General features: G+C 37.0%; 3 protein-coding genes across 3 annotated transcripts; 1 reads left to right on the top strand and 2 right to left on the bottom strand.

The window, feature by feature from the left end:
- The first annotated feature begins 27,110 nt into the window (after window positions 1-27,110).
- On the top strand, window positions 27,111-29,741 carry LOC113321521. Its single transcript, XM_026569430.1, has 4 exons — window positions 27,111-27,305; window positions 27,386-28,465; window positions 28,879-29,043; window positions 29,234-29,741. Exons 2-4 carry the CDS (start codon window positions 28,001-28,003, stop codon window positions 29,519-29,521), a joined length of 918 nt encoding a protein of 305 aa, XP_026425215.1. The 5' UTR covers window positions 27,111-27,305; window positions 27,386-28,000; the 3' UTR covers window positions 29,522-29,741.
- An 18,592-nt stretch (window positions 29,742-48,333) lies between these two features.
- Window positions 48,334-49,957, bottom strand: LOC113325279 (altered inheritance of mitochondria protein 44-like). Its single transcript, XM_026573479.1, has 3 exons — window positions 49,768-49,957; window positions 49,033-49,302; window positions 48,334-48,929 (listed from the first exon to the last, which is right to left on the bottom strand). Exons 1-3 carry the CDS (start codon window positions 49,955-49,957, stop codon window positions 48,334-48,336), a joined length of 1,056 nt encoding a protein of 351 aa, XP_026429264.1.
- A 4,172-nt stretch (window positions 49,958-54,129) lies between these two features.
- Window positions 54,130-55,099, bottom strand: LOC113325280 (putative F-box protein At1g49610). The gene is made up of 3 exons (XM_026573481.1): window positions 54,618-55,099; window positions 54,279-54,563; window positions 54,130-54,196 (listed from the first exon to the last, which is right to left on the bottom strand). Exons 1-3 carry the CDS (start codon window positions 55,097-55,099, stop codon window positions 54,130-54,132), a joined length of 834 nt encoding a protein of 277 aa, XP_026429266.1.
- Window positions 55,100-72,089: the final 16,990 nt, after the last annotated feature.

Consider the following 72,089-nt stretch of genomic DNA (forward strand, 5'->3'; position numbering starts at 1 on the left):
TTGATTTGGGAGTTGTTCTACTTCAGTGCGCGATGAATTTCAAGGATTTTTTTCGGTTAGATGGATTCACTTATACACGTTGCTTTTGTAAGGCATCTCAATCCTGCTAAATTTTGCTTATTTTTGTATTTCATAGTGAGTCCTCGGCAAAGATATGTGTATTGCAGCTGCTGCAGTTACAATTTTATTTCATTGTTATAATCTTAGGTTAGCTGCTTCAATCGGTTTGTTTTGTTTCTTTTCTGATCCAGACGCTTCTAATTATGGTTGTAGGCTCCGACGGCTTTCAATGTTCCTGTAACCATGTTTGCACTTAAGCTTTACATTTTCCTTTAGGTGTTGCTAGCTCGCAAATATCTGAGTTCTTATTTTTAGCTCGATATGTTAGATTATCACTCAATTTAGTTTAAAACCTGATTACAGAATTTAGTGTCCCAAAAGATAAATCAACGGCTGTTATTATCCTCTTTAGCTAACTTTGCTTATTCATATATTGAATGCATCCCCCGTAACAAAAACCTCAGGAATTACGAACCGATAAATTAAGAGAGTGGCAGTAACCAGATCCATATTCCTCTGTGGTTTATTAGGGTTTTATTCCATCCATCTGTCTTTTGCAGTTTTTGATTTGGTGACTGCAGCAGCAATGATTTAGGTTTCAATTTCTTTATTTCACAATTCCCATCTTATTTTTCTCTGAAGCTTCATCTCGAATACCAAACAGTTTGGTTGAATTGTTGCATTTTAGAATTTTGCATAGTTTGAAAGAGTCATATCACATGGATTGTTTTTGATGTGAATCTCCGTTCTCTTTCTTTTTGTAGGTCAACAACTTCATTTCGGTCGACAATGGGTTTAGAAGAAACTAGAACAGAATCTTCTATGTGTGATTCTCTATGCCCCAATAAGAGGAAGCACACACAATTCTCCACTGAAAGAACATTATAATGTGATGCCTTGGTGTTTTTCATTGTTTCAATTGGGTTTTGTACAAATAATTGTTAATTTGGGAACCTCTGGGGTCAAGTATTAAAGCTAATAGCTCTTTTGATTGAATGGGAGTAACCAATAAAGATAATATTGTCCCTGTGATTATGCTTTAACATGTTGTTGATTTCAGTTTACGAACGTTCCAGGATTTAACAGGTAACTGATATAATCTAGAAACAAATTTGAGTTATTCATTAAAGAAATTGTTTAGAAATTTGTCTTACATTTTGGGTTTTGTTTGCAGGAGAGGGTGTTAGTACTGAAAACTGAACCAGACGTTTTGTTCATCGCCTATAGAAATGCTTAAACTACAATATAGGCCTATTAATAGAGTCTGATAAAGGTATTGATAGGAATTAGACGTCAACGTTCAATATGGGTACCGTTCATATAGAATCTGATTAATGTTGTGCAAGATGAATCATGTTCGCAGTAATATTCTTCACACATTTCGTTTCGATGATTGAGTCGTAACTTAGATATTTATGCAGAGTTAAATAAGGTTATGGCGTGGTTCAGAATACAATAGTTTCAGTCCTGGGAAGACAAGGAATGCAAGAGCTTGCAGCGAAAGTTGCAAAAGATAAAGCTATGTTCTCTAGGATTAATAGTCAGGTTCATATGATAGACTTGAGTAGATCAAATTACTCTTATCAATATGGTTTGGTAGGTGGATTTTTTTTTCCTTATGAAAAAGGTGGATTCGGACAGAATTTAGGAGAGGAGCTCTCTTTTGAGGTATATACTATATACTAGGGGTTGGGAAACTACTTTTAAACCTTTCAAGAATCCATCCTTGAAGCTAACGGGGGTTGGCAAGGCAAAAAGATTTAATATATGCACTTTCGGAAATGAATTAATTTTAGATATGGAATAAGGAGGTTATTCACTAGCGAGATGGTTGATATGAATGGCCTTGCGAAGACTTCGAAATTGGGATGTATCCTTTGGTGAGCTTTTGAGTTTTGATCGCAGTTTCCATTTTGTTTCTTTATTTGTTCCCCTGGATTTTTCTTCCACAGTTAAAAGCATTTTCGTATATGGTTATCGATTTTTTGAATTATATGGATATATTATATGTAAATTTATCATACGAAAGAGAAGAAGGTGTGCCTATTTTGAGTCAAATTTAATCTATAGCGTCAATTATACGACTTACTCCTTACTGTATGCAAACATCTAGATGATGTGCAAAAATTGGTCTTTTAAGTGTTTGGAAATTGAAAATCCTAAAGCACCAAAGAAGATGTTCACGCACCAAATGAATCGAGAACAATCGCTCAATCGCTCGATATAATGATCGGAGATTAATGTATGCCCGTGCCATTATGGCACGGTTTAATCCCTAGTACATTTATATAATAAGGAATGCAATTTTTTGCAAACCGCGTATATAATGTTCATGAATTGATTCATGTGAATCAAAATCTATTTTTCTTCAATTGTGTCTTGTATACTTCTATGAGAATATAAACAATTGAACAACACTTGAACTAGTTTCATTTGAGTCATTTGAACTAGTTATGGTTAAGATGAATAAGGTTGATATGAAAGTGTGCATATGGCTAACTTCGGTTAACTATTGTTGAGCCAACAAGGTGCACACGTTTAGGTACGGTTACTCATATCTAAATGAAGTCACTTTCATTGTGTGTAACAAGCTAAAGTTCGATCTAACGATAGAAAGATATTAGCTTGAGTCTAATCAGGTTTTCATCTAACGGTGAATATTGAATGCTTTGTTACCAAGGAGAACTCTAATCAGGTTTTCATCTAACGTTGATTGCAAACCTTGATTTGAAGACTATATAAAGGAGAACTCTAGCAACTGGGAAACCTAATCCCCACACCTCAGGTGTGATACTAGTTGCGACTAGAGTCGATTCTCCTTTAACCTTAGGCTGTGTTTGATAGGAGTTAATTCCATGGAATTAGCCACCTTTCCATGGAAATAGCGTGTTTTCCATCGTTTGGTCAAAAATACGTTTCCATGGAATTGCAAAAAAAGTGTGGCCTAAAGTGTACTTTAAACTCAATTCTGTGGAATTCCATGGAAAGTCTTTCTTTGCCTCCCACAGGGAACTGATTCCATGGAAACACTTTCCACGGAATTTTTTCCTTTATCTGTTATCAAATACAGCCTTAGGTTTTCTCCAAAACCCTATAGGTTAACGACTTAAAGACATCATTGGGATTGTGAAGCCAGACCCAAATATTTTATCTGTAGTTGCGTGAACTGATCTTGCTGTTTTCTATCGTGATTTAGTACTATCTTCTCTAAGATTTGCTCGAGATTTAATCTCCGATAGGCAAGATAAAAAGTAGTCATAAATATCTTCGTCTCATCGTTTGTGATTCTACAATATCTTGTTTCGCTACCATACGATTAAGATTATTATGAGGTGATTGATATTTCTAGGCTGTTCTTCGGGAATATAAGTCCGGTATATCAATTGGTTCCTGTTCACCTTGATTTATAAAAATATGGAACAAAACTTATAGGTTTATCTGTGGGAGACAGATTTATCTATACAATAGACTTTTCTGTGTGAGACACATTGGTTTATCAAGTCTTCGACTTTCGGTCGTAGCAGCTCTTAGTTGTGGGTGAGATTAGCTAAGGGAATCAAGTGCGTAGAGTTCTGCTGGGATTCAGTGACGTAGGGAGCGTAACTGTACGTTGATCACTGTAAGACTGGTTAGGGCTCAACTACATTCCAGTCCGAAGTTAACTTGGAGTAGGCTAGTGTCTGTAGCGACTTAATACAGTGTGGTGTTTAAATCTGGACTAGGTCCCGGGTTTTTTTTTTTTTGCATTTGCGGTTTCCACGTTAACAAAACTTCTGGTGTCTGTGTTATTTCTTTTCCGCATTATATTTGTTTATATAATTGAAATATCACAGGTTGTGCGTAAGTTCAATCAATTGTGAATCCAACCTTTGGTTGTTGATTAATTGATTGACGCTTGGATATTGGTCTTTGGTACCATCCATGTTGTTTCACATAATAATCAGGCTCACAGATTTCCTTCTGTTTGATTTGCTGATTACATTGTGAAACAGAGATCCAACTCTTGGATATACTTTTCTTAAGATTGAGTCTGACTGTCTAGTTGATTCTCTTGAAAGTCTATTGGAGGTTGTCCATATAGATTGCTAAGCGAAATATTGGGTGTGGTTGTTAGACCCCCGCTTTTTCACTCCATATCAAGGATAAATCTATATGATTTTACTAGAGATCAAGGATCTGAAGGTACACGAACTCAATTTGCGGGATCTCAAGGTGCAACAGGATCATATGAAAGGTTTCTGAGTATGATAAAGGGGGACATGTACGAAAGGACATGTGATGGTAATCAGTAGTTGTGATTATGTAAAACGTTCAATTAAAATTTGAACTAAAATATTTATTTAAACCATTACATATATCAGTATATTTAAAAAATTCAAAACAACTCCATCAACATCTTGCTCGAGTAGTGCGTGTACCTTTCAATACCCAATACGTATTGTTAGAGCATTGCTTTGTCGAACTCACAAGTGTTTCTATCTCAAGATTGTTGTCAAAACTATATCTTGATTTCTAGTCTACATTTGGTCAGTCTCGGATTAAGATAAAAGTGTGTAGTTGAGATTCAGATTGTTTTCTATAGTTTGAAGGAGAAGATCAACATGAGCTTTAGAGAACTTCAACATCAAAATATAAGTGAAGACTGAACCACCTATATCTCAAGTTTTCACCTTTCTATCTTTGAGACATTGTCGCATGACTAAATTAGACTGTACATGCATAACAGAAATTTCGAGTCAAGTTTATCTTATATATCTTCTCGAAATATGACTTGAGCTTAATAACATTTGTTCGTACTTGATGAATTTGGTGAAAAGCAATTTATTGCTTATGCCCTAATTATGGCTTAAGATTTATTCATTTGAAAATAGCCTGGAACAATGATACGTGTCATTGATGTCATTGCTTAAACCTAAAGCAACCTTGGTCTTGAAAGTCTATAAAAGGAGAACCTCAAACAACTGGAATCTTTGAATCCCTGACATTATTCTTGTGTGTCCTAGTTGTAAACTAGATTCGTCCTCTCCTTAAAACCCTTCTAGGATTTAGTGACTAAAAAGACTTCACCTAGGGATTCGTGAAGCCAGGTCCAACTATCTTTATCTTAATAATTAGAGTATCATGATCTTGTTTTGATTCTTGAGTTGCTCACTCAAACAAGATAGATAGAATTCACAAAATATCTTCGTCTCAGACTTTTTGATTCTAAAAGTTTCGACTTTTGAGGTGAATAATAATCTAGGATGCTCTTCAGGAGTCATAAGGTAGGATTTTGAGGTTAGCTAGAACTTTTCTATTGCCATCGATTTCCTACCTCACCTTGATGTTTGATCAAAACGGAAATCACATATAGGCTTATCTGTGGGAGGCATATTGGTTTAAAGTATTCATTTGAGTTGAAGAAACTCTTAGGATGTAAAGGAGGTCAGCTAAGGGAATCAATTGTGCGGAGTCCTGCTGGGATTCAAGAGGCGTAAGGAGCGCGAATGTAACTGAGATGTGAGGTTTAATTCGGTCTCAACTACATCCCTGTCTGAAGTTCTGGTAGTACGCTAGTGTCTGTAGCGGCTTAATAAAATTTAGTGTTCTAGTATAGACTAGGTCCCGAGGTTTTTTTGCATTCGCGGTGTGACAGACCGGAAAATTACGCCTGGCGCACTGGGCGCACAGGCCATAACTCCCCGATGCGCCATGATGATGCTAACTTCCGGGCCTTAAAGCTAGGAAAATGCACGTCCATTTGCCCTTGCAAGCATGCTTGTGGATCATGATGCGGCTAACTTAGCTTTCACATTGTTCCAACTTACCACAAAACAACAGTATAAAGCCTTGAAGCCTATGGCCGATGCACCTCGCGCGCATCACTGGCTTCCGAGTCTTTTCCAGGCATAAGGCATGCCTGGACTTTCTCATAGTCCATTGACGGCCTAATTCCATCTCCCTTAGGCTCATGCAAGCTGCATTACTTGTATACCGATATTACTTACTTTCCTGACCATGCACAATGCCCTTTTGGTACATGCCTACGTCGAACACCTTGATAGGAAGTATGAGCATCCAAGGAATGGAATGCAACTCGCCTCATCAAGTCTGGCCACAATCATCTCTTGCATCGAGCTACCGAGCCAAATGATATGAGAGGCAAGTTTGCGATAATCATGTCTCAAGTAGATGATATGAGCGAAAAAGTGCTGGACCGACAATGCTGCAACTCATTGTGGCTGCCTACGTACCCTTCCCCACTCTAAATAGATCAAGCACATGTTAGAGAATTGCTCGGTCGAACTCGCATGCGTTACTATCTCAAGCATGTTTGTCAATGTTAGTGATCAAAACTATAAGTCTTGATTTCTAGTCTACTACAGCTAAGGTCTCGGACTAGGTCAAACTCGCATGCGGTGCTCTCCAATATAATTCCGAGAGCACCAACTTAAAAAGCGAGCTCAATCAAAAAATATACTAAACAATTATATCTCAATTTCTCAATACAATCTGCAATTTATCAGATAGAAATCTGTGAGTCTGATTGATATGAGAAATGAATTGGACGGTACGAAAAACCAATACCCAAGTTCCAATCAATTACTATCCAACAATCAAGGTCGGATTTACCAATTGATTGATCTACACACAACCTGTGATATTTCCATTATATAAACAAATATAATGCGAAAAAGAAATAACACAGACACCAGAAGTTTTGTTAACGAGGAAACCGCAAATGCAGAAAAACTCCGAGACCTAGTCCAAATTTGAACACCACACTGTATTAAGCCGCTACAGACACTAGCATACTACAAGTAAACTTAGGACCGGAATGTAGTTGAGCCCTAACCAAGGCTCACACCGATTAAGGTATAGTCGCTTTCCTTACGCCTCTTGAACCACGCCGGATTCTGCGCACTTGATTCCTTTAGCTGATCTCACCCACAACTAAGAGTTGCTACGACCTAAGTCGAAGACATATAAACAAATTTATCTCCCACAGATAAGTCTATTCTGATTGATAAATCAATCTCCCACAGAAGTATCCATGAAGTTTTGTTCCATATTTTGTTAAATCAAGGTGAACATGATCCAATTGATAATCCGGTCTTATACTCCCGAAGAGAAGCCTAGAAATATCAATCACCTCACAATAACTTAACTATATTGTAGTCGAAGAAGTTATTGCGGAATCACAAAAAATGAGACGAAGAGCTTTGTGATTACTTTTTATATCTTACCCGTCGGAGATAAATCTCGAGTTAATTTTAGAGAAGATAGTACTCAATAGGATAGAACAAGTAAGATCAGATCATGCAACTATAAAGAAAATAGTTGGGTCTGGCTTCACGAATCCCAAATGAAGTCTTCAAGTCGTTAACCTATATTTTGGAAATACCTAGGTTAAAGGAGAATCGACTCTAGTCGCAATTACGACACATGAAAGTGTCGGGATTAGGTTTTCCAGTTGCTAGAGTTCTCCCTTATATAGTCTTTCAAATTAGGGTTTGCTTTCAATCAATGCTAAGATAACTTAGTAACAAAGCATTCAATATTCACCGTTAGATGAAAACCTGATTTAAGATTCAAGCTAAGTCTGCTTAAAACCAAAGAAATATCTCTCCACCGTTAGATGGTCTTAGATTTTTACACACAAATGAAATATACTTTAATTTAGATATTGGTAACCGTAGCGAAACGTGTATATTGAGTTGGCTCAATAATAGTTAACAGAAGTTAGCCACATGAACACTTTTGTCTTAACCTCATTCATCTAACACTTCTAGATCAACTATGATGATAAATAAATCATGAAAGATAATCAAATGAACCTAGTTGTGTTTAAAATAGAGTTGTTCAATTGTTCACTATTTCACAGAAATATATATGAACCAATTGAATCAAAATCAGGTTGATTCATGAGAATCTATTCATGAACATTAAGCCACGGTTTGCAAAGATTGCATTCCTTAGTTCATAAATATATCTTTTTATGGGTTTGAAAACATATTTAACCAATTTTAGAACTTTAAACACTAAGTTTGCAAATGGGTACGCAAACTATAGCTTCCAGACTTTGGTCTTGTCAAGCAGTTTGCAAACGGGTATGCATACTGCTATCCCGGACCTTAACTCAGATAGAACCGTTCGCATACTGCATACAGATCCACCAAAAAATGGTCTTCCTTCAGATGAACCATGCATACAGATCCACCAACAAATGGAACATTGTGGTCAACAGATCGAAACAAAGCCTGATACAATTTTGGCTTCATTACCATGAGTTAACTTCTTATGGAATGATGGGAGGAAAACCAGAACTATCATCTTGTATCTTAGGATGAAGTCTCCTCTACGGAAAGTTGGAAACTCTTAATTCTTAAAAATACGGCATGGAAGACCTTGGTTGGAAGCATTTGTAAAGGAATTCACAATCTTTTCCCTGATTTTAACTGCAAGTGCAAATTTATCTAGGGTATGGTGAGAGAGTTATACAATAAATTTTTTTTTAATATAATACTCGAAAATATAATATTCTCGCTAAAATAATAGAATTTTCTGGTCCCCACTCGGACCCTTAAGGCTAAAATAATAAATTCGATAATATTATAACATAATACATTCTAAAGGTTTCCCTTAAACATTAATAGGTCCTAAATATTGTATAATATAAAAATTCCATTAGAAAATAAAATAAAAATTTCACACATATCAAATTTATATGTAAATTGTTTGTTAAGTGTTATTTATATTAGTTTAGGGTTTGTGAATGCATTGTATGTAGTGTTGCACTAATGTTTCTACAAGTTCCAATGTTTTCATTATCTAGAAATTTCTATCAAATTAGTCAATGGTTGCACATCCTATGTATTTTGTGCAATAAACCACAATGATTCAAATTCAAAAAATTAGAAATTATTCTTTGAATTAATATACTATTAATATATCTATAAAATACTAAATTATTAAATTATCGATTATGTAATATCTCTTTAAAATAATAGGAATAGGGTGGTCCCAAGCCTACTATTTTATAAAAAAAATTACTGTATATAAAGGTAATGTTTAAGGTTTGAGTACTTGTACGAAGTCTTTACAGATGCATATGGAAACTATTATTTTCCCTACTCGATTACTAATCAAGTAAACAAAATAGTGACACTCGGAGAAGCCCTTGGAAACGCTGCTACCTCATCCAAAATCTTCTTACTTTGATCAAGACTATGGAAACCATGTTCATCAAAAAGATATAATTTCTCCAAGATGTTAGCCTTCCTCAAACACTTTCTTGAAAGCCAGAAATCTCCAAGGTGTTGATGTAATTTAGTTCAAACGTCTTGGATACTATCTCTAAATCAGATTTCATATAAACATTACAATGACAAAATAATCAATCAAGGATAAATACTCGACAAGCTTCAGAAAATATTATTTTTATTTTAGAACAGTGTGTTTTGAGATTCGGATTACTGACTTTAAGTAGAAGGATTTAACAAGTGATTGGACGATACCCACCTCATTTAAAGCTATGATTTCTTTTGAATTTCACTCATGGAGGACAATTGTTTTACTTGAATCCAAATTGAGATACGTAAGTTCGAAGGTAAGGGTTTCAATATTTGGCGCAATCTTGAGAACAGAAGCTATCGCAAAATTGAATTTGGTTAATGGAATATCAATGCGCAGCAACTTCAAACGTTGCAGATTACAACATCGAGATACTTGATTTTCGAAGAAGTCGTGATCTCCTGTGATACTGATGAGTGCCAAATATTGTATATATTTATCCTTTTTTGTTGGCATTTAACTCATCTTTTATGCATTAATTCTACATTTTATCCCATATTCTGTATTTTCATTGTTTTCAAGAATAAATATTTTTATTAATTAATTTTGCATTTTTAGGTAACAAATAAAATCTGGATGAAGTGCGGAGCGAAAAGAGCAGAAAAGTAGTGAAAAGCTGGGAGAAATTACGCAAGGAAGCCGCGAAGAATGGTGCGCACAACCTCATTTTCTACACACAAAAGCGCCTCCGTTCTCAGCCATCAGATCAGTTCTCAGAAGCATCCGACGGTCGCTCCTTCATAGAGCATCAAAATCGGAAGTCTCTGCCGAGCACCACAGCGCTGAAATTCCAAGCCTTCAGATTAGATGGTAGTTGAATCCAACGGTCGCTCCTATGCCTGTGCATCAACTCCCGATGATTCCGCCTTACACTACAGTACCTAACTCCATCTGGTGCCGTTAACTTCGTTGCACATCAGAATCCGACGGTCGCTTCACACATCCTTCCATCTACCCGTTCGATTCCACTCAGATCCAATGATCCAACATCTCAGATTCGCCAACATCTAAATTTGATATCCCGCCTCACACAGTAGCAGCCTATACCTATATCCTGAACCCGACCCAATCTTCTCCTCTTTCTTTCTTCTCCTCCACCCGACAGTAGCTCTGCAACTGCAACTGCACCTCCCCTCTCTGCCATGCCGCTGTCGCTTACACCACCATCACCTCCACAGTTCTGCCACCACCACCAGTTCCATCACTGCCACTACCATCCCCAACACCCTAGCCTAGCTATTTTCTTCATCTCACAACCTCTGAAACCCTAGGTTTTGGGGTGAGTAAAATAGCTAGAAATTAGGGGACAATAGGAGCAGGAAGAGCATCAGAGGGACATCAAGAAGCATGGGTCGAGCCAATTTTGGGAGATTGTAAGCAAATTTTATGTAATTTAAAATTGCCCTAATTTTCTGATTTGGGGAAAATGGGTGTAAACCCTAATTTGCTAATTTGGGTATAAAAGGGGATGTGTATGAGATGTTAAAACCTGTTCTTGGACTAGCCAAGTTTCCACCCAATTTGGGTTAGCCTAATTTCAATTGTTCATTGTTAGTGTCTTGTTACTGTTAGTGTCTTGTTCCTGTTAATGTGCATATTCTGTTTTGTCTTGTAAATGTTCTCATATTGTTCATGTCATTCTTAGATGTGTGAAATGTTCTAGGATAAAATTGAATCAAGGTAAGCCACATTTTACTCTCACAGTGCATATCATGTATGCTTTGTAGTTAGGATAAAACTATGTGATATTACCACAACTCATACCTTATTGACATTGTCAAATTCTCTGACTAATTGTGCTTTAGTCAGACATTTAGTGCTTAGGATTGACACTTTAGTTGTGATTCAACTATCCATTGGTGAAACACCTTAGGTAAAAGGCAGGCTTGAACCTTTACCTTTACCTGCTGTAAGGAAGAATTGGCATGATCAGTTGAGTTCATCCTCTTGTCTTCACTGATTTGTTTTGCTCTTTTTCATGTTTAGAATCATTCCATTGTTCACTGTTTTCTTTCTTTCATTTGCTATTCTCTTCACATCACTGCCCTTGGCCTTAGGCCTTGGCTCATCTTGCACTGTTTTCTGATTGTTGTTGCTGTGTTCTTTCCCTTTGCTAATTTGCATTGTTCTTTGCTTATAGTTGATGTGTTCTGTCACTTTTTCCTATTGCTTTTGCTCTGCTGCCCTGTTGTTGCTTTTCTGCATTTTCTTCACTGCTTGAGCAGCTGCAGCTCTGTTGCTACTGCACTGCTGTGCTTCTTCTGTTGCTGCTGCCTCTTCTTCTGTTGCACTGCTGCTGGTGCCTGCTGCTCTACCAGGTTGCTGCTGCTAGTGCCTGCTGCACTGCTACTTGCCTCTCTGCAGCTGCTGCTGCCAATCCACTTCTGTGGCTGTTGCATTGCTGCTGATTGCTTTGCTCTCCAAAGCTCACTTCCAAAAGCCCAGAGCACAATTTGAGCCCAACTGTAAGACCAAAACCAAAGCCCAGTTCATTAAGGCCCAAGTCTAGTGAACTGTTAAGCCCAAGTAACAGTTGAACTGTTGAGCCCAAAGCTCAAACCAGATTTTAGAACCAAGGCCCATTTGCATTTTAGAGATAACTGAGCCCAAGCTCAGTTCATTTTATTTTTAACAAACCCACTAAGCCCAATTCATTCAAAGGGCATTCAAACCCATTAGTACTCAAGCCCAATTTAAGCCAAAAGGCTTCTAAGCCCAAAGCAAATCTAGGAACCCAATTAGCTAAATCACTTCCAAAACACACCCGATCTCTGTGGATCGACCCGTACTTGCACGAGCTACAACTGACGACCGTGCACTTGCGGTATTACTGTAGGCCACCATTTTATTGTGCTTCATTTCTATACACCTGTCTAGGCCTGCCAAGTTTTTGGCGCCGTTGCCGGGGATTGGTGCTGTGTTTTATCTGTGTTTTTCTTTGCTATTTTTGCATTTCACTGCATAGCATTTGCATCTGCATCTGCTTCACTTCATTTGCTGTTGGACCTGCTGTTCTGAACCTGTTTTTCCTCTGCTGGGACGCCACCAAGGAAAAGAACCAAAACCCAACTGGGTTTTTGCAACAATATCAGAGCAGCTGGGCTGTGCTACAAAGGTAAGCCTAAACCCATTCAATTGAGAGAACCCAACCTGTGGGCTTCCAATTTTTTTATTTGTGGGCTTGTAATAATTAACCCAATTTTTTGGGCTTTTTATTTTTCTATTTTGGGTTTGTAATAATTTATGTGTGGGCTTGTTGTTTAATTTGTGGGCTTGTATTTATTTTGTGTGGGCTTGTTTAAATTTTTCCATTGGACTTGTATTTTGGACTCTGGGTTTAAACCCAGCTGATAACCGATTGTGGGCCGCAGCCTTCCTTCCATTTCCTTAGAGGCTTGCACAGTGGGCTTGCTCCCATTCAAAAACCAAATTTTACTTTTACTTTTTTAAAAAAAAAAAAAAAAAAAAAAAAATCTTTTGCTCCCAATTTTAAACCAAATTTCTTTTATATCCCACCAAAACCAAATTTTTTCCCAAAAATCCAAACCCATCAAAAACCAAATTTTTGAAAACCCTTTAAAAACCAAATAGTGGGCTTTGTGTCATTTCAAAATGGACCAACCTCGTGCTCTCCATGAATACATGTATCCATCAATACAAATTCCATTATCATGTATTGTCTTACCTCAAACCAATAACCCTTTTAAAATAAATGCAAGCATGATACAAATACTTCCTATATTTCGAGGGTTCGATTCTGAGAACCCCTATACTCATGTAAGGGAGTTTGAACAAATTTGTCGGACTATGCAACCTGATCATTTGTCCGAGGACTCTCTGAAATTGCGTTTGTTTACATTTTCTTTAAAAGAAAGGGCCAAAACATGGTTTTACGGTTTGAGACCACAATCAATCACCACTTGGGAACAACTCACTAATCAATTTTTCCAAAAATTTTTCCCACACCATAGGACCATCGCTATTCGTCAAAATATCAATTGTTTTGTCCAATTGGATGAGGAAACTGTTTTTCACTATTTTGAACGTTTTAATGATTTGTTGAGTGAATGCCCGCACCATGGAATTGAGAAGTGGAGACTTGTCGTCATCCTCTATGAGGGACTAGACTTTAAATCTCGAACCATGGTTGAGTCTATGTGTAATGGTGAGTTTATTGATAAATCTGTGGATGATGCATGGAATTTCTTAGCCGAGATTGCAGAGAAAACCCATCAATGGGAATCCGTTAGGGAACCAGGAACAACACCACATGATATGAGTCACCCCCATGAATTAGAGTTTTATTCTTGTAATAGCTCCGACCTTAGGATTGAAAATTATCCTAGATTGCAAAATTCCTATCATGATGATGATGATGATTATGATGTTATGTTAGAAGAACATGTCTATACTGAAAATGTTATGGAACCTTTGGGTTCAAATACATTAGGCTTCTCTGCCCCGACCTTAATGCATGATATTTCTTCTAGTATTCCATGTGATGTTTCCCCTGATGTGCCGATACACGAAAATAAATCTGTTGATGATGTTGATAATTCTGATTGTAATCTTGCCAATTTGATTGATGATTGTGAGCATGATGTGACATGTGTAGATGAGTTAGAAGATTTTGATTTAATCGATAATGATATGTCTATTCTTCTACCTAAGTCACAATCTGATGGTCTTCCACCCAACCTAGATTTGGTTTGTACCAATATTGTAAAACCAATTTTTCTGAGAATGCCCAACCTAGGTTTGGAACTGTGTGCTTCCCAAGTCCTCTTGGACTATTTTGCTTCTAAGTATAATACATTTGAGGAACCACAGTTGGAAATTGCATGTTTGCCCGTCCCTAGCACAGTTCACTTTGAGCTAGACCTTTTGCATGATGAACCCCCGAAACTGCGCGATTTTGTTTTCAAAATTATATCTTCTGTAAAATCCAGGTTTGGGGGTAGCTCATTTTGTTTCACAGCTTCACTTGCATGCCTACCATATTATTATTGTGTGAAGCTGTTGAAACCTCTACACTTTGTCTTTTGGGTTGATCCTCAACTCTTTAGATTGTTAGTGTATGGTGAATATTTTTTGTATATAATCCAGTAGATAAAATTTTTAAAAAAAAACCCTTTTGTTCCTTTTGTATATATTTTGCTAATCCAATATGATCTCGGCTGAAATATGTTGGATTTTTGCCTTGAATAACGGAGTTTTAATTCTGCTTTCGCCGAAATCGGGTATTTTCTTTCCTTTTACTCTACTCAGCATGTCCCTTTCCATATGTTGCATTTTAATTCTTTCCATATTTTGAAACATTGAGGACAATGTTTAGTTTAGGTTTGGGGGTATAGAGTAGATACCACGATAATATGCTATAATTGAAAACGAACTCTTTCTTCTTTTTGAAAAAATTGAAAAATTCCAAAAAAATTGAAAAATCAAAACTCAAAAAAAATTAAAAAAATGAAAAATCATAAAAAAATGGAGCTCATTTACCTTGAAATGCTGACTCTTGTGCAAATATGTATTTTTATTAGGAGTCTTAGTCTAGATATTTAGGCACCCTGATTCTAGCACAATTCACATAGTGATAAGAAATTTGCACGCGCACGATCTACCAATACATGTATGGCCTCGATCTTCAAGGTGTTGGATAGGAAGTTACGATTGCCAATCACTTTAGAATACTGAACGAAACTTGACTAGCTTGTTCTTTGGTTGGTTGGGATAGAAGGTGGAGGTTACATTAAGAAAGACAACCATCGAATTTAACTGGGTGCATCAAAAAGGGCTACCTCTTGCAAAGTGTCATGTAATCTTTTGTTTCTTTTTGTATTTGTATCAAAAGTGTTTCATTGAATTAAAAAAAAAAAAAAAATCGATGTATATATTCAGAGAAAAAAATATCAGAAAAATACCAAAAAAATCAAGTATTTATCAATTCCATCCTCTCTTGTTGCAAAAATAAAAAGAGAATAGTCAATGTAAATAAGAGTCATGTAAAGAGTCATCTTTTGTTGTTTTTTTTGTAATAAGCAAGGAGGGTGTATGCCATTGATGTACAACGCGAGTAATTGTGAAATACCTCCAACTCATTCACAATTCTCGTAAAGTCCGGACAGCTAGCTAGATTTCGACCTCAGTTCTTAGCCTGAGAAACTATCTCTTGGTGATTAGTAGTCATAACTTCAGATCTTTCTTTACACATGTGTAGATACACTTTACACTCTTATCACATGTCTTTTTTTGTTATCAGTGCTAGGATTGTGCCTTCGATAGCTAGATTGACATCTCCATTTTGCTGTGAGCTTAAACTGTTTTGCACATGTCACATTTGATGGAATCTGAGCTCATATTTTGTCCTTAGGTTTTGTAGGCACACCTCTGGTAAACCTTCACGAGACTTCAACTCGTCCACTAGGGACACTTAGTGGTTTAAAAGGCTTAGTGCATACGCTAAATGCATTCGAGAGACCAGCGACAGTGGTATAGTTAGGATTTCCTTAGTTTTGTTTTACTTGAGGACAAGTAAAATTCAGGTTTGGGGGTATTTGATGAGTGCCAAATATTGTATATATTTATCCCTTTTTGTTGGCATTTTAACTCATCTTTTGTGCATTAATTCTACATTTTATCCCATATTCTGTATTTTCATTGTTTTCAAGAATAAATATTTTTATTAATTAATTTTGCATTTTTAGGTAATAAATAAAGTTCGGATGAGTCGTGGAGCGGAAAGAGCAGAAAAGTAGTGAAAAGCCGGGAGAAATTACGCAAGGAAGCCGCGAAGAATGGTGCGCACAACCTCATTTTCTACACACAAAAGCGCCTCCGTTCTCAGCCATCAGATCAGTTCTCGGAAGCATCCGACGGTCGCTCCTTCATAGAGCATCAGAATCTGATGTCTCTGCCGAGCACCACAGCGCTGAAATTCCAAGCCTTCAGATTAGATGGTAGTTGAATCCAACGGTCGCTCCTATGCCTGTGCATCAACTCCCGATGATTCCGCCTTACACTACAGTACCTAACTCCATCTGGTGCCGTTAACTTCGTTGCACCTCAGAATCCGACGGTCGCTTCACACATCCTTCCATCTACCCGTTCGATTCCACTCAGATCCAATGATCCAACATCTCAGATTCGCCAACATCTAAATTTGATATCCCGCCTCACACAGTAGCAGCCTATACCTATATCCTGAACCCGACCCAATCTTCTCCTCTTTCTTTCTTCTCCTCCACCCGACAGTAGCTCTGCAACTGCAACTGCACCTCCCCTCTCTGCCATGCCGCTGTCGCTTACACCACCATCACCTCCACAGTTCTGCCACCACCACCAGTTCCATCACTGCCACTACCATCCCCAACACCCTAGCCTAGCTATTTTCTTCATCTCACAACCTCTGAAACCCTAGGTTTTGGGGTGAGTAAAATAGCTAGAAATTAGGGGACAATAGGAGCAGGAAGAGCATCAGAGGGACATCAAGAAGCATGGGTCGAGCCAATTTTGGGAGATTGTAAGCAAATTTTATGTAATTTAAAATTGCCCTAATTTTCTGATTTGGGGAAAATGGGTGTAAACCCTAATTTGCTAATTTGGGTATAAAAGGGGATGTGTATGAGATGTTAAAACCTGTTCTTGGACTAGCCAAGTTTCCACCCAATTTGGGTTAGCCTAATTTCAATTGTTCATTGTTAGTGTCTTGTTACTGTTAGTGTCTTGTTCCTGTTAATGTGCATATTCTGTTTTGTCTTGTAAATGTTCTCATATTGTTCATGTCATTCTTAGATGTGTGAAATGTTCTAGGATAAAATTGAATCAAGGTAAGCCACATTTTACTCTCACAGTGCATATCATGTATGCTTTGTAGTTAGGATAAAACTATGTGATATTACCACAACTCATACCTTATTGACATTGTCAAATTCTCTGACTAATTGTGCTTTAGTCAGACATTTAGTGCTTAGGATTGACACTTTAGTTGTGATTCAACTATCCATTGGTGAAACACCTTAGGTAAAAGGCAGGCTTGAACCTTTACCTTTACCTGCTGTAAGGAAGAATTGGCATGATCAGTTGAGTTCATCCTCTTGTCTTCACTGATTTGTTTTGCTCTTTTTCATGTTTAGAATCATTCCATTGTTCACTGTTTTCTTTCTTTCATTTGCTATTCTCTTCACATCACTGCCCTTGGCCTTAGGCCTTGGCTCATCTTGCACTGTTTTCTGATTGTTGTTGCTGTGTTCTTTCCCTTTGCTAATTTGCATTGTTCTTTGCTTATAGTTGATGTGTTCTGTCACTTTTTCCTATTGCTTTTGCTCTGCTGCCCTGTTGTTGCTTTTCTGCATTTTCTTCACTGCTTGAGCAGCTGCAGCTGCTGCTGCAGCTTTGTTGCTACTGCACTGCTGTGCTTCTTCTGTTGCTGCTGCCTCTTCTTCTGTTGCACTGCTGCTGGTGCCTGCTGCTCTACCAGGTTGCTGCTGCTAGTGCCTGCTGCACTGCTACTTGCCTCTCTGCAGCTGCTGCTGCCAATCCACTTCTGTGGCTGTTGCATTGCTGCTGATTGCTTTGCTCTCCAAAGCTCACTTCCAAAAGCCCAGAGCACAATTTGAGCCCAACTGTAAGACCAAAACCAAAGCCCAGTTCATTAAGGCCCAAGTCTAGTGAACTGTTAAGCCCAAGTAACAGTTGAACTGTTGAGCCCAAAGCTCAAACCAGATTTTAGAACCAAGGCCCATTTGCATTTTAGAGATAACTGAGCCCAAGCTCAGTTCATTTTATTTTTAACAAACCCACTAAGCCCAATTCATTCAAAGGGCATTCAAACCCATTAGTACTCAAGCCCAATTTAAGCCAAAAGGCTTCTTAGCCCAAAGCAAATCTAGGAACCCAATTAGCTAAATCACTTCCAAAACACACCCGATCTCTGTGGATCGACCCGTACTTGCACGAGCTACAACTGACGACCGTGCACTTGCGGTATTACTGTAGGCCACCATTTTATTGTGCTTCATTTCTATACACCTGTCTAGGCCTGCCAGATACCCTTATAGCACATGATGATACGATTACCATAAGAAAAAACATGGTTAGATGATAGCTTGACTAGTTTGACATGATAATCTACATAATGCATGATATACAAATTTCTAAAGTATGAATCATATAGCACACATGATAAGCCAACATTTGACTATATTGAAGAAGCTGTAGAATAGTTCTAAAAGAAATTAACAAAGTTAAGAAATGCCTACCATGGAAATTAACAAAAGCATATGTAACAAAATAACCAATACTATATTTTTGTTTTTGACCCTTATGAATAATATTTTCGCTTGTCGTAGTGGCAAATATACCTTTGAAAATATTAAACATAATGTTTATCATTGCGAAAATTTATACCATAGGTTTCTCCATTAAGGTATTAAAGAAAGAATCAGATTCTTAATTTGACATTCTTAGTGGTGAAAAAAATAAATTACTTTTTGTATCATGTTTTCAATATATTGTGTCTTTAAAACATGAAACACATTTTCTTAGTTAAGTTAGTATTAATACACAAATAAAATATATTATGATATTACGAAATACACATCATGAAACTAAAACTCATATGCAAATTTTAATTTAAAAGTGGAAATCCCACAGATGTGAAAACAAATTTTGAGTTTTTGCATCACTTAAGTTGAGAATTGGGTTAATTTTTGGAAAACGTAGGTAAATTTCAGTTAATAAAAGTATAATTAAAGAGGAACTTGAAATTTGTAATATAGATAAATGCGTATTTCTTGAGAAGAACGTTATTGTAATACTCGTAAGAAGTTGCACGAGTACAAATTACTGACGTTAAGTATGAATTAGATATTTAACTTGTAAAATTAACAAAATAAGGACGATCTAAGAAGTAATTAGCGAATACCAACCTCATTTCGACTTCGATCTGAATTAAAATCCACGTTGAGATAACGAGTAAGTTCTAAGCTAATGGATTCAATATTTGGCGAAATCTTCAAAAAGGAGGCTATCACAAAAACGAAATTACTCCATGAAAAATTAACATGCAACAACTCCAAATGCCGTAGATTACCAAACTAAGATACTTTGATTCTCTAAGAATTCAAGAACTCCCGTGATATCCTTGTCACATCAAATGATTAGCATAAGAAAATCTTTGATTAGATAATGTAGTATATCTAATGTTGGGATATATGTTTTTAAAAGATTTATTTTTTACCCTTATACTAACAATTTGAACTTGGCCTAGTGGTTAATTATTTTAGGACTTAAGGGAGGTTTCAGGATCGAATCCCTCCCCCACTCTTGAATTTTGAAAAAAAATTTGCTCTTTTTTGAAAGATTTTTGTTAAAGGGAGAGCGAAAAGGCCATCCGAGGAAAGAAAAAATCATAATCAACTCGTTAATTAGGACCTAGTTAATGTATATTTCAAATTCGAACCAGATAACCCCTATTAAATACACCCACTCACACAAAATTTACCCCCATTCCTTAAACAACTCCACTACCGTCACCATCACCACCACCATGACTCATCCACCGCCGACAACAGTTATATGTAAACTTCCGAAAATACAAACACTGCATGGTATACAAAGATGTTAATGAATGCATAAATTAGGGTCTTTATGAATAAACAACGAGAATAAGTTAGGATTTCTTTACCGAGGTAATTTTGTTGTTATGGACTAATATTTGTACAGTCTATAGCGGGTGGCAAGGGTTCTTTTTATCAAGATTATTTATGTTGGTAGATCGATGCATATATTGCTAATGTAAGAAATTTACCCTATGTAAAATGATAGCTGCGAATTTTTTTTTAGCCCATTGACAGCAAAACAACCAATCTATCTAACTATCGTGTTGCACATCCATAATTCGCCTATCAGTGGACAAGTACTCTTGATTTATTTTTCTTTCTAGTGCACAAGTACTCTTGATTTATTTTTATTTTTCGTATACCATAGCCACCTATGATGGACTCACACTGCTTTAATAAAAACAAAAAATATAGTTTTGCTGCTCTTGCCATTATTGGTCATGATGATGGTGCTGGAGTGGTTTTTTTTGGGGGTGGGGGTGGATTAGAATTCTATGCCGGTGGTGTATTTAGGGTAATTTGGTCTGAGCGTAAAATATATATTAACTGGGTCGTATTTAATGAGTCGACTACGATTTTTGCATTCCTCGTATTGTTTTTTTGCTCTTCCTTTAAGAAAAATCTTTTGAAAAGATTTTCAAAACGTTTTTACTACTCTTAATTACATGATTAACTAGCACTGATTTAAGTATAATTTTATTGCCGTTTTGATTGTATTATTTGGTGGTAATTAAAACAAATTTATTCTCATTAATTTCGTTTTTAATGGCTAGGTTATAAAAATCAGTTTTGAGAACAGAGAAAATACAAGTTTTTTTACCATTATTTTTCAGAGAATTAAGAAATCAAAATATTGAGCAAGATTAGAAAGAGTGATAGCGTTCAATCTCTTATTGTGTGCGTGAAAAATTGAAAAAGAATTTTTTTTCTCGGTTGTTTTATCTTGGGGACGTTGTGACGAAGAACGAACTTCTTGCACAAAAATTTAAGGCAGAACCACGAAACATCTTAAAGAGAGCGACCTGATCGTGACTCCGCCGTCATCCATTTTGTTTGTGTTTAACCTTTATTTTGCAAGTGTGAAATCAACAACTGTTCAAACATCTAGCTTCGTACACTTTATGATTCTAAGCTAACTTGAAAATATCCTAGAATGCGCTAAATTTTATGGAAGTGTAGTATACTTTGAAAGTAATATTATGCGGGGAAAAAATACCTTTTAATCTGTTCTATTTAGACCTATAAAAATATTAACAACTACATATTGGAATTGTAATTTTAACCATACCAACTGATCATCAATATCTAATAAATTGAGAAAGAAACTTAAAAAAAATACTTTTAGTTTAGTTGAGCTGATATTGTTAGATATACTTGGCGTTGCAGAGCGCTTGCATATACAATTTCTTAGCTTTGGGATCCGCTGAAACAGGTTCCGAGGTTTCAGAATATGTGACTGACTTTGTATCAATTGTAGCATTGATTATGGAAGAAACCTTTTCCAGAAAAATGTTGGTTGTAGCTGATTCAAGGATTAATAGGATTAATGATACAAGGTTTGGAGCATATAAACTGTAATTCTTATCGTATATTTATGAATTTTTAAGTGCTTTAGCATAAGAGAATGAGTTTTAATCCCAGCGTGTTTAGACGTGTATGCATCACGATCACATGACACTAACAACCTTGTTTGGTTAGAGGAATTTGAATCCTAGGAATTCAATTATGGGGTAACCCAATTCTTGGAATTGAATTCCAACAAATTGAATTCAAATTAAAAAAATTAGCATTTGGTTGAGGTAATTCAGTTACTTTTGTTTTTATCCCAGAATCTAATTCCATTTCACTTGTTTGTACCATAATAAATTCGCCACATATTAGGCCAGAATATCGTCTTGGCCACCATTCAGTTGTCATCCAATCCTGTCATCCAGGCAACTGATGCAGCTCATCAGCCAACACAGTGTTCCATAAAGTATACTATTGGTCAATGGTAAAAGTCAACCATTAGTCAATGGTCAAAGTCAACATCAAGTGGTCAAGAACCATCTCTCCTGACCTGGTCCGTCGGTCCATTTTGTATGTCCTACTTCAGCAGTCATGTGCGTCCGACATGACTCACCCAACTCGGCTCGTACACTTGATTCATCCTGATTAATCCATGTATGCTCGTAGTCAATATTTCATCCATATGGTGACACAATCTATTATCCAGTTTGCTAAATTAAATGTTTTCAGCCATGTTGCCAGTCGTACTTCTAGCCAATATACAATCCAATTTTCAGTCATATTGCTAGTCGTGTTGTCATCCAGTCTCCATCTATGTTTCTATTCAAGGCAATCTTCCAGTTGAAGATCGACAGTCACAGTCAACAACAAAACGTCAACTCACTGGTCAATGTCAAGGCCCACCAGTGAAATTCGCTGTTCAATGACAGCTTGGAATTTTCCGACCGATCCAGTACCAGAATCCGCTAGGAAAGTTCTAGAAGTTTCTGGATTGCTTGTTGACCAAGTTGCTGTGGAGAAAGTTCTGAAACGTTCCAGATGACTTGCTGTCGAAGTTAGTTCCATATGAAGTTTATCTCGAAATTAGGGTTTAAGCCAGATATTCAACTGCATAAATAGAGGGGAATCTCAACCCTAAAGCGGAAACACCTGGATACACAAAAATACACCAGCTAACCTTTAAAGTGATCAGAAATCATTGTAATCAATAAATCAATAAAATATCTTTCCCTAGGGGGATTTGTGTATGGATGTAGGAAAAACTTGCCGAACCATGTTAAATTCCATGTTAAATTCGTGTCTCTCTTATTTATGCTTGTTTTGTGTAAAACCATAGTTTATATCATCATCATCATCAAATCAATTGTGTTCAGTACACAGAAATATTTCGGGAAACAAACATTGGCGCCGACTAAGAGGAATACGAGAAACAGAATCATGTTTTCTCATCGATAAAAGTAATACATAAAACTTCAAAATCTGGTTCGTGAGAAAGAAGTTTGGAATCTATCAACAATTACTGCTACAGTTCTGTTGATCGTAACTGTATCAGTCCAGTTTTGATCACAGCTGCTGCAATCTAGTTTTCCTCGCAACTGGTGTAGTCTAGTTGATCGAACTGCTGTAGTCTAGTTTCGACAAAACACAAATTCGAACAACATATATTATGTCAATGAAAGAAAGTATGTGATGAGTTAACTCATCTAATAACTTACTGATCTTGTTTTTTTCACTCGTCGATCCCCCACCTCCTATGTTCGTCATACAAAAAAAGATTACTCGTTGCGCAAATAGATTGTAGAGAAAATTTTAGGTCCCGACTTGGAAATTCTGGGTTTTTAGGGTAAAAATTATGTACTCTAAATTAAGAACCGACGATGGTGCTTTAAAAATGTAGATGAATATTTATCCAGCACCGACCGAATCAGAGTTCTGAAGTATAGTTGGGTTTTTAGGGGTAAGTGAGGATAGGTTTGGAACTTATTAACATTCCAACCGGTAGTCGGCATATCACTTTTTGGCCCAACCGCAAGTCGATTCTTATGGAATCTCCAATAGGATTTCCTTCATATATATACGAATGGGTAAATTTGCTCTTTTTTATCGAAATTTCCCTTAATTTTAGGAAGTTCAAGATAATCATCTCCAACCGTGTACAATTGTGAAGAAGCAATATTACAATTGTCATATGTTCATACTTATTCTTCATCACCAACCTAGTAGAAAGTAACTATAGTGGTTCAACCTTCACGCAGCTTTCCTTGTCTAGAGTTGGAAGAGTTGTTTTTGGAAGCAACACTTCATCCACCTTGAGCTTCATCTGTGAGACATGAAATACTGGGTGAATTTTGGACCGGATCTTGAGGTAGTTGCAGTTTATAACCCACACTGCAAATTTTATCAAGGACCTGAAATGGACCGAAAAACTTGGCAGCCAACTTCAAATTCCTCCTCAGCTGAAAGGAAGTGCCTATATGGTTGCATCATGAGGTAGATCCAATCTCCCACTTAAAAAGATCTTTCAACCCTGTTTTTGTCAGCTTGCTGCTTCATCCCATGTTGAGATGCTAAGAGTGTAGATCTGAGAATATATCCTGTAACTTGCCGCTGGAGAAGATAATCTTCAACAGTGGAATAAGTGGACACAGAGTGAGAGAACAGTCCAAATTGTGGTGGATAATACCCATAAAGAGCCTCAAAAAGAGTGGACCACCGCTCAACAAGAGACAACCAGCTGGGCCATTTGGTGTATCTAAAGCTTGTCATAAATCTCAAATAAATCTCCAGGCAGGCATTGACCCTTTCTGTTTATCCATCAGATTGAGGATGATAAGAAATGCTCATGTGAAGGGCAGTACCCAATTTGGTGAAAATTTCCTTCCAGAAATTGCTCAAAAAGATACTGAATTTGTCAGACACAATGGTTTTTGGAAGGCCATGGAGTTTGTAAATGTGATCCAAGAACATTTTAGCCACATAGAAAGTAATGAAGGGGTGGCTCAAGGCTAAGAAATGGCTATATTTGGTAAACCTATCAACAACAACTAGGATTACCTCTCTTCCTTCTGATTTGGGAAGGCTTGTGATAAAATCCATGATATTATGTTGCCAAGCCTGCTTTGGAATATGCAATGGTTGTAGGAGACCTCCATGAGTGGTTGAATCCTTATGCTGCTGACAAACGTCACATGTCTTGATTTACTGAAAGAGTTCATTCTTGAGACCGACCCAATAAAAATAAAGTTTAGCCCTTTGGTAGCTAGCTTGAGTACCAGACTGACTTCCCATAGAAGAAGAGTGGATGACAGCTAAAACTTGAGTCCTCAGATCTCCATGAGACCCAATGTAAACTCTGCCTCTATACTTGAGAACACCTTGCTCATATGTGTGAGTAACTGTAGATGGGAAACTATAAGCTTCTGAATGAGGTCTTGAGCCAAGGAATCATAGGAATAACTATCAAGCACTTCAGTCATCCAGGCGGGTTGTAGATGGATGGGAGTTTGAAAAATAGCAGTGGTAGGAATACGTACGATGAAATTTCTTGGAGCGGTGTAGGAATACGTACGATGAAATTTCTTGGAGCGGTTTATATGGTTACAACAATGAGACTATCACCCGGATTTCTTGACGTATGGGTGCTTCCTCTCTTCCATGAATTAAACATCTTAACTTTTTTTTCGAGGAAATGGTTTATGTACACCCATTCAAACTTATAAGAAAACCAAGGTTATTGCTTCTTAAGCAACCTATTCATTACTTATAATAAGTTCTTAGCTTTTCAGTTGATGCTTCTCGGTTATGAAAATGATTCTCCCTTTTGTATTTCTTTCTTGAGGCTAAGACAAGGAGAATGAATTGACATCAAAGTTTTTTTCAAAAGCTTAGTTATTCGTAACAAGTATGAGATCGTTTATAGAATTCCATTCAAAACAAAATTTTATCTTCCTCTCTTAAATAGTCTTGGTTTTAGCTTCCATGTTATCTAAACAATTTACTATATTTTCCAAGGTTCTTTCTCGAGCTCCTGACCTATTAAACTGCTGTCAACCACCTCGCTTATGTAATTTACAATTTTGACGTTGGATCTGCGATTTACAAGAGGTTGTTTTTGGGCTATAGCATTATTCGAAGCAGCCTAGATCTATGTTGTCAAAGGCGCTCGCCTTTGGGCGCTTAAGCGCCTGGGAAAAAAAAGCTCCCAGATGCCAAAATAAAGCTTGTTATGTTGGTTTCTAAATCCCTTGCGCTCTCCTGGGGCGCCTCGCCCCGCCCAACGCCTTTTACAACATAGGCGTAGATCCCTGTCAGACTATCAGTGCCTCCTCTTTTGCACATTCCCATGTTTAACCAAGATGGGTCTTAGATGGAACAAAATCAATATTGCACATTCCAATAGTCCATCCTAGATCCCTGTCAGTTCCAACCTTTATGATGACATTGTTTACTATAGCTCAGCGTACAATATTTGTTCACTTTTCTCGAAATGCCGAAATTGGTAATTTGTTTTCAACCATCTTAACCAACAGCTGAGGATTTGAGTATTCAATTGTAACAAACAAAACAGTAGGAATTCAGTCGAACAATCTTCTGCATGGATAAGAAAATGGTTGGATTTTTGTATGTAATGGACTAGAACCAAGTGGATATTGTTAATTAGACTAGCATTCATTCCTAGTGCAACAGAGACGGTCATCAAAGAATAAAGAGACGTAAATCCTGCTGCCACATTAATCGAATGCTCAACTTGGTGGACTGTAGTTGAGAGTGGAAATTGTACTAAGAAGCAGATATTTTTCTCCATGCTAAATGAATTTCTCTAATTCTCTCTCTCTCACGTCATGTTTTATTTATCTGACTCAATTTAAATCTAACTCAGTCTAGACCTGATTGTAACCACATGACTCATCTGTATCTAACTTATGTGTTAATTTTTTTTTTTTGATGTGGTTCAAAAATTTACGAGTCATATGGCTTAGTCCGTCAAGGACATTTTATTCCCAGACTTAAACATATCTGATTCAGGGATTAGGTCCGAGGTCGCAAGTCACATCTGGTTCAAATTAAAAAACAAACGATCAGACATCTGATTCATACCGACTAAGGGACCGAATTAGATGCAAAGCCCGAGTCAGCAAAAAAAAACAAACACCATGACTAACACCATGTTTGTTTACTCCTGACTCATCTGAGTCGTCTGGATCTGAATCATCTGGACCTGAGTGAAATCACCTGACTCATCTGGATCTGAGTCGATATGTTTGTTTTGAGTCAGATCTGACTCATCTGACTCGGGAATAAGTGAGTCAGTGGTTTGGTCCCATGAGTCAGGGGTATTTTGTTACCTGACTCAAATGAGTCCGAGTCAGGGGTTATGTCTGAGTCAGAGGTCGAGTCAGATCTGACTCAAAATGGAAAACAAAATGTCTGACTGTTGACTCGGTCCGAGTCAGGAGTTGACTCAGATTCAGACGCCGAGTCAGCTGCAAACAAACAAGTTCTAACTCATCAATGGCAGTAAAAGAAAGTCAAGGTTACCATTTTACCGTATAATGGGATTCTGAGAAATTTCGGCAAGCTCAATGGGTTTGGTCTGGTCTATTTTCCCATTAATCTTTGTAAGGTTCAAGTTTTTCACACATTTGACATTCCATGAATTCCTTCAGATTGGGGGAATTTCTTTTTTGCTCAGATTGAAATAGTGATTCATCGCAACTTGGGAGTTTAGGGTTTTCAATTATCATCAACAGATATACTCATCATCAACAATTTCTACGCTCAAAGGTACTCTCTTTTCCATTTTTTTTTTTACTTTTGGGTTTTTTCAACCACGAAGAACACTGATTTGAAATATTGAAATTTAGGGATTTTGCTTCTGCTCAGAGTGCAATTTAGGGTTTTGAACAACAAATTTTGGGGGTTTTCTTAGATTATCATATTAGGTTAAAGTATGGAAGAAACAAGGAATGCACCATATTCTGATGGGGAAGATAGAATTAGTAGGTTACCAGATGAACTAATTCATTACATCCTGTCTTTCATTGATACTAAGTATGCAGTCCAAACTAGTGTTTTGTCGAAAAGGTGGATTCATATCTGGAAATCTTTACCTTTTCTAAAATCCATTAGGAGTTCGTTTTCGAATGAAAATACTAAGGGGTTCATAGAATTTGTTTATATGGTATTCGCACCGCGATAAAACCGATATTCAGAAGTTTAGTGTGGATTGGGATGACTCTTTATTTGATAATACGGTGATAATGAATGTTAATAGACGGAGCCTTAGTGCCGTCAGATATGGTGTTCAAGAAATAAGCATAATCATCGAGCAATTGCATAATTCAGCATATGAAATTCCTCACCGTCTTCTTAATTGAGAGTCCCTGAGAAAGCTGGAGATACAAGGGTTCCATCCTGCTAGATATGTAGATATTACTCTGCCAAGATCAATTAATTTACCTCAGCTTAAAGAACTGACCATGTATGGATTCTCAATCTCCAATCTAGAATTATCTAAAAGATTCTTTTCAAGTTGTCCGGTTCTTGAAACGTTAAACACAATTGGTTCTGATGTACAAACGGATAACCATAGGAATTTTACTGTTGATTCTCTCAGCCTTGAGAAGTTTTCATACACTCGTTCGCATAAACATCTTTTGCCGGAAAATGATAATGTGACAAACATTATCAAGTTATGTGCTCCGAATCTGGAAGACTTCTTTTGCAGTTTCTTCTTGACACCAGATTATTCTCTAGAAATCTCTTCTCCACTGTCTGGGGTAAGTTTTCAGGTGAGACTCAATGCACAAAAACAAGATGAGAGTGCAGAAACATATGAAAATCTTCCTTCAAAGGAGAAAGCTGTGTATGCTAAACGTATGTTGAAATACTTAGGAGCGGTTTCGATGGTGAGAGACATGGGGCTATCACCTGGTTTCCTTGAGGTATAGGTGCTTCCTCTCTTATTTAGTCAAGCATCTTAATATATATGTATATATATGTACAAATGGTTTAAGTATGTTTTACGGGCTGGTCAATTGTAATAGAAGAGCAAGGCTGTTGCTGCTTTTAAGCAGACCAACTTTCATTACTTACAAGAGGTCCTTAGATTTTATGATATTGATGTTGATGCTTCTTGGTTATCAAGATATTTCTTTTTGTGTTTCTTTCTCCATTTTAGGATAAGGAAGAAAGATTTATATATCGAGGGTTAACAAAAGTCGTATTTATTCTGAACTCATTAGATGAGATTGTTTATATAACTTTCATTAGTGCTGTTTTAAGTAATCTTGGTTTACTATAGTTAGCGAGATTGCAGCGGCTATACTAATTGATTTTTTTCTTTTTGTTTCTCAAGGTTCTCTCACAAGCTCCTGACTTATTAAGCTGCCAACAACTTCACTTATATAATTTGCAAGATTTGTCGCTGCTAATGTGGCTTACAAGAGGTTCTTTGCGGGCATTAGCATACTTACTCAGCATTTCTCCTAATATAACTAGACTTTTTCTTGAATCCAAGCAGGTAACATCCAACCAAGTTCTTTTTTATTTTTTGGCCTGCAATGTCGTTCCAACAGTTCAAATAAAATATCTATGTTATTTTTTCATCTATCTCATCTGGCGACATTTATTTTTGTGTAACATCTTAATTGCAAATTTAAAGTTGAACTATAATCATTGACCTATCGGTTGTTGTGATTGTTTGGATATAGTCAACTTTAACGGGCGTTGGAGATGACTGGGAAACAGGATTGTCATTGCCGGGAATGCTGTCTCATCTCAAGTATGTCGAGATGGAAGAAGCGGAAGGATGTGATGCTGAACTCAAACTTCTGAGTTTTTTGTTGAGAAATGCAAAGGTTTTGGAGAAAGTTGTTAATTTCTTTCGTTCTACAGTTGACTTGCCTGATAAATCTAGAGTGAGACAAGTTGAGCAATTTAAGGATAAGCTAAGAGCAGTTCCTACAGCTTCATTAAGTATCAAAATGCTGTTTTATTAAAACTTAGTAGGTGACACTGTGAACTTTTACTAGAACCTGCAACAAACATTAGACAGATGAGAAGCAATACTTGCAAAAGATGCAAGGACTTCCCTTGCGAAATTAAGTAGTTTGGTTTGGTGTTTTCTCCTATCGTTTTTGCAGGATGTCTTCTTCTGTAAAATAATATTAATATCCAAATGTCTATTTGGAAATTCGTTAAAAGTTATCATTGCTGGTTCAGCTTTGTTGTGATTTACTGCTAACTATCTTATGTGTTCAAGTTAGGGAGCTAGGTTTACTGACAGCTCCCTTCTGTTGTAGGGTCCTTTTCCTCCTGTAATAAGCAAAGTAGTATAATTTTATATTGCCCGTACTTGTATTATCAGCTGCACGCTCAAACTGAAAACATCCTGTCACTGAAAATTTCCATTCCTGCCGGAGAAACTAGTAGGTACAATTCTTATCTGCGGGAAGGGTGAATACTGTAAGAGAATCAGTAAAATTTTTGTAGGTAATGTTTCCGTTTCTTGGGAATGCGAAACTCAAGTCCTACCTAAAACAGTATCTTGGTCTTCCTTTAGGTGAACCGTACAGATCCACCAACAAGTGGAACATTGTGGCCAAAAGATCGAAGGAAAGTTTGATACAGTAGTTTTGGCTGCATTACCATGACTTAACATCTTATTATGGGATGAGGTGAGGAAAACAAAAACCATCATCTTGTAGCTCGGAATGAAGTCAGTATACACAAGGACCTAGATGGTTTGGGTATCAAGAATTTGAGGTTAACGAATGTGAAATCTCCCAAGCAACCATATGGATGCAGCATTCCCTGATTTCAAGTCCTAACTGCAAATTCATCTTAATGAATGGTGAGAGAATTACTTTTGGAAAACTCCTTTCGCTATTCAATTTCCGTTTGCTTCTAAGGCATCCCCTCATAAAGATTCTGGGTTGCTCAAATGTTCGATACTTCGAATCAATTCTGGTCCTTGTGCAATGTGCATTTTGAGAAGGATTCAAGACTACGTTATTCAGAATGTTGTAGATATCCTCCTCTTTGAGTTGGGGAAGAACAATGTAACCCTCGACAACTTTGAAGACAGTAGATATTATGGGTGGCCGTATTACTCCTACAAAGAAGTTTTGGAAAATTTTGAGCTAAGTATATACGACGGGCCAGGCCTCATTGCAGAATTAGTTCAATTCAAATTTTGGACCATATGCAAGACAGCTAGAGACGCATGACCACATGCATATTTTTGGATGGAAAATTTCTTGTTTGGTCCTAAGCCCATAAGGTTATTTATAGTAGGGTCCAACCGGATTTTATTCTTATCATAGGGTCCAAAGCTTTTTGAAAACATGGAAATGACTAATATACCCTACTGGTTAAATATGTGTGAAATAACATACTTCTACTAAATCGAGATTTTATTTATCGGGAGGTCCAAATTTAATTAAAACATATAAAATACCACAAATTTGAGTACATATCTGCTACATTTGTGTTACAAATTTGAGTACATATCTGCCACACTGCTTACAAATTTGAGTACATATCTGCCACCATGCTTAAAATTTGTGTTACAAATCTGAGTACACATCTGCTGCACTATTTACAAATCTGAGTATATATCTGCCACACTGCTTACATATAGAGTGTGTATCCGTTGGACAAATGGAACCTGTAAATGTGATCAGAATATAACAATATTAAAACACATCAACAAAGCTACCATCTATTTCAGTATTTCGCATACGTACTCATGTGTCGAACAAAAAAAAAGTGGCAAAACTATGAACAAAACAGAATCAAAAGAAGTTTCTATCAGTACGTCATATACGTACTGCAGATTCATAAACTAAAAACTCAACTGCATGTCAAGAAGTGATGAATCCATGAATATAACCGAATCAAAGCACATATTTTAGTATCTCACATACGTACTCATGGATCAAACCAAAAGAAGTAGCAAAATTGTGAATAAAACAGAATTAGAAGAAGTTTATATCAGTTTGACATATACGTACTGCGGAGTCATGAACTAAAAACTGAACTTCATGTCAAAGAAGTGGCCAAACTCAATTGCATAACAAGAATAGGTGACAGAACTATGAAAAATAAGATGATCGAAACAGATATTATAGTATTTTGTATATGTACTAACGGATAAGACTAAAAAATGAGATAAAACACATCCAAATAGCATTTCCTATCAGTATGCGACATATGTACTGAAGATTCATGAACAACAAATCAACTACATGACAAGAATAGGTAATAGATCCATGAAAAATAGGAGGATCAAAACAAATATTACAGTATTTCATATATGTACTGACGGATAAGACTAAAAAAGGTGACAAAACTTCAGTATTATACATACATACTCATGGATCGAACAAAAAAAACTGGAAAAACTTCGAATAAAACAAAATCAGAAGAGTACGCGATATATGTACTGTCAATTCATACCAAAAAAACACTGTAAAAAACTGAAACCAAACCTATAGATGCATAGTAAACACAGACCAACAGTACGTCATATACGTACCGATGGTTAATACACAAAAGCAAATTGAAACCAAACCAAAAGCCAACAAAATGAAACTAAAATATCAGATCTACTAACGAAATGAATATAAAACATGATTTTATAACTAGATCTGAACTATTTTCATCAAAAACCACCTGTACATCATATACGTATTGATGATTAATATACAAAATCAAACTAAAAACAAATCAAAGACCAACAAAATGAAATTAAAATATCAGATCTACTAATGAAATGAACATAAAACATGATTATCTATCTAGATTTGAAGTATTTTTTTATCAAAATCGAAGTAAAAAATTAAAAAATCAAGCATGAATATCGTAAGAACAAAAAATCCACCTACTGATTACACTTGCAGAGCTCAAACTCATGAATCGAACTCACGAATCGAACAAGGACCTCAAATAATCTTCACTTGCAGAGCTCTTCTCTGAAAACATAAATTGAGAGAATGAAAAAGAAACGAACGTCTCTATCCGTTTTTATATAGTACAGAGTGTTTTGGGAATTATGATAATATGTCTCATGTATCCCGCGCACGTGTACAGGACCTAGACTTAAAAAATTAGGTCCAGTTTCATATTTTCTTTTAATTATGGATCTATGTTTACTGGGCTTTCGTGGATGGACCTGCCACTAATTAGTATCACTAAACTAGTACCTATAAGTAATTCCTACTTTTTGGATCGGCATCACTAAGAATTTGAGTCATAAACTCAAAGGTCGTATTTTCTAGCTATGTATGTGGTCATTGTTGAGTCACACGCTACGTGTAATTGCTACTATTACACTGTACGTATTTTGTTTTTGAGATATGGCCTTTAATTATATCTGCAGTTAGTTGGGCTGTCTGGAAGAAAAGAACAGAAGCCACAGTGATTATTGATACAAAAGCTTTACTTTGTAAATGGGGTGCAGTGGGAAATTTTGAATTTGAGAGGTATTATTATTTCACTTGATAGAGCAAGTGGATAACCATTTCAGATTCTACATAATGATGGGCCAGCTGGCCGATAGTATATCTGGTCCTGAGAGAAACCAGCAGACTAGACTGCCTAGACGATGTTGACTTAACTCGTTTGCTTATGAGTAAGTGTTGTTGCAGAGCTGCTGCCGGTTCGACATTTTTATATGCACTCATTTGCTTCTGAATTTTTGTTCCCCGATCACCAAGACACCAATTTTAAACAAATAAATAATATCTTTGATGTTAGCTTCGGTTGCAGAACGTATCCAAGTTGGATTTGAGGAATTGTACACTTGGCTGGCTACTACGTTACTTAACATGACATCGTTGCATCTGCGTAGTTCCGTTATTGCGGTGATTTACTACTACCTTGGACTTGTTAACAACAGCGTATTATGTCGCCCGAATAGATAGTGGAAGGTTAAAGGGGAGAGAGAAGTCCAAATATGCGCATCCCATCCAATTTTAATCGCATTTCTGTATTACAACACTAATATATATCACAACAACAATAAAAACTTGGAATCATGATTGTGGTGATGAATGTCTAAACCGCATTTGGAACAATTTAGCGGCCTCAATTGTTGGTATGTATATGTAAGTAAACACCCCCAATAAGTCCTAAATAAATTCTGAATGTTAGAATTTAAAAAAAAAAGAAATTTGAATTAATCATGGTAACATAGATCGATCAAAAGAAAAAAAAACAACATCATCTGACCAAAATATAAACGCTAATTATTCTCTATTTAAATGTGTATTAGAATTAGAAAAAGTGCAAAATGAAGAAGAGTTATTAAGTTACATTTTTCAATTATCGATGATTTAAGACAATACAAGAAATTTAAATAGCTATCTGGAACACTTTTCTTCTTTAATTTTAGGCTCCAAAAGAGAAAAGTAAAAAAAAAAACCTATGCCAAAAATTAAAAAATATTTAACAAGCTTAAAGAAGAATCATTAATATGAGTTCCCAAACATTAATATCAATTAAACTCCTGGCCCCAAATACTTTTATAGTTCTTCAGTTAGTCCCTAAGATTCTTTCATTTCTAAGAATACCCCTTAGTGTAAAAACAGGCTTTTGCTGCCCCCGGACTTTGGTGTCCCCAACTGGGCCTTTCCCTGATTACCCTATGGGGCCGGCCCTGCCAGAATAGATAGTGGAAGGTTAAAGGTGAGAGAGAAGTCCAAATATGCGTCTTCCATCCAATTTTATATCCACCACAACAGTTACTAAAGGGGATGCAGTTAAGTTCTGGTGGGATAAATGGAGAGGTACTCAAGCTCTCAAGCTATCTTTTCCTAACATTTTCAAATTATCAAAACAGAAAAATGGCTTTATTAAAGATTTGGTGGAAAATGGTACATGGAACATAAAGTGGAGAAGGAACTTGACGTCAAATGAAATTCCAGAGATGCTGCAAATGTTTGAAGTGTTGGGATATCCACCGATTTTAGATGATGAAGATGAGGACTCAGTGAAATGTAACCTCCCTGGTGGTTTTAGTGCCAAAGCATGTAACAACTGGATGGTGGAACAACTGCCATCTCCTCTCAATTTGGTTCCAAACGACTGCATCTGGATTCAACATGTTCCACCTAAAGTTCAATTCTTCTGATGGTCAGCTGCCCAAAACTCAATCCCAACCATCGAAAACCTTAACCACAGGGGCGGTCAAATTCAGAACACTATGTGTGCTCTCTGTAACTCTCATGAAGAAACAGTAAACCATCTACTTTTCCATTGTGAATATTCTCATCAAATATGGAACAATTTTATTGAGGGTTATAACATCAGATGGGTACAGGCAAGCTCAATCTCTAATCAGCTTCAAGCTTGGAAGTACAGAAGAGGCCGCAATAGAGGGAGAAAATTTTGGCCACTGTTAATCTTTGTTATTTGCTGGGCTCTCTGGAACGAGAGAAACAGACGGGCTATGGCTAACAAAAGACCCAAATCAGCAAAAGAGACAATCAATGAAGTCAAGTTATTGATCTTTGTATGGGGGTAAAGGGAAAGTAAATTGGTTCTTTGGAACCATATTCCGTGAATTGATAACTCACTGGAAGGTTATCATCGATAGAAAATAATAAGTTTGTACATAAAAACTGGGGGCTATAGCCTTTTTACATTTTCTTTTTATATAATCTCAACCTTTCTCCTAAAAAAAAAATATTACAACACTAATATCGCAACAACTATAAAAACTTGGAATCATGATTGTGGTGATGAACGTCTAAATTAAGACTTGTTTTATAGGAATAAAATATCGCACATATTAATAAGCATGCGAAGTAAGGATCATCTGATGTAAGCGAGGACTATCGCGCATGGCAGAGTTGAAGTGACGTATTGGATGATGTTAGCAAAATCATGAGTAAAGTGTGATGTTCTATGCGAGATATAGTTTGTGCGAGAATGAGTGATTGTAAATGGGCGAATGTATCGCACAATGATTCCGAAAATTGTGGATCTCTTAGCTGTCATCCACTATGAGGAATCACTATATAAAGGAAGGAAGTCATCACGAAAGAGAGAGATCTTTTATTGTGTGTTAAACAAGAAACTAGGAGAGAGAAAGTTTGTTTGGAGAGTAAGTAAAGTCATTGTTATCCATTGTATCCAATTATAATCCTTGAAAGTTAATAAAGAATTCATTATGATTACTTGAGTAATAATCTAGATACATTGGAGTGTGGTTGTAGGTTTTCTTGCAACTACATTTTTGGCGCCAGAACCAGCTTTCGGTGATAAATCCTGTTAACAAGTTACAAAGTCTTCAAAAGATAGATCTACGAAGAATAATAAAGAATCTATGGAGAAAGCAAGAATCGTAACAATACAAGGAAGAGGTAGATATATACAATGTAATTCCATAACTAAAGCATCAATCTCTGATGCGGATTTTTAAGAATAAATAACAGGTAGAATTCACAAGCGAAATTATGAAGGAAAGAAGGTGGAAACGATGGAAAGAGAATCTTCATTAAAAGAATGGGAAAAAGTGAAGATTATATTTGCAGCAGAAGAAATTCCGGAAGAAAATTTAAAGAGAACAGATCCGTTGGTAATTACAGTCACAGCTGAACGAGGAGAAAACATTGTAATGAAGAAGAACTCAGAAATATGGGCGGTAGATAGAACACTGATAGATACAGGAAGTGGAGTGTATGTCTTACTTTATCGCACATTCAAAGAAATGGGATATGAGGATGCAGAGATGACACATCCAACTTACAATGTTCATGGATTCAATAAAGCAATCACAAAACCAAAAGGAGAAATTGAGATGTGAATATTACTGGGAGAAGTAGTAACAAAGATAACATTGTGTGTGATTGATATAGAATCACCATTCAACATGTTGTTGGGAAGACCGTGGGTGCATGCGATAAAGGCTGTAGCATCGACATTACATCAGTGTATCAGGTTTCCAATCCCAAGTGGTATAGGTGAAATCAAAGGAGATGTAACGAGTGCGAAGATTTGCAATCAGATAGATGTAAGAAATTATGAAGGGAAAGCAAAAAAGCGAAAGGATCGCTGGAGAAAAGCAAAAGAATTAAAAAAGGAGGATGAATTTCGGATATACATGATCAGAGCGAAAGAGGGAAAAGGAATACCAAGTGAAGCACCGGCGAAGGAGGGTGCACATATTAAGAAGATTAAAGAACCAACACCAATGAGAGAACCGAAAGAAAATTTTACCGCAGTGGAACCAACGAAAGAAATAAATGTTGGATCAGAAGAAGAACCGAAAATGTTAAAAATAAGAACTAAAATGGATAAAGAAGAAGAAGAAAAAACGGTAAATATCTTGCGAGAATATGTTGATATCTTCGCATGGAGTATGGAGGAAATGCCAGGAATAGATCCGTCTGTTGCATGTCATAAATTGAACATTAAAAAGAATGTAAAACCATTCAAGCAAAGAATAAGGAATATTGCGATTGATTATCATCCACAAATATAAGCGGAGTTACAAAAGATGCTGGATGCAGGGATTATAAGGGAAGAGAAATATCCAGAATGGATAGCAAAATGGTGGTAGTACCAAAAAATAATAAGGGGATACGGATCTGCATGGATTTCACTGATTTAAATAAAGTGTTTCCGAAAGATAGTTTTCCTTTACCAGGTATCCCTCAAATGGTAGAATCAGCATCAGGAAATGATAGGGTATCAATGTTGGATGGATATAAAGGTTATAATCAAATTCCTTTGGATGAAGAAGATCAAGAACATACTGCTTTCTTCGCACCAAGAGGTTTATACTGTTATACAAAAATGCCATTTGAATTGAAGAATGCGGGTGCGACATATCAAAGAATGGTGGAAAAGGTATTTGAAAAGTGGATACATAAAACATTAGAGGTCTATGTCGATGACATGTTAATTAAGAGTAAAGAGGCGAAGGATCATGTCGATGATTTGCTAGAAATCTTTGAGCAAATGCGGAAATTCAATATCAAGGTGAATCCAGAAAAATGATGAGTGCTAAAAAGTGCATATTTCTATATATTTTTCTTGGCATTTAACTCATCTTTTGTGCATTAATTCTACATTTTATCCCATATTATGTATTTTCTTTGTTTTCAAGAATAAATATTTTTATTAATTAATTTTGCATTTTTAGGTAATAAATAAAGTTTGGATGAATAGCGGAGCGGAAAAGAGCAGAAAAGCGGTGAAAAGCCGGGAGGAATTACACAAGGAAGCCGCGAAGAATGTTGTGCACAAGACCAAAAGGCTAGAAGTGGGCTTGAAGAGGAAGAATTGTTCTTAAAGAAGATATGGGCTTGGCATACCCAAGGCCCAAAACCCTCACCCAAATCCATTTCATATATCCATACCCGTTTCCCTTTCTAGCCGTCAGATTGGATCATCTCAGCATCTTACGGTCGCAGCATCGCCAGTCATCAAAGTCTGAAGCTCCTGTCTAACACTACAGCACCTAACTCCATCTTGAGCCGTCAGCTTCGTTGTAATTCAGCATCCAACGGTCGCTCCTCGCTCCCTTCCATCTCGCTGTTAGATCGATCTATCATTTCCGCATCACACGGCTCAGCTTCGCGAAACATCAAGATTTGATGAGCCTGCTCAACACCCAAACAACCAAATACCTATACCCGCAAAACAAACAACCCCTTCCTCAAACCCCATCGACTCCATCTTCTCCCTCACCCTCTGCAACACCACCTTACCCTGCCTCACCACCATCATCACCTCCACCTTCCTCAACTGCCACAACCACCACCACTCGAGCCATCATCACTTCTAACAACCAAGACCTACCTTTCTAGCCACTTATATTATCATCTCCTAATCGTTTCATCTCTCAGGAACCCTAGGTTAGGAGTTGATGAAATAGGTTAGGTTAGAGGATAAATCGAAGGCATGGGTAGCATCAGCAGACGAGAAGGAAGCATGGGTCGACGTATTTGAGTGTCATCAGAGATTAGGTGAGTCGATTTTAGATTTTTTAGTAAACCCTAATTTTACTGTTTGGGGATTTTTTGGGGAAAAAGCTTGCATGTATAAATTGAAGACATGGGTGTTGATTTTGGGCATGCCCGGAGTAGCCGGTGCACCAAGTTGTAGTAGTTTATTTTCAGTATTGTGTTCATCATGTTATAATTTAATAACTAGGGTTTTGATGAAACCCATAATCATATGTTAAGATAATTCATGTTCATGTTGTTGTTCTTGTTGTGCTTCATTGCTTTAGGAATGATAGTTAGCTAATGGATCAAATTAGCCTATGATCAATTGTACTGTAAGAAGACAGTTGATACTAGGGGTGAGTTAGTGAAGTTGGTTGATAAGTCATCCATTTGAGACCTCTCTGGAGGAAGAAATGTGCTTAATTGATAAAGGAATGACAGTTAGCTAATTTAACCAAATGAGCCTATGATAGGTTGTGCTGTAAGAAGACAGCTTATACTAGGGGTGAGTTAGGTAGACTAACTGAGAGATCATTCATTGTAGTTTTATCTGGAAAAGAACAAGAACATAATTTGAATAGGCATTGCCTTAGCTTAGGATTATTTGGTGGATTCAAATGCCCTAGTGCTTTTAGTCACTGTCACTATCAAGATTTAGAAAACAACACCAGCTCCCTCCTTGTCCCTGTGGACTTCCCCTGCTTATTCATTATCTACTATCTGACCCTGTATACTTGCAGGTGTAAATATAACCATAGTTTTAGGTCTCATTCCTTGAGCTACCAAGTTTTTGGCGCCGCTGCCGGGGAAAAGTTTTTGTCCCTGTGTAACTGCATCTTAGTCTCACTTGCTTCTGTGCATTTAGTGTAAGCATTTAGCTGGTCTTGCATACTTAGTTCTTGCATACTTAAGTTCTTGCATACTGTTTTGCATTACCAAGTCATCTTAGCTTGTTCATCTTCATTGCTTTTCTGAGCTAGTCCTTTGCTAGTTCCTACTGTTTTGCATATTGTTCTCACCAGCTGCTGCTGAGCGTTGTGTAGCCCTGCTGCTGCTTGTTGTTGTTGTACTGCTGCCTGCTAGGCTTCCCTGGTGCAGTTGGAGTGAACCTGGTGCAGCTAGCCATTCTTACTGGTGCTGCCTTCTCCAAGCTGCCTGGTGCTGTTGGGTTGACCCAACTGGGCTTCTGTTGTAAAGCCAAAGGAAAGCCAAAGCCCAACTGGGCCTCTCCAACAAAAGTTTAGGAAGATCCAAAGCCCAACTGGGCTTGTGCAACAAAAAAAATAGGGACCAAAGCCTAACTGAGCTTCCCTCCAAAATGGTAAGCCTAAACCCAAACCCAAATTTTTTGGGCTTGTAATTTTTTGTGGGTTTGTATTGTTATTCTCTTTTGGGCTTGTAATTTTAATTATCTTTTTGGGCATGTAATAATTATTTTAATTTTATTTCTTTCTTTATTTTGGATTGTAATAATTTTAGTTTTATTTTCTTTTTTTTGTGGGTTTGTAATAATTAGTTTTATTTTTATTTCTTTCTTTATTTGGGCGTGTAATTTAGTTGTTTGTTAGGCTTGTAGTTTCTTAATAGTGGGCTTGCTCTAAACTTAACTTTTTGGATTTTGGGCTTGCCTCTTTTGTGAACCAAACTTAACTAAATTTTGGGCTAAAAAAAAAAGAAAAAAAATAAAAAAATTTGCTCCTTATTTCAAAAACAAAAATTTTTCTCCCTCTTTAAAAACCAAAATTTTCTTTTCAAAACCCTTTCAAACCAAATTTTCAAAACCCATTAAAACCAAATTCTTTGAAAAAATGGGCGAGTGTGTGAATAAACTCCGTAGTCTCCATGAATACATGTACCCTAACATAATAAGTCAGTTATCATGTATCGTCTTACCCCAGACTGATGGCCCATTTGAACTAAACGCAAGCATGATACAAATACTTCCTATATTTCGAGGGTTCGATTCTGAGAATCCCTATAACCATGTAAGAGAGTTTGAACAAATTGTCCGGGCTTTACAACCTGACCATATATCCGAAGACTCTTTGAAATTGCGCTTGATTACATTTTCTTTAAAGGAAAGGGGTAAAACATGGTTTTACAATCTGAGACCGCGGTCAATCACCACTTGGGACCAACTCACAAATCAATTTGTCGGAAAGTTCTTTCCACATCATAGGACCATCTCTATTCGTCGAAGTATTAATTGTTTTGTCCAGTTAGATGGAGAAACACTTTTTCATTATTTTGAACGATTTAATGATTTGTTGTTTGAGTGTCCTCATCATGGCCTCGAGAAGTGGAGACTGGTCGCCATTCTTTATGAGGGACTAGACTTTAAGTCTCGAGCCTTGGTTGAATCTATGTGTAATGGTGAATTCATTGATAAAACTGTGGACGATGCATGGTTATTTCTAGCTGAAGTTGCAGAGAAAACCCATCAGTGGGAAACCTATAGGGAAACTAGGACCATGCCACATGATATGGGTAATCACCATGAGTCAGATGTTGATTTTCCGAATGAGCTTAATTCTGGATATAGTGTTTCATACCCTATTGCTGAAAATGTCAATCCATATTCACCTATTTTAGAGGCAGATGTATGGACGAAAAACACTAATGGTTTTGACAAAGTAGGATTTTCATGTATTTGTGATGATGATGATTATGATGATGTTATATTAGAAGAACATGTATATGCTGAAAATGTTATGGAACCTTTGGGTTCAAATACATTAGGCTTTTCTGCCCCGACCTTCATGAATGAGTTTCTTCTAGTATTCATATACATGTGATGAGGCTACTGATTTAGATATTGTGCAGTTATCCTGTGAAGAGCATGACTTAGGTAATGTTGAATCTTCTGTTGACACTAATGATCCTATGCATGAAAATATAGTTGATGTGTCTGTTTCCATACCTAAGCCACAATATATTGCTTCTTTTGATGTTTAATTTGGATATTTCGGATAACCATGATTCTGAATTTGGACTGTGAAATTGTTGTTGTGATGATGAGCATGCTACACAACTTGATTATGATTAGAAAATGCTGATGTGACTGATAATATTGGACTTTTGATCTCATGCATGTGAGAAACGTAGATGTCACCTTCTTGCTAAGTCACAGATTGAGATTATTCCACCCAACCTAGATTTGGTTTGTAACAAAAATTTTAAACCAACTTTTCTGAAGATTCCCAACCTAGGATTGGAACTGTGTGCCTCTCAAGTCTCTTGGACTATTTTGCATCTAAATACAATACTTTAAGGAGCCACATGGAATATGCATGTTTGTCCATCCCAAACAAAGTCCATTTTGAGTTAGACCTTGTGAATCCTGCACCCTAAAATGGAAAGATTTTGTGCTTAAAAGTAAACCTGCTGAAAATTACAGGTTTGGGGGTGATTCATCGGTTTTTCACTTCGCTCTCATTTCAGTCCAATTTTAGTGTTTTGAAACTGTCTATGGTTCAACACTTTGTCTTGGGTTGATCCTCAACTCTTTAGACTTTATTATAGTGAATTTTTTGTATATAATCTGGTAGGTAGTTTTTAGGTGAAATTTTATGTTTTCTTTATATTTTGCTACTCCATGGTGATCGCGGCTGAAATATGTTGGATTCTAACCATGAACAATGGAGTTCGGTTCTTTCTTTCGTCAAATCGGGTAATCTTTTCCTTTCTCTCAAAACTCAACATGTTCTTCTGATTTGTCCAAGTTATGAATATGTTATCATTAGAAACATTGAGGACAATGTTTAGTTTAGGTTGGGGGTATAGAGTAGATACCACGATAACATGTAATTGAAAACAGAACTCCTCTTTGAAAAAATTTAAAAAAATTCCAAAAAAATTAAAAAAATGAAAAATCATAAAAATCGAGCTCATTACCTTGAAATGTTGACTCTTGTGCAAATATTATTTTATTAGGATCTAGTCTAGATATTTAGGCACCCTGATTCTAGCACAATTTACATAGTGATAAGAAACTTGCACGCGCACGATCTACCATACATGTATAGCCTCGATCTTCAAGGGTTTGATAGGGAAGTTAGATTGCCAATCACTTTAGAATACTGAATGAGACTTGACTAGCTTGTTCTTTGGTTGGCGGGGATAGAAGTTGGAGGATAGTTAAGAAAAGCAACCATAGAATTGGACCGGATGCATTCGATAAGCGGCCACCTCTTGCTAAGAGTCATGTAATTATGTTTTTCTTTTGTTCATGTATCAAAAGTGTCACTATGTTGTAAAGATCAAGTTATTTCTTAAAAAAAAAAAAAAAAAAATCAAAAAAAAATTTATATCAAAAAAAAAAATAAAAAAAATCAAGTATTTATCCATGTTTGTCATGTAAAGACAATAGTTCTCTCTGTTCCAAAAATAAAAGAGAGTAATCAATGTAAATAAGAGTCATAAAGAGTCATCTTTTTGTTGTAAATAGTCTTGTAATAAGCAAGGAGGGTGCATCCATCGATGTATAACGCGGGTAAAATGAAATATCACCAAACTCATTGGGTGAACATTCACAATTCTCGTAAAGCCGGACAGCTAGCTTGGCTAGAATTCGGTTCTTAGCCTAAAATATCTCTTGGTGATTAGTAGTCATAACTTCAGGTCATTCTAGAAACATGTGTAGATACACTTTACACTCTTATCACGTGTCTTTAGTTGTTATCAGTGCTAGGATTGTGCCTTAGATAGCTAGATTGACATCTCCATTTTGCTGTGAGCTTCTACTGTCTTGCCACATGTCACATTTGATGGAATCTGAGCTTATATTTGTCCTAGAACTTTGTAGGTACGTTCTAAGCAAACCTTCACGAGACTTCACTCATCCACTAGGGACACTTAGTGGTTTAAAAGGCTAGGCATATGCTATGCATTAGAGCCAGAAGAACAAGTTCGAGAGACAGCGACAGTGGTATAGGTAGGATTCCTTAGTTTTGTTTTACTTGAGGACAAGTAAAATTCAGGTTTGGGGGTATTTGATGAGTGCTAAAAAGTGCATATTTCTATATATTTTTCTTGGCATTTAACTCATCTTTTGTGCATTAATTCTACATTTTATCCCATATTCTGTATTTTCTTTGTTTTCAAGAATAAATATTTTTATTAATTAATTTTGCATTTTTAGGTAATAAATAAAGTTTGGATGAATAGCGGAGCGGAAAAGAGCAGAAAAGCGGTGAAAAGCCGGGAGGAATTACACAAGGAAGCCGCGAAGAATGTTGTGCACAAGACCAAAAGGCTAGAAGTGGGCTTGAAGAGGAAGAATTATTCTTAAAGAAGATATGGGCTTGGCATACCCAAGGCCCAAAACCCTCACCCAAATCCATTTCATATATCCATACCCGTTTCCCTTTCTAGCCGTCAGATTGGATCATCTCAGCATCTTACGGTCGCAGCATCGCCAGTCATCAAAGTCTGAAGCTCCTGTCTAACACTACAGCACCTAACTCCATCTTGAGCCGTCAGCTTCGTTGTACTTCAGCATCCAACGGTCGCTCCTCGCTCCCTTCCATCTCGCTGTTAGATCGATCTATCATTTCCGCATCACACGGCTCAGCTTCGCGAAACATCAAGATTTGATGAGCCTGCTCAACACCCAAACAACCAAATACCTATACCCGCAAAACAAACAACCCCTTCCTCAAACCCCATCGACTCCATCTTCTCCCTCACCCTCTGCAACACCACCTTACCCTGCCGCACCACCATCATCACCTCCACCTTCCTCAACTGCCACAACCACCACCACTCGAGCCATCATCACTTCTAACAACCAAGACCTACCTTTCTAGCCACTTATATTATCATCTCCTAATCGTTTCATCTCTCATGAACCCTAGGTTAGGAGTTGATGAAATAGGTGAGGTTAGAGGATAAATCGAAGGCATGGGTAGCATCAGCAGACGAGAAGGAAGCATGGGTCGACGTATTTGAGTGTCATCAGAGATTAGGTGAGTCGATTTTAGATTTTTTAGTAAACCCTAATTTTACTGTTTGGGGATTTTTTGGGGAAAAAGCTTGCATGTATAAATTGAAGACATGGGTGTTGATTTTGGGCATGCCCGGAGTAGCCGGTGCACCAAGTTGTAGTAGTTTATTTTCAGTATTGTGTTCATCATGTTATAATTTAATAACTAGGGTTTTGATGAAACCCATAATCATATGTTAAGATAATTCATGTTCATGTTGTTGTTCTTGTTGTGCTTCATTGCTTTAGGAATGATAGTTAGCTAATGGATCAAATTAGCCTGTGATCAATTGTACTGTAAGAAGACAGTTGATACTAGGGGTGAGTTAGTGAAGTTGGTTGATAAGTCATCCATTTGAGACCTCTCTGGAGGAAGAAATGTGCTTAATTGATAAAGGAATGACAGTTAGCTAATTGAACCAAATGAGCCTGTGATAGGTTGTGCTGTAAGAAGACAGCTTATACTAGGTGTGAGTTAGGGAGACTAACTGAGAGATCATTCATTGTAGTTTTATCTGGAAAAGAACAAGAACATAATTTGAATAGGCATTGCCTTAGCTTAGGATTATTGGGTGGATTCAAATGCCCTAGTGCTTTTAGTCACTGTCACTAGAAAGATTTAGAAAACAACACCAACTCCCTCCTTTTCCCTGTGGACTTCCCCTGCTTATTCATTATCTACTGTCTGACCCTGTATACTTGCAGGTGTAAATATAACCATAGTTTTAGGTCTCATTCCTTGAGCTACCAATCATTCAAGCTTCGCATTTACTTTCAAGCTCATAAGATCAAAGTATTAATCAAGGTACCAATTGAGACAACAATGAAGAATTCAAAAAGATCTGGGAGAGTTGAAAGGTGGAATGCACAATTAGGAAATTATGAAATTGGTTATGATATTTTATCTTCACCAAAGTCTCAAGTTATCGCAGAGTTTCTCGCAGAGTTTCCATTAAAAGAAGATGAATATGTAGAAGAAATGATGGACATGGATGAAGACCATGGGAATCTTAAAGGCTTATTAACTGATCAGAATTCAAATAGATGGGAAATATTAGTAGATGGGTCATCCAATGGAGAAGGGAATGGTATTGGTATTGTATTCATTTCACCAACAGGAGCGCGCATGGCTTACTCATTCAGATTGGAATTTTCATCCACAAATAATGAGACTGAGTATGAGGCAGTTGTACATGCGCTAACGCTAGCAATTGAAATGAAAATAGAAGATGCACGAAAAACTAGTGATTCACAGCTGGTAATTCGCCAAGTAGAAGGTACATATAGTAAAAATGAACCATCTTTGCAAAAATACAAATAGTTGGTTATGGATTTAGCAACGCGAATTCCAAAAATAAGTTGGAGACACATAGGCATAAAGGACAATAGACTCGCAGATGCATTGGCCTTCATACCCTCTATGTTAATAGATCCAGTTGCAAGGGATATAAAAATACAAACACTCTTTTTACCATCTATAGAGAAAGGAGAAGCAACACAAACAGATGTGATGACAATAGAAAATATGGAAGAAGAAAGTGTGAGCGAAGACAAAGATTAGAAAACTAAAATCCATTTATACCTAGAGAAGGGAGAAGTACCAAGAAAAAGGTTGGAGGCACACAAATTAAAAAGTCGTGCGACGAATTATGAATTGAGGGAGGGAATTCTTTATAGAAGATCATTTCTTGGACCTTCGCTCAGATGTCTTACGCGAAAAGAAGGGATAAATATTTTAAAGGAATTACATTACAGAGATGCTGGTAATCATAGCGGAGGAAGGTCACTCGCATATAGAGAAAAGGCACAAGGCTATTATTGGCCATACATGCGTGAGGATGCGAAACAAGTCTCAAGAAGATGTGAATAATGTCAACGTCATGGCAAAAAGATACATGCACCAGGAGCGATGATAAATTCATCAACAAATGTGTGGCCCTTTGGAAAATGGGGGATTGACATTGTTGGACCATTTATACCAGGAACGGGACAAAAGAGATATTTAATTGTCGCAACAGACTATTTTAAAAAATGGGCAGAAGTGAAAGCAGGTCAGCATATTCGTGATAAGGATATATTCACATTCATCTTTAAAAATATTATATGCAGATTTGGTATTCCTTCACAGTTGGTATCTGATAATGGAAAACAGTTCGAGGGTGAGAATATAGAAATGTTACTTAATGCATTCAAAATTCAAAGCGGCAAATCTACTCATTTATACCCACAAAGTAATGGAAAAGTAGAAGCAACAAATAAAACGATCGCAGACAACTTGAAGAAGAAGTTAGAAGGGCACAACAAAGGATGGTGCGAACAAGTGCATAATGTAGTATGGGCTTACAGGACAACAAGGAGAGAAGCAACATGAATGTCACCTTTCTAAATGTTTAACATATGGGGTAGAGGCAGTATTACCAACAGAAATTATCATTCCAACAACAAAGAAAGAAGCTTGGGAGAAGAATCTAAGTGCAGATCTAATTCTAACAAAACTTGATGACTTAGAGGAAGCAAGAGAAGTCGCTTTGCAACAGATGGAAAATTATCAACAAAGACTAGCTCGAGAATATAATAAACGTGTTAAGATAAGAGAATTCCAGCCAGGAGAATTGGTGTTGCGAGAAATCCCAATTTACCAGAAAGGGGGAGATGGAAAATTGGAAAAGAAATGGGATGGACCCTATATAATAAAAAGGATAGTTGGGAATGGATATTATGAGTTAATGGATCCATAAGGGGGAGATATGGGTCACTGATTAGATCGTCCTTGGAATAGACAATATTTGAAGAAATATTATCCATAGGAGTTTGCGAATTTTATTGCACAGGTTAACACATGTGCGAAATTAAGCATATGAATCCTCATCCTTGAAAAGGGATATAGTATCTTATTCAATAAACAAATTTGAAAAGTTCGCCCATATTTAAGAAATTCTTTTTTAAGAAAAAGGCAAATGTAAGACCTCAAAATAAGACCTTAATAAAAGGCACCAGAAGTGATTTTAATCAGATTGGCTAGGAATTCGAATGTGGCGTGCAACCTAGTTCGCATACATGCAAGAGACAAAAAAGTAAGACCTATCGCACGTCATAATCGGAGAACCTAGAAAGCATGACTCAAGGGAAAGCTATACCGACCCTGGAACTTGAGTCATGGAGATTTGGGGTGAGAACAAACGAAAATGCCCATCCGGGAGAGGTACCTTAAATTCTCAGTCTAAGATAATAATCTTAGATTGAGAGACTAAGGTGAGAAATTCTCTCCTAAGGAGTGCAGAAACTCGATCAGGGCGCCAAGGTACACGGTTGAGTCAAGAGTGCCCGGGGCGTCTGGAGCGTACCTTGCCACTCTTGACAAGTCCTGACTATGATGCACTCGGTCCGAAGATACCCCACTTAGGGTGCGGTATCGCAACCATAAACCTCATCGGTAGTGGGACGTGAGACTGCGAAATCAACTGGTTGTTGAATTAACTGGATGGGAAGAGCCATAACCTTAACCCGGTAGAGGTAAGTTTCCTTAAAGGGGCAATAGGGGGAAGATAAGGACGGCACCCTCCATTGGGGAGCTGAATTGTGTCAAAAGACGTATATGTCATAAGACTTTTTACTCAATGGAGTATTAAGAATTATCATATTTATGCGATAAAACCTGAAGAGGAAATACTACAAGAGAAAGATAAGATGAGATCAATGGGTCGATACACTACAGTGTAAAGACGGCCTGCGATCTCATCGCATAGAAATAAGGCAAGATAAGACCTTTACATAGGAAGGAAATATAAGACCTCATAAGAAAGAATATATATAAAAATTAATGATTGTTTGGTAGGAAATTCAAAATTTGTCATATCGCACACTTGTTTTATACAAGAAATCTAATAAGCGGAAAGTACTGGAATTGAAATAATACAATATTATCTTCCTTGTAACAAACAAGTTCAAAATGTATCAAAACAGAGAAGGGAAATACTGGGTGAAAATAAAAATAAACATGTTTAGCAGCTACATCTTGTTCGACCAAAGACTTTTGAGCATCAATATTGGATCCAGGATTCTCTATTTCGGCATTAGTCTTATCAACAGACTTTTCCTTCTCAATTTGATCCTCTTCATCCTCTTTATCCTTCTCATCATCGTTCACAAATTCATAATCACTATCCGGTTCAGGGTACTCTTCATCTTCGCCTACATTAATAGGATGAATCCTTACCGCAGGAAGAGAGTTGCTTAGAAGAATTCCATTAACTACAGATTGAGCACTAGCATGAGCCTTGCGAATAACTCCCTTTTCAAGGTTTCTAACATTGATCTCTAAAAAAGATTGTTGATGTGCGAGTCTTCTTCGCGCTCTATCTCGAGAAGCAGCAAGAGAAAGTTCAAGGTTCAAACGCTCTTTGCGAACTTTGGATAAATCATATCTCAATTGAGTAACAGTAGATTGATTTGACTTTTCAGAATCTGCGAAGAATAATAAACTATCAAAATTGGAAATAAAGCTCACGCTAATGAAATTTAAAGAAATAGTTAAAAAATAACAAGGCAGTCAACTCTAGCTGACTACCTTCGCAGAACTTAGAAAGGATAAGGGTGTTATTCTTCATACTTTCCATAACTTTATCAAAATCATCACCAACTGAACCATTAATACGGGAGCGAATCTTCTTTTCATCAGCAGAGAGAGACTTATTCTTTTTCTTAAGAACATCATGAGATCGCTTTAATTGATTATATTGTTCTTGAAGATGATTCTTCTTCACAGTCAAATTTATTTTACTTTGAATGATTTTTTCGTTCTGGGTCTTTAATTCCTTAAGCAATGTCTCATGTTGTACTTCAAGTGAACGAAGAGCTCACGCTTGATCTTCATTTATTTTCTGAAGAATTGAATATTGGTGCGAAAACACTGCTTCTTTGCTTAAGAAAGAATGCTTCTCCTTAGAAAGAGTATGATTTTCTTCTGACAATGTTTCATACATTAGATCGGCATTACGTGACAATTTAGAAAAATGGGATATTTGACTATTTAATACTTCAATTTCTTGAATGAGATGGTTATTTTCATGGGTTGGATTATTAATCTGATCAAGTGAATATGAATGTTGATTATTTAGCTGGTTTAACTGAGTCTGCAACTTCTCGTTATTCGCTTGAGTATCCTCAGCAAGATATTGAAAAGTATATCTCTCCAAAACTCTCCTCTGGTTTAAATCTTAATAAATGCATGAAGAAATTTAAGGAATGTTGGTAAGGGAAGAAATATATCATAGGGTACAATAAGCAAAGGAGAAAAAGTCACCTCTAAGTTCTTGGTTTCGGTTGCGAAGGCTTTCAACCTCAAGATTTGCAACTTGAAGTTCTCCCCTCAATTTCTGGACCTCTTGAAGTTCCATTTTCAACCTATTGACTTCATTCTCCAAGGAAGCATTTTGTTGCGAAAGTTCCAATTGAGAGCAGCTAGATTTAAAACGTCCTTCGGTAAGAATCATTCGTCGAGGAGTGGAATATTGCACATATTAATAAGTATGCGAAGTAAGGATCATCTGATGTAAGCAAGGACTATCGCGCATGGTAAAGTTGAAGTGAAGTATTGGATGATGTTAGCAAAATCATGAGTAAAGTGTGATGTTCTATGCGAGATATAGTCTGTGCGAGAATGAGTGATTGTAAATGGGCGAATGTATCGCACAATGATTCCGAAAATAGTGGATCTCTTAGATGTCATCCACTATGAGGAATCACTATATAAAGGAAGGAAGTCATCATGAAAGAGAGGGATCTTTTAGTGTGTGTTAGACAAGAAACTAGCAGAGAGAAAGTTTGTTTGGAGAGTAAGTAAAGTCATTGTTATCCATTGTATCCAAGGATTAAAAATTAATAAAGAATTCATTATGATTACTTGAGTAATAATCTAGATACATTGGAGTGTGATTGTAGGTTTTCTTGCAACTACATGTTTTACAGCATCATCGGACGTAATTACGAGTGTGGGGGTATCCTACCGAGTTGTAAAAGCATTACCGGACCATATTTTCGAGATAGCTTATGAAGAACACGATGAGGCGGTTTCCCAAGTTAATGCAAGTTACCAATGATTGGAAGCTTAGGTGGGCAAGGAGGAAAGTTGTGTCTGTTTTGATCAATTCTCGATATAAAATAAACAAGTAGAAGAATTAAAACTAGAAGTAGTGGGGGAATAAGCAAAGAAGTTGTGATGCCAAGAAGCTACATGTTTACACAAGTAACTGCTACCAGGTAGTGATCAGAGCTTGGTTTTTCCTTCCTCTGTTTGTTTGGGTCTATTGCTCATTTATAATGAGGTTTATCAAATGGGTACATGCAGTGTCTAATTAGCGGAGAGACATTTGTCTCAGAATTTTCAGATGTGGAAGTTTGGATATATACAACCGCCTTTTAGGTTAGAGTTTGTTTAGTGATTTTGTTTTCTTTTGCTTTGTTTTTGTCTTTCTAGGCAATGTACTTGATATTCAAGAAGCTTTGCGTACGCTTCTTTGCTTCCCGTCGCAACTCTAATAGAGTTTAGCCCGGCTTGTTTTCTGTTAGGGCCACATATCACAACCCTAACCAGGTCCGTTTAAACGGGCCACATATCACAATCCTAACCCAGTCCGTTCAAACAACAGGCCAATCTGAGCTGAATTGAAACAAGACGGGTTAGATTCAACCGGTGGGCCGGGTTATTTATGATAAATAGTAAAGACCTAATTACGTACACGTAAAAATAAATTTTTTGGGCGTTGGTTGATTGGTTAATTAATTCATATTTTTTTAAAATACCGAAGCGCTTCCTACTGAATTGACACGTAAACTATGGAAAAAGTTTGACGTGTAATTCGAAAACCTCTTTCGTACACGTAAAAGTAAACTTTTTTGACAGTTGGTTGATTGATTAATTAATTCATATTTCTTTAAAAAGGCTAAAACGCTTCGTACTAAATTGACACGTAAATTATGGAAAAAGTCTGACGTGTAAATGGGATAGGCCCTATTCGAGAGTTTTTTTTATGCTAGTCAGTGAAGCTTCAGTGAATGCTTGCAAAAGGTTCCAAAAAAGAAAAAAATCAGATAAATGCCCTACACGAAATTGAGTAAACGAAGCTTTCGAAGTGGACCATAACGTATTGCATTGATTAGCTGGGCCTTCCCTATAGTAGTGAAGCTTGGCGGAACTGACTTTGTCAATCTAATCTTTCAGAGAAGGCTCTATATGTCACTGATAACCAGGATGTCCGAATTCCATCTCTCACTCTACACGTGATAATTGATAATGGTGAAAATCACAAGGAAAACGTTACAACTTACACGTACTGAATAAAATTTACAATTGGACATGGCTATGTGATACCCACGGAGTAATGGAATAAAATTTGGCTAATAAAAGATGGGATTGCCTGATCCCAGATTTTGATCGAAGAACTTCCTGTTTGACTTCCATCCGTTACATGATTGGCCAACTCGTTGGCTGCTTGATGTCCTTCTCTGTAATTGTGATGTATAGCAGCCTGCGGGTAGAGGTGTAAAACGTGCCGGCCCGGCACACGAAATCGTGTACTTCACGTGCCATGTGTCGTGCTGTGCTAATGATTTAAACGTGTTATGCCTTGTTGTGCTTTACTAGTCAAAAACTGGAAAGTCGTTGACGAGGTCTTGTTATCTTGTTTTCAACCTCTAGCGACGAAATTAGCTGATCCAAATCAAACAGCCTTCATGTAGGAAAGGCAAGTCAGCGATGGCATATTGATTCGAATGAAAAAATAGACTCTCGACTCAAAAATATAGTCCACGAACTAATTTGCAAAGTGGACTTGGAAAATGCATTTGATATAAGTGACTTAGTCTTTTCTTGAGGCTGTACTACAAAACATGAGCTTCAAAGAAAAAATGGTTAATTAAGTCGACTGAGATATATAGCACCAAAATATTAAGATATTGCAATTTTTAAGATGTCTTGAGCTAAAATTGAGAAAAAAACGTAGATTTTTTTTTTTTTTTTTTTGTCTTTCTCAAGTTGTCCAGCTAGATCTCTTTCACGGTACCAAGCGCACAGGTTTTGACATTCCAATAGTAGCGGAATCAAACATAGGTACTGATACGATTTGGAACACATGAATCTAACATGAGTCTTCCACTACCTTTATAAATCTTCAAATGCTTTAGCGTAAGGGAATGAATTTCACCATCCATGATATAACAACGGTTGTTATAACCGTACGGGTTCAAATCACGGGACATTAAATTCAAATGTTCAAGAACAGGACAACTTCAGATTAACCTATTTACTTCTTCTTCATGCGTAATTAGAGTAGGGAGACGAGGTAAATATACATATCTCGGTAGATTTATCATATTCCTAACCTGCGTCTCCAGTGGCAACCTTTTCAATGATTTACAAGTAAATAAACTTTTCAGAAGTTAAGTTTTCCAAGGACCAAAGAATACCACCAATGTGAACTTTTTGGCCGTCAGCTTCAGCAACAGAAGCTATCCAGCCATCAAGAGGAATTTTGAAATAATACCACCAATGTGAACTTTTATTAAGAAGATGAAATCGTTGAATACTACATATTTCGTTATTACAGCTGGTGTTCTAATATCTTGACGACTGCGTTAACAAGAGCGTTCTGGACGGTAGAATACGAATCTTTTGTATGATCGAAGTTAAAAGTTGGTAGAGAAGTCCGGATATATCTTCACCGTTTTTGATAAAACACAAGTTCGGATGGCCGAATAACATATTGCATCTGAAAAGATAGTATCAGAGAGGCTTTAGAGTTTTCATTTTTGTCCGAGGGAGAGCAAAAGACGATACAAGCATAGTATATTAGCTAGGTCCGTATTAGTTAGTCGACCACGATTTATGCTCTCCTCAGATTGTTTTTTGCTGTCCTTTCAACAAAGATCGAAGTTTGACTTTGTCGCAAGATTTTTGAGGTTCCGACTTTATTTTTAGCTAGGGCCTTGCGCTAGGTACCCTAATATTGTGATCAATCAATGGATTTTCTTCTGCTTCAAAGAAAAAAAGGATTTTCTTCCTCCACGAAGATAACATTCGAAATGATAGTGCTTGAAGCAGAAGTAAGGTTACAATGTCAACAAATTACATTATATCTACAGTTAATGTCAACAAATTGCATTATATCTACAGTTAATGAAGCAAATATAAAATTTGGTATATCTGAGTTCTGATTGTGATGAAGATTGGACTTAATTGACTCCTTTGCTTAACCATGTGCCACTTGATTACTGTCTCTAGGTTTTAAAAGAAAACCCAAAAAAATTTCACAACTAACAAAATCCTGGCTTCCTTCATTACAGCATGTGAAGAAAATGAATGTTGAGCAAAACGGGATATGTAGGTGTTAATGGTTACAACAAAGTCAAACTTCGATCAATATGTACTAGGTGTAACTAGCGCAAGGCCTTGAGAGGAGATTTTTTATTTGTCAGAGCAATATGTACTAGGTGTAACTACTGGAACTCTATCAACCGTAACCTTATAGACAAGTAGATTTGGCTGGCTGGATTACTGTCCCTTAGCATCTGGTATAATAGCAAGAACAAACAATTATTGCATGCACAATTGTACGTACTTAGCTTCTTCAGTTTAAAAAAAAAAGATTGGTTGGCTCATATGTAAATTCTAGTTATCAATCAAAATAACTAGAATCTTAGCACGTACTTCTAAGATACATGTCAACGGAGCTTTCCTACAGAAAAAATTAAGAAAAAAATAAGTAAAAGAAACTACCTTATGAGTGGCCGAGAAAATAATTGCCAGATCCCTTTCACAGTTCCAAGAACATAGGTTTAGACATCCCATAATAATCTTCTGGTTCTATCATATTGCCAATAGCTGATTCGAAGGTTGGTACCGATACAAGATTCGGAACATATAAATCCAGCATAATTGTTCCACTACCTTTAGAAATTTTCAAGTGCTTCAGCGTAAGCGAATGAATTTTAACATACATATAACCATAGCCGTTATACTTGCAGGTCAAATCACGGAACATTAAATCCAAATAATGAAGAACAGGACAACTTGAGATTAACCTATTTACTTCTTCTTCATGCCTAAACGGAATATAATCAATTTTAAGACATACCAGACGAGGTAAACATACATACCTGGGTAGATTATTCAAATTCCCACCCTGCGTCTCCAGTATTAACCTTTTCAATGATTTACAAGAGAATAAACTTCCCGGAACTTCAGTTTCTTGAAGACCAAGGTAAGGGATAAAAATATCTTGGACTTTGGCTTTGACAGCAGCACTTATCCATGTGTCAAGAGGAATTGAGAGACTATACCACTTATTAATTATACGTTTATTGATATGGAATTGTTGAATATTGCATAGTTTGTTACTACGGTGTTCTAATACCTTGTCGACTACTTTAACAAAGTTCTCGTCAGTAGGATACAGTTCAGATGTATGATCGAAGTTTAATGTTGGTAGAGAAGTCCAAATATATCTCCATCGTTTCGACAAAACACAAGTTTGAACCGCATATTTCATGTCAAAGAAAGAAAATATGCGATGAATCAATTCATCTGGTAACTTACTGATCTTGTCTTCTGTATTCGACCCCCCACGTCTTTGTTTCATCGTAGCAAAAATTGTTGATACAAGCACGCTGTGAAGAGATTGGTATGTAGCAGAGAAGTTTGAAGTTTCGACTCTGTTAAGAGTGTTTAGAAGTTCCGTATAACTAGCTAGTACTTTTCTAGGGTCTTTTATGTATAGAAACTTGACGGTACTAATTTAATTAGGAAATATAGAGCCGACAGACTCGGACAATTGGGAAATATTGTTAGGGTTTTTAGGAAATATAATAAAAAAGAATGCATTGATCAAAGAATACACGGCAAAATTGTAATAGAAAGTTTGATGGTGGACGAGTTTGGACCAATACCACCTAGACCTAGCTCACCACTTTGAATTCATATGGACCAATACCACCTAGCCCACCACTTGAAATACATGTAAGGTCAAATAGGTTCCAAAACAAAATTTCAAATTGCATTAGGTTGGATTCCATCATTCCATGCTATGTTTCATGAAACCTTGGAACATAGCTTAAAGAAAGTGCAGAACACCCGACTTTGAAGCCATTACACTAACATTCCATACTTTTTCCACATTTGGACTAACTTGAGTTCCACCATTAGACTTGTTCTAATTCACTTCAAATATTGTAGGATCACAGGCAAGTTTGAGTCATGCACAGAACCAGAACCAGAATGACATGCCTTTAGATCATGTTGTAGGGGCAAAATATCGCACAGAACTAAAATATGGCCTCGCCCTGACTAAGACGACCATCAACACGAAGAAGAGAGAAAATAGGCGAAGAATACTTATGCGATAAGGAGAACTAAGCACGAAGAACAACCATGGGACAGGCATAACACGATGTGTATCAACAAGAGCGTGAAGCAGTAGCGCGAAGGACAGCGACATCTCCCCAAAGCCTGGCAAATAAGACAGAATAGGCAGAGATCAGCTAGCAGAGATTTGCACGTGAACTTAGTTGTCCTCTACCACGACGATTGGGTATATAAGGACTCAAATAATGAAGAGAGAGGGGCGGGTTGAAAAGAATTCAGTCAAGTAACGAGAGCTAAAACCATTCCTAGAAGAGAGAAAAGAATCCATTAGGGTTTAACCTTTTATTCAACATCTTCATTGTTATGTGTTTGAATCTTTGTAATATTTGTAAGAACATCATATTCTCAATGTAAAGTCTCGTTTGAAGATCATATCTAGTGTCAAGAGGTGTATAATATCATTAATGTTTAAGTTTATCTCCATGACTCAGACTTTGTGTTCTTATCACTTCATCGGGTGTAGTTGTGGGATTTTCCGCAACTACACATGTAGCAGTCCAAATTTAATCCCCCTCTATTTTTAGGCCACATGACAAAAGAAAGGGTCATCCCCACCAAATGTGGTTTATCCAAAACAAGTGTATACCGCTCCCATTTTCTTAAGCCTTACAACTACCCAAATCATGGCAACAACATTAGGCTCACAGTTTCAGGTAAATCAAATCTTCAAACAATTTAGACATCAAATAAACAAAAAAAAAATGCTACAAATTAGTGCATCATAATAAGATCAACATATTGCATCTAATCTATTCATCAAAGATGAACAGAAGATAAAATCCAAAATAGAAATGAAAAAAAAAATGCAACCAAAACGCGTTAAAGTTATATAAGTGTCTTTAACGTGTCTAAACAAAAACCACGCGAAGGTGCACGTAGGCACGTCTTGCACAGGCGTCAGACTCGAACACAGTCCCTTTTTTGGTGCGTCTGTGCAACCCAGATGGAAGCCCTCGTAGAAGCCCTTGGCATCGCTGCAACCCCAATCAAAATTTTCTCATCACGGTGATTAATAAGATATAATTTCTCCAAGACGTTTGCCTTCCTCAACAAAACTTCTACAAACTTCATTTCTATGCCACTTCGTGGAAAGTCAGAAATTTTGAAGATCTTGAGGTTATATAGTCTGAAATTCGTCGACAATTTCTCGAAGTCCGACTTTATCTAAACATACAACAACAAAATAATTACTCAAGGATAAATACACGACAAACTTTAGGAAAAACTTATTATTTTTATTTTTTGAAAGTCTTTTTTACCTATCATTTTTAGGGGTCACTCAAAAAGAATTAGGGGCCACTCTTTTATTCCCACCCATTGAAAGGGGGTAAAGGGGTATCTTAAAAATATAGAAATTGTCTATATTGTCCTTCACCTTTATACTAAATCTAAACCTATATCCTTTATTTTCATAATCATATCATTCCTCTTCTTTTTCTCTTTTCTACCATTGAATTTTTTTTTCATTGTTTTAATTTTGGTTGAAACCCAAGATCGTCGATCAAACAAATTTTATGATCGTTTGTTTAAACTTAAAACCCAAAATTCATTAACCTTTAACTTAGAACATCAAAAAAAAAAAAAAACGAGTTATAAACAAACAAAACAGACAAATGATAGTAATTGTGATCCAAAATTATGATTTGATTGCTTGAAATCAAAAATTTGATCGAAAATTTTCTAAGATTTGCAGTAGCAGGAACACAATCGGTACATAAAAATCAATTTATCTACCGATTATGGTTGATGTTCTTTAGAAATGAAGAACATCAACCATAATCGGTAGGTAAATTAATTGTTATCTACCGATTATGGTTGATGTTCTTCATTTCTAAAGAACATCGACCATAATCGGTAGATAAATTGATTGTTATCTACGGATTGTGTTCCTGCCACTGCTTCAAATTTTCTGTACTAAAATTAAACACAATCGGTAGATAATGAACATAATTTACTACCGATTATGGAAGTACAAAAATTCGAAAATTTGAAGGATTTTGGCAAAATCTCATTTTAGGGCCAGTATAAATTCGGAAGTTAAAGTAACACACTTTACTACCGATTATGTTTGTACCAAAGTTCGAAAATTGAAGGATTCTGGCAAAAACTCATTTTGGGGCCAATATAAATTCGGAAGCTAAAGTAACACACTTTACTACCGAGTATGGTTGTGCCAAAGTTCGAAAATTAAACGATTTTGGAAAAATCTCATTTCGGGGCCAATATACATTGAGAAGTTAAATTTACTACCGATTATGGTAGTACTAAAATTCGAAAATTGAATATATTCGGAGGTTAAAGTAACACAATTTACTACCAATTATGGTTGTACCAAAGTTCGAAAATTAAAGGATTTTGGCAAAATATCATTTTGGGCCAGTATACATTCGGAAGTTGAAGTAACACACTTTACTACCGATTATGGTTGTATCAAAGTCGAAAATTAAAGGATTTTGGCAAAATCTCATTTTGGGACCAATCTACATTCGGAAGTTAAAGTAACACACTTTACTACCGATTATGGTTGTACCAAAGTCGAAAACTAAAGGATTTTGGCAAAATCTCATTTTGGGACCAATCTACATTCGGAAGTTAAAGTAACACACTTTACCACCGACTATGGTTGTACCAAAAAAAAAAAAAAACCGTCAAAATTTTTTATCACCCGAATCCTGCTCAAACTACCGAATATTGAAGGGTAATTTTGTCATTACGAAATATGAGAGATAAGGGGTGAGCACAATTTAGGTTTGGGTGACCTTTTTTGTTTTATTGTTGGCCCCTAATTCCTTTTGAGTGGCCCCTAAAAATGTCAGGCTTTTTTAGGGGTTTCACTTGTGGCATCAAGTATGAGTAAACTTGTTTAATTGACAAAGGATTTAAGAAGTGAAAGACGAATACGACCTCGTTTAAATCGTTTTTTACATTTGAATCATCAGGGGCGGATGTAAGCACAGACTTCCCCTGGCTTAAGCCAAGGGTGAATCAAAGATTTTTTTTTTTTAGGGTTGTAAATCATAGCCCAAATTTGTCAAGCCAGGGTAGAAATCTGATGCCAAGCCAGGATAAGAGTTTAGGGAACCAGGAAAACCCCAGGAGATAAGATTTGATGTCACATTGGGTTGTCAGATGAAATTTTATCAACTTACGTGTTCAATTTCAGGAATGTTTTTTTTTTTTTGTTTTTTTAATTTGAGATTACTATGTTAGTAAGTGATACCCCAGTCTAGGAATTTCTCCTAAGCCTCTGGTTAGTCATTTCTGTTTTTATTTTGGGATTTCGAAACCCACGTTTCTCTAATCTTAAGAAAAAATCAAAAACCCGTAAATAGATTTTGAATCCCTTGTATCTGGTCCTGGTTATGCTTGTTTTTCTTTTCTGCTGCAGCTTGGGTCTATTGAAATCAGCAGTTTTCTCACTTGTAATCATTTGTTTTGCGAGTAAGTATTCGATTAGGTTGTTATATATGCCTGCTTCTGATTATAAGATTAGGGTTTTATTTGAAGGAGATGTGTCTAATTTTTGTTTGTTCTTATTTCAGTTTATGTATTAAGAAAACTAGGAAATCGGACTCTCATTGTCCGGTGTGTAAAGTTCCATTCGGGAAGAGGTACGTTTAACTATATTGTTTCATTTTGTTCTGTAACATTTTAGTAAAGTACCCACATTTTGTTCTGTAAAATCTAAATTTGTTCCGTGGCATTTTAGGAAAACCCTAGATATTAGATGACGGATCTTGTTTATACCCTTTACCCCAATCTTACTGCATAATTTTGTTGTTGGCAGAGGTATAACTTAGACCCTCGTTGGATTCCTTAGAGTGTGCTCAGTATGCAGCGGTGGTCAACTATAGCATCGTTAGCTCAATTGGAAAAAGATCAATTGATGTGCTTTTTCGGAGGAAGAACAGTCACATTTAGTGCGGTAAATGGGTACACAGCATCGTTAGCTCAAGCAACAGTGGTGGAGAAACAAGTCTGTAATATAGTTTGGGCGAAAACTCTACCTCCCTTTTTTTGTATGGGCTGGCAAGGTTCTCTGTCTACTCTTGATATCCTCAACTCGATGGGTATCCAAGTTGAGAACACAATCCATGTGCAAGCTATGTAAAGTGGAGCAGGAGACTTTTGTTCATATAAAGTTTCACTCCAATTTTTCCTCGACAGTATGGACTTTCTTTATGCGGGCATGCAAGATGAAATGGACTTTTTCAATCTCTATTCAAGATATTTTTTTTGGCTTGGAGATTAATAAGTTCAATGGTAAAGACGTTTAATTTGCACAAAATTAGTTAAAAAGACCAAAATCAATAATTCTTGGGTGAAATGGACAGTTAGATTTTGATACTGTTTAAATGGACAAAAATGTAAAAATAGGCAGGATGTAACCAGCTTCATCGTGCCCATTTTTAAATATTTTTCTTATTTTTAATTTACACAGGATGTATCCAGTTTCATCCTTGCTATTTTTTAAATTTAAGCTAGAATGAAACCAGTTTCATCCTTACTATATTTTTTTTTTGGCCATTTCACCCAAACTATTTTTTACTCGTCCATTTGAACCGTGATTTAAAAATATTTGGACAAATAACCCATTTTCCGTTAAATTTGCAGATTACTACCATATGCAATTATGTGGTCTTTATGGAAAGAACCGAACATGAGAGTCTATGATGGAAGGGATCATACTTGGAAAGAGGTGATCTCTTTGTTTTGCCACTGCGCAAAAAAAAAAAAATCGGTAGTTTAATGAATTTTCCTGGATACTTGGAAAGAGGTGATCTGCCGAATATTGGTGGCCATATCTTCCTGGATACAAACTGCTAATAATCGGTAGTTTAATGAATTTTTTGTCTACCGAATATATTTAAGTAGACACAAAGTATTCGGAAGAACACTAACTACCGAATGTATATATTGAAAAAATCTCAAAATTTATGATATAGGAAAAATCCCATTTTGGGGCCAGTATTTATTCGGAAGACAATATAATGTTTTATACCTCCGATTGTGTAGGATAAAATTTTAGAGTTTCTGAACTCCAGTTGATGAATATTCGGTTGTAAACGTGTTTAGTTATATTCCGATTGTTTTTCATTCGGAAAAAATATGTGTCTTCTTACTTCCGAATTTGTACATTCGGGTTATAGAGGTGCACTTTTTCTTCCGATTGTGTAGGATGAAAAATTTACAGCTTCTGAACTCCAATTGATGTATATTCGGTTGCAAATATGTTTAGTTAGCTTCCGATTGTTTTGTATTCGGGAACAATATGTGTCTTCTTACGTCTGAATGTGTACATTCGGGTTATATTTCCATACTTTGTCTTCCGATTGTATAGTTTGTAAATATTGTTCCTTTCTTTGTTGTTTAGACAAAGTCGAGAAGGGAGGAAGAAAGTGACAGCTAGTGCTAGGAGGGAAAGGAGTGCCAAAGATAATTCAGTTGCTCAACAAAGCGAACAAGAACAAAGCAGTCAACAAGGAGTGCAACCAACTGTTGAACAACAAGGCAGTGAACAAGGGGTGCGACCAAGTGTTGAACAAGCCACTCAACAAAGTGCAGGACCAAGTGTTGAACCAGTTGATCCAGTGGCAAGAGTAGAAGAAGAAGGACAACCAAGTGGTACCCAAAAAGCCAAAAAAGGAAAAGATGTTGTAAGGAAGGATATTGCTAAGAAAGCATCACATCTTGTCCCTCAGCACTTGAAGAAGAAGAGTATTCCAGCAGGCACAATCCTTGGACTACCAGCGGATGGAGGAAAATTGCTATTTGGATACAAAGACTCATGGGCCAGAGAAATATATGAAACCGAGGTAATAGAATTACTATTTTTTATTAATGTATTGTCTATGTGTTATATCGTAATACTTGTATTAAGGATTTTTTTATGTACTTTAATAGGATCATCAAGATGCGGTCCGTCTACTCAAACCTACCGCCGCACCAACAAAAATGCTTGCGTGGCCTTTATCCGGTGAATGTGAAAGGTTCAAGACAATTGTTTCCAACTCGGGGTTAGCTAATGCCGCCGAGAATTCATTGTTGGAACATGATCGTGTGGCCATATCGGCGTTCGTGGAGAGAATGTATCCTGAGACCGATACTTTCCATATGCCGTTTTGGGAGATGACGATCACCCCGGATGATGTTGTGCAGATTCTTAACCTTCCCGACCAAGGCACAGCTGTGAAGTTTAACTACACAAATCAGTTAAGTTGGGAACAACTTTATTCTCTAACTAACAAGTGCTTAGGTTGGGATGAAGAGACAACAACAACAGAGTTTAGGAGGCATGCCAGTTATAGAACAAGACAGATCAACATTACAGCTTTGATGAATATGTTCCGAGGCACCTTGGATAAGGAAAAGAATGGAACGTTAACTGATGAGCAAGTGAACCACACTGCCACTGCATATCTCCTATGTGTATTGGGATGTGTCATATTCCCCAATACTTCTGGCAACCGGATCGACGCCAACCTTATACAACTTTTGGATCCTCTCCATGAAGTCGGTGACTATTCTTGGGGCACGGCATGCCTAGCATTCTTGATGGAAGAGTTGAGAAAGGCGTCGAGGCTAGGAACCTTCCAAGTTGCCGGGAACGTGGCTCTATTGCATGTTTTTTCTTTAACTCTATAACTCACTCTATAGTTATTCGGTAGACAATACATATGACGCATATTCATAACTCCAAAGGACGCATATTCGGTAGGAATTGATCCATCTTATTTTCCGAATGTTTGTTATTCGGTGGCTAGGTACTTAGTTTTATTTACGATTATATATAATCGGAAATATTTTTTTGATATTACCACCGAATATACAGGCCAGAAAAACTAGAGGTTACTGAACTCCAAATGACGTATATTCGGTAGGAAATGATCCATATCTATTTCCGAATGTTTGTTATTCGGTGCCTAGGTACTCAGTTTTATTTTCGATTATATATAATCGGAAATATGTTTTTGATATTACTACCGAATATACAGGCCAGAAAAACTAGAGGTTACTGAACTCCAAAGGACGCATATTCGGTAGGAATTGATCCATCTTATTTTCCGAATGTTTGTTATTCGGTGGCTAGGTACTTAGTTTTATTTCCGATTATATATAATCGGAAATATTTTTTTGATATTACTACTGAATATACAGGCCAGAAAAACTATAGGTTACTGAACTCCAAATGACGCATATTCGGTAGGAAATGATCCATATCTATTTCCGAATGTTGGGTATTCGGTAGATAGGTACTCAGTTTTGTTTCCGATTATATATAATCGTAAATTATGTTTGGAAATTACTACCGAATATACACAATCTATTTACTAAAACTTGATTTCTTATGTATATAGGCATGGATCTATGACCACTTCCCTATCCTGAAGTTGGCCGGAGAGAACCCGGGGTGGTGCAAAGGTACTCCTAGAGGAACAAAGTATATATTTGAAGACAACCGTTCTAGGACAAAAGAGCAGCAGTTGATTCGCATGAGGGAGATTTTGGACCAATTGAAGGCCTCGGACGTATGCTTTGATCCATACAAGGAAGATCGAGCCAGTGGGCATATAAATTTTCGGTCGGACTTGTCCATTTATTTTGGACCATTGTGGCACCCCACAGGATATGTGATGTATAACCCCTCTAGGGTGATGCGACAACACGGGTATATACAACAACAACCTCCGGAGAAAATGGGGGATTACTACAAATTGGAGTTGGAGTTGTGCTCTTCTAGTGGTGATAATCTTACAATTTTTCACACAGGCCCACCTACTGTTCTTGATAACTGGGATAAGAGGAATGACTTCATTATCGACAATGGTAAACGAACCAAACGAGGTGATGAAATTTCTCCAGACTATATGAGTTGGTATAACAAGGTATCACATCCTTTGGTTATCCGTGAAATCAAATCCAACACTACTGCGGCGGGTTCAAGTTATAATTGTATCATCAAAGACAAACCAGCTGGTTATGATAGACTGGTGCGTGTTCTTATATTTTTGTTCATTTTATATTATTCCTATAAATCTTAGGTAATTACCGTTTGATGTTATGTCGTTACGTATAAAAAACAGGTGAATAGGTTCAAGCGTGTTTCCAAAATGTTAACTGCATGCTTGAAGAGCGGAGATCCCATGCCAGCTGAGAAGATCAAAGAGGATAGAGATCTAGTTGATAATATGGATAACGAAGATTATGCTTCCCAGTTTGGGGAGAAAGTCACGAAGACGCATCAGCCCAAGGTGGCAGTATCAAAGACGGGTAAAAGAACTCGAGCTTCATCGAGCGCTGAAGCTGCTCCAACTGAAGCTGCTCAAACTGAAGGTGCTCAAACCCGTGGTCGTGCAGGACTGGGAGGTAGTCACGGTCGTAAAGTAAAGAAGAGCAGATAAATGAGAATGATTTTTGTTGTACATTCGGAAATTTGTTTGGGTAACTAAGTTAGACAAGTTCAAATGACAATGATTTGTGTGGTATATTCGGAAGTTTTGGTAACTAATTTAACTTCCGAATATTTCAAAGACAAAATTTGAAAAGTATAAGTTTTTCCAAATTCTGATTTTTGGGCCATCGTACATTCGGAACTTTACAAAAAAAGTATCCTCCGAATATCACAAGTTCAACACAAACCACGCCACGGCTCCAGGTGGTTCCAAGGGCCAATATTGAAGGTTAGAAAGTCCATATTCGGAAGTTTTGGTAACTAATTTAACTTCCGATTATTTCAAAGACAAAATTTGAAAAGTATAAGTTTTTCCAAATTCTGATTTTTGGGCCATCGTACATTCAGAACTTTATAAAAAACCTATCCTCCGAATATCACAAGTTCAAAACAAACCACGCCATGGCTCCAGGTGGTTCCAAGGGCCCATATTGAAGGTTAGACATCCCATATTCGGAAGTTTTGGTAACTAATTTAACTTCCGATTATTTCAAAGACAAAATTTGAAAAGTATAAGTTTTTCCAAATTCTGATCTTTGGGCCATCGTACATTCGGAACTTTACAAAAAAATTATCCACCGAATATCACAAGTACAAAAAAAATTGTTTCCTGGAACCAAACAACACCATAATCGGAAAGAAAGTTGACTCATAACATAACCGAATATTACAATCGGTAGGTTGTTTAACAAAATAATCTACCGATTTCGTATAATCGGCTAGTTTTTTTATTAATAATACTCCGATTACATCCATTACATAAAGTTCAAACGGCCTTAACCTTACAATTTCGTCAAAAGCACCTAAATCCATACTCCTAATTGACCATAAAAATATTAAAACAGATCATAACTTCCAGTGACCATAGAAATTGTCCCTCTTGATTTTTTAGCATCCTTCATGTTCAAATCGTTTCCCGTAGAGGTACACATACCGGCGATCCGCAAGATTTCTCTGAAATTACGAATGAGTAACAAGTTAGTACTAACTTTTGTTAATGTGAGTTGGAGTTACAGAGATACTTACTCGTTTTTCATACGTCCACCAAGGAAAAGCGTTCCTAACAAACCGTTCCTCATCTTCAAGTTTGTCAATCTCCTTATCTAGCGCATTCTTTCTCATCTTAATGTCATTGGATGATCTTCGAATTCGATTACCATCTAAGGCATCAAATACCATTAAGATACGGTTCCATATCTGCTCTTCGGATTCCGATTTGTGGAGCTTGTGAACAAGATCATGAGTAGTTACCACAACCCACGCTCTATAAATAGCACAATCTTCTTCTTCGGCAAAAGCAATATCCATGTTTTTTGTTATGAAAATTAAAACTGAAGAGAGGAAATAGTTTGGTGCAATTGGGGTGATAGATATGAGTTTCTTTATATAGGTTTAGGGACCAACGGCTCTTCTTTTTTTTCCCAAAAACTCCAACGGCTAATTTGACGAAAGTTGAATGTGGAGAAACCAATAATCGGTAGGTATTGGATTTAGCATATCTACCGATTATGGTAGCTTTCAAAATTTGAATTTGCGGTAACTTATAATCGGTAGGTTTTGTAATATATTTAACTCCCGATTAACGCTGAATCCAAAACACGAACCAAGAAATACTGCACCTCGTATAATCGGAAGTATGGGAACGATTTTGGCTTCCGATTGCATTCGGAGGGTAACAATGTTATCATATCCTCCGAATATATAAGGGTAATTTCGCCATTACGAATTACGCGAGATAAGGGCTGGCTACATTTTCCCTTTGGGTGACCTTTTTTGTTTTATTGTTGTCCCCTAAATCCTTTTGAGTGGCCCCTAAAAACGCCAGGTTGATAAACCCTCACAAATAAAGAAATTAAAAACGTAAAGATATGTACCTTAAGCGGTGCAGCTGATATTGTTAGATACTTCACATTTCGAAGCGCTTCCAGACATTTCAGCATGCATAGGATAAGCTGATGTAGGATCCGCGGAGATAGATTCGGCTGTTTCATAAGGCTTAGTCCTATGGGATAGATATCTAGCTGCTAGATTGGTCATCCACGTCAGCATGGGCAACCTTCTAAGTCCTATGGGATGGCTAATCTAGCAGCTAGATTAGCAGCGGGACCACCATATAACATCGAACCGTTCGGCGCTCAGTGCTGAACGGTTCAGCGCTTTAAATCTCAGTCGTTAGATCAGAAAATTTTCTCCCATCGCTGAATGGTTCAGCGTTTAGACAACTTTTTGAGCGCTGAACGGTTCAGCATTTCAATCTCGTTGATAGTTGAATTGCGAGCAGTTGCTAGGAGAGAGAACTATCAACTAGCAGTGTAAAAAAATTTCCCACACTTTTTTCATGATTTGCAACACTTTTTGGCCAATCTAACAGTTCAATCTAGCCCATAGGGGTTAGCCTAACATTTGTCTACTTTTGTATCAATTCTAGCACTGACAATGGAAGAAACATCTTCCTGATCAATGTTGTCCGTCGCTGATTCAAAGATTAATGATACAAGATTTGGAGCATATAAATTCAAAGTAACTCTTCCTTGATATTTATGAATTTTCAAGTGCTTCAACGAAAGAGAATAAATTTTGATATTCACGAGACCATGCTTTCGAGACTCGTACTCACTAGGATAATAACAGTAATCTAACATTAAATCTAAATCTTCAAGAACAGGATAACTTGAGATTAAGGGGCTGTTTGGTAATGGATTATCAGTCCATAATCCATTATACAGATTATAATTGATTTTATATGTGTTCGGTAATCATTATAATAATTGTTTATTTTAATCATAATTGAAAAAATTCATTATTTCCATAAACAGGAAAAAGTTGTTTTGAAAATTTATTATAATCAATTATTTTTTTCAAAAAAACTCAAATTGAATTTTTTTCTTCTTATCATACTCAAGTTTAAGACATACGAGACGAGGTAAATATACATAACTCGGTAGATTAATCGATTTACAAGTAAATAAATTTACGGGAATTTGAGTTTTACCAGGGCAAGAGTGAAAAATAAAAATATCTTCGACGTTCTCTTCGAACGCAGCACCTATCCATCTATCAAGAGGAAGAGGAATTTTGGAATAGTGCCACCTAGATGTACGCTTAGTAACATGAAATCATAGAATATTGTATACTCCAAAATCGTAGGAATTTTGGAGTATTTTGTTATTACGGTGTCCTAATACCTTGTTGATTACGTTAACAAAACCCTCGTCAATAGAATACAATTCAGGTATTTGATCGAAGTTTAATGTTGGAAGAGAAGTCCAGATATATCTCCATCGTTTCGACAAAACACAAGTTCGAACAACATATATCATGTCAAGGAAAGAAAATATACAATTCAGGTCTTCTTCACTCGAAGATCCACCGCGTTTACTTTCCATCGTAAGAAACGACAACACACGCAAATAGCAGAGAGGTTTTAAGTTTCGAATTTGCTTCGTACTAGGGCTTTTTTAGGGTCTTATATATAGTACAACCACAACACCCTAATGACAGCCTGAAATGGCCACCACACCAGAAGTTGTGACAATCGCCATATATCCTTACCCCTTAGATCTTCTTCAATGGAATGTGTGTAAGGAAAAATGTCTTCATCCACGTAGAATACACATCCATATTTCCTAAAATCTTTCTCCAATCCTTACTTCTTCAACAAACATGGAGATGATATGGCATACTTTTTTATAGACATCCTCTAGCTCAACCTCTTGTTTCAGAGGTTCACCAAGAGGATTTGTATCAATCCTAATAAGCATTTTTAATATTAAAAATAGATTTAAGATTATTAAAAATAATTATTAATCAAAAAAACTTGATTAACGGGTTTTTGTTTTCCCTTCTCCTTCCTTTCCTTTCCAGAACGAAAACTTTTTTCACATTTTCTTTCTTCCTCCCTCATTTTTTAACTAAAGCCATTAGACTATACCGTGAATCAATTGGGTAGCAAGACTACGGGTGGATGCATCTTAATCACGTGTTGGTTGAGACTAGGATGCAATACAAATTACAGATAGCTGCTACCCGTTGCAACAACGTTTCTTATATTTGTGATATATTGATTGATTCACATTTATTATGTTAGGCCTTTTCATCATCCGACATATCATGTTTTTACAGATAGCTTATTGCAATCCATCTTTGTGCAGTAGAATCTTCTTTTCTTTTAAAATAGATGGAGAGAGTATTCAAACTAGGATGTGGACTTTAAAACTAATTGTCAACCGTTAGCCGCTACATATATCTGATTCCATTCAACAATATCGATCTATGTTGAATAATGGAGGGAGTTCCGGCGGCAGAATGATTGATTATTCTTTTTTACTATCGAATAAAATCCTTAATCAAACAAAAATAAGATTACAACTAGGTAAAAAAAGTGTCAAAGTGTAAGAGGGTTGGAGAAAGGATTTTTTCTCTCCATACATTTAGGAAAAATGGTTAAAATTTAGAATAAAGGATGTCATTCCCACAATGCCACATATGAAGCTAACCACATAGCCATTGGAGAAGCTCTTACGGTTATTATCTATAGCCCCAAAACTAGTTTACGGAGTTACCGGATGGGGAGCTAGTGAATCGGAAAATCAATGACTCAGTTACCCTCTCCGATAAGAAAAACCTAGTTCTTTCTGCGTTGTGCTAATTAAATTTTATATTCGTTTCATCATCAAATAACAAAACACTGAATATGTGGAGAAGAGCGTGTTCGTTATCAAAACCATGGAGATCTGCCAAGAGTCAAAGTCATCGAGCAGTATTTAATTTTGTGTCTACTACTAGTAAAACTACGCGGCCGTTTCAAAGAGCTTGTTCTTATTTTTTGTCTAGTCAAGCCACTACCTCTGGTTCAGTATCATCAATTGTGAAGAAAACTGTGAATGCTGTAAGGCGAATTGAAACTGGTCATAAACGAAAAGAGATTGAATCTGATCTTAAGAGAATATATTCATGTTCTTTTGGAACCAAGGAATCACCTGCTATTATTGAGTCTACCTTGGACAAATTATTAGTTGGATGTCAAGGTGGTAAAGGAAACGATAAGCATGATGTTAAATGGATTTGACTAGAGAAAGGCAAACCACTTGAGTGTCCTGTATGTACTCAGTATTTCAAGCTTCAAGTAGTTGGCCCTGGACTTGGAGGATCTCCAGATGCTGCAGGAAAAAAGAAAACAGGTATATATGAATTCACCATATACCTTGTCATGCTATTTATAATTTACTATTTATTATAGATAGTTTAAAAATTTATGGTGGTTCTTGATGAGTTCTTTTACTGTTCCAGACGCAAAGATGATGATACACCACCATTTTTGCAATAACAATTGGCTTTTGATTGATAATTTTGATGACGACTTCGGTAACCTCCGTCCTGTCACAAAGAAGGAACACCTACACGGTTACATGTTGGATTCAGACGACCCTCCAGATGTTGGAGGCAAATATTTTGAGTGGCTTCCTGATTTGGATATTGGTGGTGGTGGATCTGGTGGTGGATAAGAAAAAGTGTTGTTAAACTCTGAATAAGTTTTTGTTCAGCCACCTGTGAAGTTATTAGATTTACAATGACATATTATTTTTCACCTGTGAAGTTAATTATTTTATTTATTTTTTTAATTAATGGTAAAAATCAATGTGAAGAACTTGTTCTTTATAACGATTCACCAACATAATAGCGCCAGTCGGAGAAGCCCTTGTAAATGCTGCTAACTCATTGTTTGTGGGTGAAGACCATTTCGGCTGATTTCGATAATTTCGTGTGAGCGCGGGTGAGAAACAAATCTAAACCCAAAATAATGTACTGCACGGGAGTACTTTTGATTGGAGAGATCAATTTGTACAATCCTGGCTTAAACCAAGAAATGGTCGTTCCAGGCTTGCTTCGGTCACAAAGTGAAGGAGAAGAGTTGGTCTTAGTGAGGGAAGCGAAGAAAGTGTTGAGGCCAGAATAGTTGATTGTGGAAGTGTGGGTGTTTTGCGACTTGTATCCGAAAGTTGAATTGGCGAGCTGAATGGAAAGCTACCAAGTGATTTCTGGATGTGTATTGTTCTCTTGACCAAAAACTTGTGTTTTGGTGGAAATAGGTGAAACCTATTTATACAAGTCGTAGTAAAACGTACCCTGGCCTCGTAAGAAGTGGAAGCGGTTGAGTGGTTGAAAAGTGGTAACGGGTAACTCCTGGAATTGATGTTTCCATAATGAATTATGCGTTTCACCACTTATTTCTTGTCATTACTAACCGCCTCACTCTTATGACACTTTCTTGTAACGGGCGTATTGCACGCCGCACGCTGTAAACCGCCAGACCAATACCCTGATGAGCATCCCCCAGTTTGTAACATGTTTTGATGTCTCGAGTGTTTTCATTGGAAAACGTGTAGCATGTTGCTATGTGCGGCAAGTTAAGATAGAGAGGCTTCTCGGTTCAGTGACGACCTTGTACGGCCGAGATTTTGCATCTCAGGAGGAAGGGTAGCCGTTGATCGCGGCTACCTTCCGTTTGGCGGCCAGTGGCGTGGCCGTGGTGCTGGCATGGCTTGCGCATGCCTTTGGCGTGGCCAAATTAGGGTTTGACACAAACCGTGGAATTTGGCATTGCGGCCAGAAGTTTCCACAGGCTTGGTGGCGAACTTGCACGGCTGAGATACGCACCTCTGGAGGAAGGGTAACTATTGATTATGGCTACCTTCCGTTGGTGGCCAGAGGCGTGGTAGCGTGGCTGGCAAGCGCGTCTGGGAAACGCGTCTGGCATCCAGGTATGGTAAGCGCGTCTGGCGTGCGCGTTAGGTAAGCGCGCCTGGTAAGCGCGTCTGGTAAGCGTGTCTGGCATGCGCGCCTGGCATGCACGTCTGGCGTGCGCGTCTAGAAAGCGCGTCTGGCAAGCGCGTCTGGCATGGGCGTCTAGCATGCGCATCTGGTAAGCGCGTCTGGCATCCAGGTATGGTAAGCGCGTCTGTGATGAGTGCTAAAAAGTGCATATTTCTATATATTTTTCTTGGCATTTAACTCATCTTTTGTGCATTAATTCTACATTTTATCCCATATTCTGTATTTTCATTGTTTTCAAGAATAAATATTTTTATTAATTAATTTTGTATTTTTAGGTACCAAATAAAGACTAGATGAGTTGCGGAGCCAAAAGAGCAAAGACACAGGAGAAAGCCGGTGGAATCTCTAGCGGAAAAGAAGTGAAGAATGTGTTATGGAAGACTCAAGGATAAAAATGGGCTTAAAAAGGAAGAAATTGTTCTTAAAGAAGAAGTGGGCTCAAGATTACCTAAGCCCAAATCCAATTCCTAAGCCCAAATCCATATCCTAAACCCAAAATTCAATACCCAAACCTGTTTTCCTTCTTAACCGTAAGATTGGATCCATTCCATCATCCAACGGTCGCTGCGTCATCATGCATCAGATTTCGATGCACCTTACCAACACTACAGCACCTAACTCCATCTTGAGCCGTTAGTTTCGTTGTATTTTTGCATCCAACGGTCGCTCATAATCTGTCTCCATCTCGCCGTTAGATCCGCTTCAGAAGTTATCATCCCACGGATTCCCTTCGCGAAACATCAAGATTTGATGAGCCCGCTCAACACCCAAACAACCAAATACCTATACCCGCAAAACAAACACACCCTTCTTCCCAAAACCATCGACTCCATCTTCTCCATTCCTCTACAGCGACCATCACCTCCACCATGTCCGCTCAACCACCTCCATCACTGTACCCCATCAATCAGCCACCCCCTCC

Source organism: Papaver somniferum, chromosome 11 (genome assembly GCF_003573695.1).
Source record: "Papaver somniferum cultivar HN1 chromosome 11, ASM357369v1, whole genome shotgun sequence".
NCBI classification, from domain to species: domain Eukaryota; kingdom Viridiplantae; phylum Streptophyta; class Magnoliopsida; order Ranunculales; family Papaveraceae; genus Papaver; species Papaver somniferum.

Excerpts from the sequence above, each read along its gene's own strand:
- LOC113325280 (XM_026573481.1), bottom strand. The coding sequence starts at position 55,099 with ATGAAACAAAGACGTGGGGGGTCGAATACAGAAGACAAGATCAGTAAG. Across the intron at positions 54,564-54,617 it reads AATTTGAATAATCTACCCAG|GCATGAAGAAGAAGTAAATA; the intron begins GTATGTATGTTT and ends TATTCCGTTTAG. Across the intron at positions 54,197-54,278 it reads AAACCTATGTTCTTGGAACT|GAAAGCTCCGTTGACATGTA; the intron begins GTGAAAGGGATC and ends TTTTTTCTGTAG.
- LOC113321521 (XM_026569430.1), top strand. The coding sequence starts at position 28,001 with ATGTATGGATTCTCAATCTCCAATCTAGAATTATCTAAAAGATTCTTT. Across the intron at positions 28,466-28,878 it reads TATCACCTGGTTTCCTTGAG|GTTCTCTCACAAGCTCCTGA; the intron begins GTATAGGTGCTT and ends TTGTTTCTCAAG. Across the intron at positions 29,044-29,233 it reads TTTTTCTTGAATCCAAGCAG|TCAACTTTAACGGGCGTTGG; the intron begins GTAACATCCAAC and ends GTTTGGATATAG.
- LOC113325279 (XM_026573479.1), bottom strand. The coding sequence starts at position 49,957 with ATGATTCTTACCGAAGGACGTTTTAAATCTAGCTGCTCTCAATTGGAA. Across the intron at positions 49,303-49,767 it reads CCGAAACCAAGAACTTAGAG|TACAACATGAGACATTGCTT; the intron begins GTGACTTTTTCT and ends GTTCACTTGAAG. Across the intron at positions 48,930-49,032 it reads CCTTTCTAAGTTCTGCGAAG|ATTCTGAAAAGTCAAATCAA; the intron begins GTAGTCAGCTAG and ends TATTCTTCGCAG.